Source organism: Oreochromis aureus, linkage group 1, assembly GCF_013358895.1.
Source record: "Oreochromis aureus strain Israel breed Guangdong linkage group 1, ZZ_aureus, whole genome shotgun sequence".
Taxonomy (NCBI): Eukaryota; Metazoa; Chordata; class Actinopteri; order Cichliformes; family Cichlidae; genus Oreochromis; species Oreochromis aureus.
Window position 1 is genome coordinate 5,274,998 of NC_052942.1, and position 62,727 is coordinate 5,337,724.

At 41.4% G+C, this 62,727-nt stretch overlaps 1 protein-coding gene and 1 long non-coding RNA gene across 2 annotated transcripts; both read left to right on the forward strand.

Moving 5' to 3' along the window:
* Positions 1-10,458: 10,458 nt before the first annotated feature.
* snrpa1 (small nuclear ribonucleoprotein polypeptide A') lies at positions 10,459-29,804 on the forward strand. Its single transcript, XM_031750916.2, has 9 exons — positions 10,459-10,646; positions 12,759-12,906; positions 16,209-16,287; positions 16,694-16,740; positions 16,827-16,929; positions 18,931-19,010; positions 19,330-19,402; positions 29,050-29,143; positions 29,536-29,804. The coding sequence occupies exons 1-9, from the start codon at positions 10,565-10,567 to the stop codon at positions 29,691-29,693; spliced, it is 864 nt and encodes a 287-aa protein (XP_031606776.1). The 5' UTR covers positions 10,459-10,564; the 3' UTR covers positions 29,694-29,804.
* An 8,822-nt stretch (positions 29,805-38,626) lies between these two features.
* LOC120440277 lies at positions 38,627-39,632 on the forward strand. Its single transcript, XR_005613217.1, has 3 exons — positions 38,627-38,865; positions 39,016-39,179; positions 39,463-39,632. It is a non-coding gene; the product is annotated as an uncharacterized LOC120440277 (long non-coding RNA).
* Positions 39,633-62,727: the final 23,095 nt, after the last annotated feature.

Sequence of the window (62,727 nt, forward strand, 5' to 3'; positions counted from 1 at the left end):
CATGGAATGCAAGATCTGCGTCTCATCACTGTCTGCGTGCTTTATTTATACTTTTCTGTGTGTCTGTATGTGTGTGTGTGTGTGTGTACAAAGATAGCAAAGTTATTCTCAGAACTCAGAGCTGAGGTTCCCCTTTTCTAAGTCTGTATGTTCCAAAACAAAAAGAGGAAGCTGTAAGCTGTTTATCACAGAAGAGTTCATGTCAAAAGTTATTAGGTGAAAAGTCACGTAGACATGTGGTTTGCTTAGTGATCAATAAAAGAATACATTTCATGTTAGCTGATCACATATACACGATTTTCCTTTGACACCCGCGCAGCTCCTCATGAGTCGACGTCTGCGCTCAGTGCTTCCCATCACCGGATACCAGCTGGTACCTCGCATCATAAGCCAGACGGTCGTGCAAAAAACACGTATGGAAAGACAAGAGCATCAGAGGCGATACTACAATCGCAGCGCCGCACCACTACCGAAGCTGCAGCAGGGGGACCACATTCGCTTTCAGCATGAGTCCGGAAGCTGGAAACCGGCTGTCATCATCCGACCTGCAGAGACTGCCCGCTCTTTTGTGATCCGCACTGGCGAGGGACAGACTATACGGCGTAACCGATGGCACCTGAGAGGCGCTAAGGCGTCACCGGCACCTTCAGCACCAACATCCGATCTGGTAACCCAGTCAGATAGTGCAGCTCAACAACAAGCAGAGCCCCTGTCGCCATCTAGAGACACTAAAACACCAGCCATGGACACTAGCCTTGCACTGACCACCAGATCAGGACGAGTGGTCAAACCAAGGGTCATCCTTGACCTGTGATTGTAAAGGGTGTAGGCGGATCGCTGCCCTAAGACAAAGAAAAAAAATAAACATGTCAAATGTCGATGTACTAATGAGTGCATATCCCGTGTTGCATTGTTGTTGTTGGTCTCATGCCGCAGTAATTTTACACATGACAGTGTTGAAAAAACTGTTCCTTATCCTCATGTTCAGGATGTTCTATCTTGAAATGCATACCAGCTGTGTCACTGGCGGACATTTAAAAAAAAAAGGGAGATGTTGTATTGTTTATAATGTTTGCACTCCGTGCTTATTGTCCCTTGTAGTTTGCCGTAGTGGCAGCGGGGCGTGTTTTTTTACGGAAGTGGATGTGTGTTATGTTGGACTGAACGAGCGGCAAATAAAGAAAATGGTGGCTCACGAAGCAGATTAAGAATTCTTTATTCATAAGTTTGAAAAAGGAATATTACACCACATACCGCAAAGAATGACGGCCCTTTGGTGGCCCAGATCTGGTTTGCCAGAGGTAGCCCACACATGGGCCAGCACAAGGCCAGTTGCGGACACACTGGTGGTCCTGTGCTGGCCCATGTGTGGATTACCTCTGGCAAACTACATCTGGGCCACCAAAGGGCCGTCATTTTTTGCTGTATGTGGGCCATGTGTAAGTTGTGTGCAGCCACGGGCCAGTTGCAGACACACTGGTGGCACTGTGCTGGCCCAGAACAGTTTCAGCTCCGGCCCCAGATGTCAGCCTAATGTGTACCTTAATCAAGCCATGCAATAACAACATGTGCCAGAACATAATAGTGCAAAAGAAAGATGGACTTGGATAGTTCTTTTCTACTCTCCCGGATTACTCAAAGTGCTCTATACAACATGCCACATTCACCCATTCATATACATTCAAACCCTTGACATGCAGACTGAAGGAACCAGGGATCGAACCAGTTACCTTCCGATCAGTAGGTAACATGCTCTACGTCCTCAGCTACAGCCACCCAGTAGGAAGCATGAGTAAGCCCTCACTAGGTTTTGGATAAAGTGTACACTCACAAACCTGTCAAACCTGCATTTGAAAAATTGGCTACCATAGCAGTATAGTATTGCAACATGGTTTAGGTCTTCTAACTAAAATAGGAAAATAGGAACATAAACAGGGCCATCATTGCCAGACCTGGTCCACATCTGGTTGACATACACCCTGCCATGACACCAGTCAGTCAAAAGTGTCAGCTTGATGCCGGATCTGAGCCAGACCTGTTTTCCATGAACCTGGGCCACATAAACCAAACCACAATTGAGCCATCTATAAACAGTGCCATCTACGCCAGGCCTGGCCCATATCTGGATGACATACCACTTACCATGCCAGAAATCAGCCAGCAGTGCCAGCTTGACACCAGATCCAGGCCAGACCTGTCTGCTATGTGGGTTAGAGCTCTGTGCTGCTGCACTGGCTGTAGAAGTGGTCGAAATGGTCGAAATGGCCCAGCAGGTGCTTGACTCTACAATAGATGAAGTGAACTTCTAGACAGACTCTAAGGTAGTCCTTGGATACATTTTTGATGAAAAGAGACGCTTTTATGCTTATGTGCATAACCATATGGAGCCCATCACGCATTCTACCCAGACCCAGCAATGGCATTATGTGCCCACACAGCTAAACCCAGCTGACCATGCCACACGAGCATTGCCCTCTTAACATCTGTCTCATTCTACATGGCTCAGTGGACCCGCCTTCCTTAGTGACTCAGGCTGAGGCCAACTATGGAAAGAACACTTCGACCTTCTTAGCCCTGAAAATGATACTGAGCTGCGTCCAGTTTCTGTAAAGAGGACTGTACCAAAATCCCTCCAGAGATGTGTGCAAATACTAAGTCATGTTTTGCTTGGGATCATATTGCTAACTTTATTTATTGAGCTTTTTCAAGTGCCTGGTTATACTTTACTTGCTTTTGTCTGGCTGTAACTAATAGTTGGTTCAGCAGTTAATAATACCTGTTTTGATGGTTGAAGTGTATATATTTAAATGAGGATACAGAATTACAAATGACAAGTAAAGCATTATATATAAGCTATTTTAAAGTAAATGAACGAAAATAGCAATTTATAGAATTTTATCATTGAATCAAGTTAATATTTAAAAGAACAAACAAGTCTTTATTCAGTGTTTCTGGTGATCCGTTCTTCTATACCTTGTTTTGAATGTGTACTATACTCCGGGGATCTCCTCAGCTCTTCCCAGAAGTGTGGCACGGATGCCCCTCTGATGGTCCTCCTAGGGCTCTCGCACTCTGGGGCCTCTGGATGTCTGGGGCCTGGATCTCCTCCATGCCTGCTTCATGCCCTGGGGGACGGGGCTATGGCTCCCCACACCCTCTAGCAGATCGTTACATGGTATCTACTGTTATTTACTGTTAGCAAGATTAATCTGACGATGTTGTGTTTATTATGTTGCTCTCTTTTCTTGCTTGTTTTCTCTTTTTTCTCTCTTAACAGGTGATCCAGGAGATTTTTCTTTTTAAGTGTCCTTTCTCACTGTCCCCTTTCCCCTCTGTTTTTCTTTTCCGTCCTCTCTTTCTTTCTCTCTGTCTTATCCCACAGCCATGTCTGTCACGTCTGTAACAACTGAAAATAAAATAAAATAAAATAAAATAAAATAAAATAAAATAAAATAAAATAAAATAAAACAACAAAGGTTGATCAAATGGACCGTGACGATTCACTTGGTAAAGTAAATCCGTTGGGTATCTTTGTTGGCGTTCAGACAGACATTTAAAATTTTTTGAGCTATCAGGTTCTCAGACATTAACAATGACACACACAAATGCAAGAGCAAATCATCTCTGAATAGTTTGTTAAACATAACAAAGAGGTCTCGTATTGAAATGGTCTCCATAGCCACCAGGTCTTACCACTTTTGGGATGTAGTGGAATGCAAGATTGGTATCATAGTTGTGTAGAAAGCTAGCTCAACTCTTGACTCAATTAAGACTCACCAGAAATTGGGGAAGGAAACTATGTAACGTAATGATGGATCATTACACATGATCCAAAGAATGCCTGCTGGCCACTACCTTTAGTGTGGCCTGATGAACACAATGGAGACAGGTGGGTGATTAAAAGATAAATGTCGAGCCTCTTGGAGTCTTAATTAATGTCAAACCAGGATCCAGAATGAGTCTCACCCACATGTGTTTTTGGGGGATGAAAATTATGTTATGATAAATAAATTAATGATTAATTTTGATAAATAAACCTTCCTTGTTTAAACATGTGTCATGGTGTGTTCTCCCTTTGCTTGTGATTTTTTGAAATTTCTAAAAATAATAGATAAAAACACAAACACAAATGTAATTGATCAGTGGACAGGTACATTTATATAGAATATCTTAGAGCTTATATGTATAGTTTGTTTCTTATGTATGTTTTTGACTTGGGGTAAAATAAAAACATAAGACATAAGGTTATTCTATTTGGTTTTTATTTTGGAATAGGTAGAACTTTCTTGCTGGCTCCATGTCTCTCATTATGTTGCACACAGGTTTGCTATTTCTCACACAAAAACACACCACAAATCCCACCAGTGATTAACTTCGTTATTAACAACTGATTTAGGTACTGAAGTGGTGACATACTAAATGAAGCTTCAAACTTCACTGATCACGTGACACTGGCCAGACAAGTCAGTCCTCGACACAGTGCTTCTGAAGGGCTGTGTTATCTTTTTTGAAACATAGCTTCAAACTACTATGCATCATCTTGTCCAAAATCGCAACCAGCAGGACCTAGGCCTGAACCTTCCCAGTCAATGAGATATTGGACAAAATTCTCCTTAAGGAGTAGGCACACCATCAATAATCTGGTGTTCCAGTTTAACTGGTTAGATTTGTTTGCATATTCCACACTCCATGTTCCAGATGTTGAATCCAGATTCGTCATTTTCACAAAAGTGTCTTCTCTTATCTGATATGTCTCTGCAAATGCATACACATATCAATATCATCGTCAGACAACAGTGACATTATTTTAATTTTTAAATAAATCAAACAGGATTTAAGAGGAGCAGTGGTGACTGGATACTGGGATAACTACAGTGCACTTTATAAATGAACCTGTTGCTTTAATGAGACTTTGGGCAATTTGCAATTCAAATAAATAGATTTAATGATGCGCATTAATTGGATTGGTACCTGTGTACCAATCTGCTCAGATGAGCAGATCAACCTCTCAAAATAAGAATATATTCAGGAAACTCACTAGGTTAACTAGTGATAGTCACAGACAGTTGATGGCTATTGTGAAAAGCAAATCATCTTTAAATAATCAATACCAGGTGTTATGGGAAATGTTATGGCTAAATATGGCCACTGCTCCTTTTAAATCCTGTTTGGCATCTTTTCAGACACTCTGAGGGTAAACAAACTCCAGCAGCTTTGTGCTGAGGAAACGAGGTACATTTGCTTATTTTGTGCCGAATATTGAGTGTGTCCAAATAAAACATCAACACAAACTATCTGTGAATGTTCTCAGTCATCCAGGTCATACACCTTCTACAAAAGTAAACTGTAATTTAAACTTTCCAGTTACAATGAGTGTGCAGTGTTGTCGCAGACTCTTCCTCCTCCTGCTAAGTCAAAAAACAAATTAAATTAAGAAAGATAGAACCAAGAAAAAAAAAACAAGAAAAGACAAAGACAGACTATGCTAAAAAATGTGATGCCACAGCACTAGTCAAATATTACTGTGTTATATTTGTTTAAGGCATATTTCTTGTTATGGAATAAAATAAATTCTAAAATCATCATGAACAATATGAGTAGAGATTTCTAGAATAACAATGAGGAAAAGGTTCTCCGGATTGTTAACTCTTGCGGTCTTGTGAGCATCGATGTAGTGACCTATATTTAATTGCTGTTTCTGCGGTTACCTCAAAGATGGGAATATTACCAGGCAGACACAAGAAAGTTTTAAATATTTTATTGGTCAAGAGTAATAAGAATGGCGAACTGTGTTTAAATTATGTCACAAAATGTCAGTGATGAAATATACAGTGTTTATTTCCTGGTTAGTCTGTAGTGGCTCCTGAAAAGCACGTCTGCCACACCGTCACCAATTTGACTGAGAGCTCAAAGCTCAGTGACAAGAACGCCTGACTCCGGGTCAGAGGTAGTAAAAGTACAGACATTCTCCACTTATCTGTTCTTCCACTTAAGCTGAAGAACAGATATTTTTGTTAAAAAATGCTCCAGTAAAAGTACTGATTTAACATCTTTACTCAAAAGTGAAATAGTATAGTCCTTGAAGTGTAGCTTCTCAAAGTACGTAATCATTCTCCATCTCTGACAGAAGTTAGCTCTCATTCTTTTCTCTCCCTGGAAATACAGCAGCTGGACCTTTATCCAGCAACACACTGTGCAACAAATTACACAGGAACTAGAGGTGGGCAGATTGATCCAAATATCGACAGTATCGATACCAACACTGGTATCAGTATCAGACTGATACTAATGCAATTGGATTGAATCTTTTTTCTGTCCTCAGTTTTCAGTATGAATCCCACTGAACTGTGTTAAATACATTTTTAGTATATTTTTAAAAATATTTTTTAATGAAAAAATATAGCTCAAAATAGTATATAGCACAAATGGTAAAATGGTAAATGGCCTGTATTTGTATAGCGCTTTACTAGTCCCTAAGGACCCCAAAGCGCTTTACACACCCAGTCATCCACCCATTCACACACACATTCACACACTGGTGATGGCAAGCTACATTGTAGCCACAGCCACCCTGGGGCGCACTGACAGAGGCGAGGCTGCCGAACACTGGCACCACCGGGCCCTCTGACCAGGGCCCGGGCCCTCTGACTTACACAAGCTCCCTTTATAGGTTAAAACTATCAGTATCACTAAATTAAGGAAAGTATTGGTATTGGCAATACTTTCCTTAATTTATTTTGTACTGGATCGATACCAAAATTTGTAGAATCGCACAGCACTAACAGAAACAGTTTGTGTGTTTGCTCATGTTTTTTGAGCTGACAGAAATGTTTTAGAAACGTTATGTCACTGCTCCAGAAATGACCAAATGACGTGTTTTCACTATTTGTTAAATTCTCTTGCAAATACCAGCTGTACATTTTGGGCGTCTACTAAAATAAAAATAAAAGAATCCTAACATCAGACCCGTTTTTTTTTTAAATTCATTAAGTAGCATGAGCTGTGTACACATGTGTAATGTATTTATTGTGTTTTAGTGTTTTACTATGAGTGTTTAACTGTATTTAGCTAATTAGACAGATCATATAAATCTCTGGATGTTTACAATGGCCATGAATACTAAAGGCAGGAAGTCTTTTCTGCAACCTTTCCCAATTGTTTCACATTGATGATCTTTTTCTAGCCAATCATTTGTGCTGAAAAATACAAATGTTAATTAAAAAAATGCACATATTAATCACAGTAAAATTACGAGGGGCAGTAAAAACACTGAACACAGAACGCAAGTACGGACTTGCGTAATCAAGTATTGGACGAGAGACAGCGGTAAGAGGAAAGGAGGGGGACTGGCAGTGTTTGTGAATGACAGATGGTGTAACCCTGGGCACATCACTGTAAAAGAACAACTCTGCAGCAGAGACATTGAGCTGTTAGCCGTTAGCATGCGTCCGTACTACCTGCCCCGGGAATTCTCGCATGTTATCGCGATAACAGCGTATGCCCCCCCCTCGGCCAACGCGGATGCAGCCTGTGACACTCTCCACTCAGTGGTCAGCAGACTGCAAACACAATCTCCGAGAGCCCTTCTCATAATATCAGGGGACTTCAATTATGCCTCACTGGACTCCACGCTGCCCACCTTCACCCAGTATGTGACCTGCCCAACCAGAAACAATAAAACACTGGACTTACTGTATGCCAATGCAGAACAGGCATACAGTTCATCACCTCTCCCTCCCCTGGTCAGATCTGATCATAACCTGGTGCACCTTGTCCCTGTGTATGAGCCCTTAGTGCGCAGGGAGCCACCAGCCACCCGCACAGTGCAGAGATGGTCGGAGGAGAGCGAGGAGGCTCTTAAGGATTGTTTTGAGTCCACTGTGTGGGAGGTGATCTGAGACGACCACGGAGAGGACATTGACAGCCTTACTACATGCATTACTGACTATATTAATTTCTGTGTGGACAACACCGTACCTACCAGGACTGTACGGTGTTTCTCCAACAACAAACCTTGGATTACTCCAGAAATTAAAGCTGTCCTCAAGCAGAAGAGGAGGGCCTTCAAATCCAAAGACAAAGAGGAGTTTAAAAGGGTGCAGAGAGAGTTGAGGGGACTGATAAGGAATGGGAAGGATAGCTACAGGCAAAAGATGGAGAACCAGCTTCAGCAAAACAACGTTGGTGAAGTCTGGAGAGGCCTCAGAACCATCTCAGGCCACAAACATCAGAACTCTCTGCCTGGGAGGGATGTGAGGTGGGCAAATGAACTGAATCATTTCTTCAACAGATTTGATTCAGCCATGAGGCAGTCTCCAACATCGGCTGCAGACTCACCCACCCCACTGCTGCTGTTCCACCTCAGACACTTCACACCTCCTCTATTCACCCTGCTCACTCCTCCCAACCCCCAACAACAGCATCCAATACACACTCAACACAAGGCTCCAGCCTGTCTCTCTCAACCACCCAGGTTCGGAGGGAACTGAGGAGGATTAAAGCCAAGAAGGCAGCGGGTCCAGATGGCATCAGCTCGAGGGTCATCAGGTCCTGCGCTGACCAACTGTGTGGGGTGATGGAGCACCTCTTCAACCTGAGCCTGAGGCTGGGAAGAGTCCCACAGCTCTGGAAAACCTCCTGTGTTGTTCCAGTGCCAAAGACTTCACGCCCCAAGGACCTCAACAGCTACAGGCCGGTGGCTCTGACATCCCACCTGATGAAGACCCTGGAGCAGTTGGTCCTGGCTCAGCTTCAGCGCCTTGTGAGCTCATCACTGGACCCACTTCAGTTTGCCTACCAACCTGGCATTGGAGCGGATGATGCCATCATTCACCTCCTACATCGTTCCCTCGCTCACCTGGAGACCACTGGGAGCACTGTGAGAATCATGTTCTTTGATTTCTCCAGTGCCTTCAACACTATTCTTCCCTCGGTTCTGAAGCACAAGCTGGAGAACTCTGGAGTGGACCATCACCTCACTACCTGGATTTTGGACTACCTCACCGACCGACCACAGTATGTGAGGACTCAGGGCTGTGTGTCGGACAGGGTGGTCTGCAGTATGGGGGCCCCACAGGGAACGGTTCTGGCTCCGTTCCTCTTCACCATCTACACTGCAGACTTCTCCCACAACTCCACCCAGTGCTTCCTGCAGAAGTTCTCTGATGACTCTGCAATAGTCGGCCTCATCACTGATGGGGACGACAAGGAGTACAGAGGACTGACTCAGGACTTTGTGGACTGGTGCCAGCTGAACTACCTCCAGATCAATGCCAGTAAAACCAAGGAGCTGGTGGTAGACTTCCATGAGGCACAAACATCCTCCACTGCAACCACTGAACATCCAAGGTATGGACATTGAGGCTGTGGACAGCTACAGGTACCTTGGTGTTCATCTGAACAGCAAACTGGACTGGACTCATAACTCAGACGCCCTCTACAGGAAAGGGCAGAGCAGACTGAATCTGCTGCGGAGACTCAGGTCGTTTGGAGTAGAGGGCCCACTCCTGAAGACCTTCTATGACTCTGTGGTGGCCTCAGCCATCTTTTATGGTGCGGTCTGCTGGGGTGGCAGCATCTCTGCTGGGGACAGGAAGAGACTGAACAGGCTGATCCGAAGAGCCAGCTCTGTTCTAGGATGCCCTCTGGACCCAGTGGAGGTGGTGAGTGACAGGAGAATGGCGGCTAAGCTGTCATCCCTGTTGGACAACATCTCCCACCCCATGCAGGAGACTGTGACAGCACTGAGCAGCTCCTTCAGTGGGAGACTGCGGCACCCACGGTGTGGGACGGAGAGATTTCGCAGGTCTTTCCTCCCCACTGCTGTCAGACTCCACAACAAAGACTTTAACTGATCAAACACACACATCCACACATGTGCAATAACACTAATGTGCAATAATCTTTTCTGGCATCGTTGTATTTTTACTCAGTTGTATATAGCATTTGTATTCTATTTTTATCTTATTGTATATTTTATTCTATTTTATTCTACTGTATATAGTATTTTATTTTATTCTATTCTGTACAGTTGTGTACTGTATTTATTCTTATTTTATTTTATTCTAATTTTTGCTTCATAACTTTTGCACTGTCCACTTCCTGCTGTGACAAAACAAATTTCCCACGTGTGGGACTAATAAAGGTTATCTTATCTTATCTTATCTTATCTTATCTTATCTTATCTTATCTTATCTTATTGTCAAACGGCAAGTGTCGACACACTTGTGCCACACACTCCACGAGGCGTCATCTACCCGTCACTGTTAGTAAAGTGCTTAAAACAAACGAACAAACAGATCTTATTATGCCCGACAGGCAAAATCTACCGGGTCACGTCCCTCAGTTAGGACCATTCCTAAGCAAAGTGGAAGGATCAAAAAACGAAATGTGCATGCAACACCACCCTCCTTCCGCGGGAGGCGCTATAAAAAATAAAGCAAACGTTGTCGCCACGTGATAGGAAAGATGTAAACCTTTTGTTCCGGGCTGCTTGGTGTAGCGGTGTACACTCGCTTTGCTGTGAATTTAGGAGACGTGATAAGGTTCCTTTTTGTTCGTTGAGATGGTGAAGTTGTCCGCGGAACTTATTGAGCAGGCTGCTCAATATACAAATCCCGTGAGAGACAGAGAGTTGGATTTAAGAGGTGAGTTAAATTGTCCTTAATACAGCATACATAGAAAGGCCTGTGCTCATTAGCTTACGCACATTTTACGCGGGCCTTAACGTGAGCCTCATTCAAAAACTTAACTAGATAGTGTTCAGTTTCATACGAACTGCTGCAGAAATAATGCTGGCTTATGTCTAGACACAACAAGGCGGATTTCATCATAATGTACTGTATATTAAAAGGGTAAATTGAGTCATTCCATCTGAAATCTTAGAGAAAATAAAAACCCATAACATTTTCTGCTCAGCCAACTCAGATTTGCCTGAAAATTGTATGTTTTAAAACGTTTGTAATAATTGCGATTAAATTTTGTCTTCATATATGAAGACTATGAAGACTTAATATAAATTTGGTTTCAGGGTATTTTAGGTGAATTGAAATCTGAGAATATGTTTGAACATAAATATCTCTGAAGATAAAATTTGTGCGTTTTCTCACCAAAAAATGTAATTGTGGTCAGCTAGTATGGGCTACAAATCCCATCATAACAAACAAAAACATACATTATTAAAAACATTCTTGATTATATTTGAATAATATCTGTTAATTCAGGTTACATCATCACCAAGCTGCATTCTGATAGCACTTAAGGGCAAGCAAATGTTTGCATTCATAGAAAGAGAAAACCCACGGTAAAATAATTGGATATACAAAATGATTGTAGATGATTGTTGTCAGAGCTGACATAGTTATCTGCACACATTATGTGTGTGCTAGTGAGGAGCCGTGATAAGGTTCCTGTCAATCTGCCCCAGGGCAGCTGTGGCTACAACTGTAGCTTGCCTTCACCGGTGTATGAATGTGAGAGTGAATGAATAGTGGTATTGTAAAGCGCTTTGAGGGATCCCGAAAAGCGCTATATAAATGCAATCCATTATTATTATTATTATTATTATTATTATTATTATTATTATTATTATTTTAACTGGATGACTTTTAATCTGCTATTAATCGCATTATATGCATAATTCCATAATGAGTTAAAAAGTTGTGTATTGTATTTTAGTACTATTGCTATATGAGCAGTCAGATACTTTCAGGATATTTTTCTTGTTTTATTTATTTTTTTACATATGCTTTTTAACAGCAGTATTCCTGCTGCGCAGTAGCAGTTAAAGTAGCTCTTTAATTTCACCTTAACCATGAACCTGATCTAATAAAATCAAATAGTTATTTGTCAATTACAGGGCATTGACATTTTGTCTAGTTTGTTTTAGAAAAACAAGTTACCCTCAGTTCAATGTCACAATTATAACATTACAAACAAAACATGTTACTTCAAGAGATGTTCCTGTATTATTAAAATGTGACAAATTAACACCCAAAAAACGAATAAATTGCGACTGAGAAGTGTGGTGCCTTGTGTTGTGCATTGTGAGTAATGGCCATTATTCTACAATTCATGGAAACCATTTTAATAAAAGTTAAAATCTAAAATAAAATAATTCATCCAGCTATTTTCTTCTGCTTATCTGAAATCAGGTCGCGGGGCCTAAGCAGTTAAGCCCAGACCTCTCTCTTGCAAATCGCTCCCTCTAGCTTATCCAGGGAAAACACTGAGGCATTTCCAGGCCAGCCAAGAAAGCCACCATGTCCTGGATCTACCCTGGGGCCTCCTCCCAGTAGGACATGCCCAGCCAGAACACCTTACCCAGGAGGCAACAGGCTCAATGGCTCCTTTTGATGTGCAGAAGTAGCAGCTCTACTTCGAGCCCCTCCCAAATGACTGAACTCATACTATGCTGAGAGAGAGCTAATGCACCCTTTGGAGAAGGTTATTGGCCAGTTATAGGCCAATACTGTGCCTTAGCATGGAAACTCCTGTCATGCATCATAGCAGGCAAGATGAGCAGGCTCAAAACACGAGTAGGGCCCTGAAGGGAACTGACAGAAACACCACGGGGGGAAAAGATCGGCTACTGGTAGAGCATCGAGCTGTGTGCCAGGAGTGAGAGTGATATCAATTCACTGATCTACAACAATGATATCAGAATGTCATTTGGAACAGAGATGTGTAGTCAGATAGTAGCAAAGAAAGGGAAGATGCTATCTGTATTTTAATTATTTTATTTTTTTGTTTTCGCCCAGGTTATAAAATCCCAGTGCTTGAAAATCTTGGAGCTACTCTGGATCAGTTTGACACTATAGATTTCTCTGATAATGAAGTCAGAAAATTGGATGGCTTCCCTTTGCTTAAAAGACTGAAAACCTTGCTAATGAACAACAACAGGATTTGGTAAGTTAGAGGTGTGTGTGTCTGTGTACGTGTGTTATTGAAAAAAATAACACTGCGACCACTGTTGTCTTCACCCGATACCCTGGTTGTATTATAAGGTGCTCAAAGGAGGAGATATTGACATAAAGACAAAACTCCATACCATGCATGAAGGATTACATCTCAAATCCAGCACTCTGCAAACATATGCTTGCCGAAAGATGGCTGAAGACTGAGTGTCAGAACCACTATCCAGGGCGAAACAACAAAGCTCCTTGTGTAATCCAAGGGCATAAATGGAACACCATAACCAGATACCTGGGATAGCACTCGGCCATGGTGTCTGTTGCGTCTATTGGAGTGTGAATCTTTGCGCTTGGATAGAAAACAGTGGTTGTATGAAAAGCTATGGACAATGGGTCTAAGGATTTGGACTCATTGCCTCATCAGCTGAAGTAGGGGTGGGCGGTATAAAACGGTATATGGTAGAAACGATATAAATTTGGCCAACGGTAGAGATTTTGACTACCGCTCTACCGCAATCCGGTTGTTCAGTCTGACGTCACTGGCCGTGTCTGGGCCTAAACTCCGCTGCAGGTCCATATATCAAACGATCACTGTGGCATTACTGAGAGTTGAAAAACTGTCTAAAGTCTTTCATCTTTAATAAAATGATCAGTGTTCTGCTCTACCAGGTGTAACAATTGAGTTTAACATCCAGGCATCCATGAAAATGGAATTTATGACATTTAACGGCGTTAGAAGCTAGCGAGCTAACTTCTATCTAAATACAATATAGCATGTCCTGACTGCGGGATTTTGGAAAAAAATTCAAACGTACAGCTCTGCTATAACTTCCAACATAAATGAAGACAGAAAACTAAACAGCAGTGACGTTTGTAGGGTTACTGAAGTTTGGCTAGCTGGTATATAATGATGTGCTACGTGACCGCTAGCGACACAGCTATGTTAGCATAACATAAACAAGCTAACTTTTTTCCCACTCGATAAAAGTTAACGTGAGTGTTCTCGGTGGTCAGGAACAAATGTAATCGCATGGCAGGATGCTGTAAAAGGACTAAACTTCAGCCAGGAGAACAAGTGAGATAATCCATCCACAATACGAGGTTAGTCATTCATATACTGCTGCATGGGCTGTGCTGTAGTTACATCGTAAGGTTTTAAAAACTGAGCTTAAATAAATGATTAGCGGTAATAAAAGCCGAGGGAGGTCAACAGTGATCACTGACTGTTTTAGGAGCTTTTTGAGATTAAATAGAAGAAAATACAAAACATTAAACATGTTAACAACACAAAAGCCATATTAAACGCAGACTACTTTAGGCCCGGAAGTAGGATTCGTCACGTCATCACTGAACAACCGGATAGCGCATGTTGATGGTGTCATCAAGCTGCGCCTGTTTTGGTCGAAAAAATTGCAGCGGCTCCAAACAGTCAGCCAAACAATCGGCTGCAAATTATGCTGGGTGACAGTAATAGCAAAGAGACGAAGCACTTTTGGAATATGGGGAAAGCTGAAAACTGCGCTTCCTCCACTTCCGTACCATTGACTCATTAATGCTGAATTCTCTCACAGCTTCTCTATTCCCATGTTGTTGCAGTATATTAATGACTAACCTCGTATTATGGATGGATTATCGCAGTTGTTCTCCTGACTGAAGTTTGGTCCATTTACAGCATCCTGCCATGCAATTGCATTTGTCCCTAACCACCAGAAACCCTCATGTTAACTTTTATCGAGTGGAAAAACGTTGGCGTTCATCTTTCAGCTTCACTGTACTAATGTTATGCTAACATAGCTGTTTTGCTAGCCCAATCAACTTCAGAAACCCTACAAAAGTCACTGCTGTTTAGTTTTCTGTCTTCATTTATGTTGGAAGGGATAGCAGAGCTGTACGGATTTATTAAATTCAACTCAGTTGAATTTAATAAATCCTGTTTTCATGGATGCCTGGATGTTAAACTTAATTGTTACACCTGATAAAGCAGCAACGCTGATCATTTTATTAAAGATGAAAGAATTTACAGTTTTTAACTCTCAGTGATGCCACAGTGTTCGTTTGACTTTGGGACCTGAAGCAGATGGAGTTTTGGACCCAGATTACTCCGCAAGGCTCCTGACTACGGCAGCCGTAATGCTATGGCAATCCATCAAGCAGTGCGGCTTCGTAGCTTACCAAAGTCGTACTAAAACATTTTTTTGACAGATTTCTGCGCGCTGTGTACTACATAAATGGTAAATGGCCTGTATTTATATAGCGCTTTTCTAGTCCCTAAGGACCCCAAAGCGCTTTACATATCCAGTCATTCACCCATTCACACACACACATTCACACACTGGTGATGGCAAGCTACGTTGTACATAAAATCAGTTCAAGGTCAGTAAGCACCACCAGAATTCATACATAAGGCGCACTGTCGATTTTTGAAAAAATTAAAGGATTTTAAGTGTGCCTTATAGTGTGTAAAATATGCTATACAGAAGAAAAGAATATATCGCGATATATATCGTTACCGCACATGCTTCAAATTATACCGTGATATGGATTTTAGGCCATATTGCCCAGCCCTAAGCTGAAGACGGATGAGGAACACAAGGAGCAAACGTCATGGACAACCTGGCCCTTGCATAGGATGTACCACTGACAGAGGAAGTGGCTACCAGTGGCTACAAAAAGGCTGGCTTGAAGGACAGCACAGAGGCTCTGATCATCATAGCACATGAACACTCCTAAAGCACCAGATCCATAGAGGCTATCCCAGAAGAGATAGGATCCAAGTTGTAGAGTAGGCAAAGGTGCCCCAGAGGCTATCCAGCAGATGGTAGCCGGATGCAAAATGCAAGCTGGGGCAGCATATACTGAGAGGCACAAGCAAGTAGCTGGGATGGTATACTGGAACATCTGAGTCTCCAAGGGAAACTCAACCAAAGGTGTTTGGTTGCCTGGCGAGCAGCTGCCCGGCAACATCAGGAAGAAGGACCACGAGATAATCGAGAAGGACCAAGGGCTGAATGAGCAAGTGGAGCAAAGTCCAAAGTGATCCCAGTGGTATTAAGATATATACAGACATGTGAATATATGTGCCTGTGTAAATATACCAAATCCAAAGTTTAAAAATAGTAGTGTATAAATGCAGTATGCCATTCTCTTAACTCTGTTCTATCTGCTGAAGCTGTAAGAAGTGTAGAAATTCTTGACATAAATGTCCAAAGTCTTTGGTATTTAACTTTCATGGGGAAACACAAAAGCTGCCTTTGCTAACATTGGTGTCCTGGTAACCTTATGACATGTTCCTTCTAGTCGGATAGGTGAGAACTTGGAGCAATCTCTGCCCAGTCTCACAGAGCTGATCCTCACAAGCAACAACATTCAGGAGCTGGTGAGTGCATTTCATTAACAGGAACAATGGGAATGGGAGTTCTTTACATCTGCTCTCTCAGAATTCTTGTCTTTGAAAATTGTTGTAGTGGCTTTCTTTAACTAACAAGAGGATCATTTAGATGAATTGCACACAAATTGAAGCCTTGAACAGATTTAACTATATACATTTCTGCCATTGTCAAAAAAAAAAAAAACTGAGGAAGATGAGCTAAATAATTGAATAATGTTTATATGAATTGCATTTTTATTTTAATGTATTATTTTAGTATATTTAGCTGGACAAATTAACTTTACAGATGGTAATGTCCCATTAAATACAGGCCATTTACCATTAATCTCTTTGGAAGATTAGCCTCTATTTTTTAACATTGTTGTTTGTCTTGGTTTTGGTCCTTCTCCTGCAGGGTGATCTGGACCCACTGGCCTCAGTGAAGACATTGACCCTTCTCAGGTCTGAATAAACAAACAAATTCTGATTATTGAACTGTGTTCTTCACAAGTCTTTCATATATGTTTTAACAATTACTGAAATTCCAGCTTGTTGAGAAATCCAGTGACAAACAAGAAGCATTACAGGCTCTATGTCATCAACAAAATCCCACAGATCAGAGTACTAGACTTTCAGAAGGTAAAGCTCAAGGTAAGTCATGACAAGTTAAAAATCTCAGTTAAACATAATTAATGTGCAATAGTGTCCTCAATGGAACTGTACAGTGTTTGCAGCCATGACTAACACCATGCCTGCAATTTATATAAGAAGGTATTTAGAATAACTTTATGGACTTTACAATGGGTTTCTGCAGGTACCTCTTTTAGTCCCTGCTCTGGGGTTCTGACCTGAGTTGATGCGAAAATGTGATATGAACAGATTGCATGCTACCGATTGTCCAGTCAATGGCATCTCTCCATGAGTCATGAAAATGATTCCTTTACAAAAATCACAACACAATGCATTGCTAAAACGACCCCACCCACATGAGGTGGTACCAAGTTGTAATTGAAAATGGCCGAAACTGACTAGAGTTGGGGCAAGATGGTTGGTAGCGAGTTGGTACTAGTGGAAAAGAGGCTTAGGAGGGAGGGGAGGAGGTTCTTGTAGCTGATTTTTTTTTTTTTTTTTTTAGGACAAGGATGACATGACGAATTGGTCGTTCTCAGGAGCTTGGTGAATTACAGTGTGTAAAGTGATGATAGGGTGGCTCCTGTGCAAAACGTTCGATTGTGAAATTTCCTTCTTACTAAATGTTCCAGAATCAACTGTTAGTGGTATAATAAAGTGTAAGTGATTGGGAAGAACAGCAACTCGGCCACAAATAAAAACAATAAAAAAAAAAAATAAAATTAAAAAAAAAATAGGCGTGGAGGTAGGCTACCTTCTGTAAAGTCAGTGACTACAAATTTTATGTATCTCAACAACTGTGCAGTAGAGAGCTTCACAGAATGGGTTTGCATGGCCAACTACCTCCATCCAAGCCTTACTTTACCAAAGCATCCGATGCAGTGGTCCCTTCACTGGATGGAAGCTTCTGTCTGGCAATTGGATGGAAGCCTCTGGGTTTGGCAGTTGCAACAAGAATGGTACATTTCTGACTGCACTGCGTAAAGTTTGAACATTATGGTGTGGGGTTGTTTTTCCCAAGTTGGGCACAGCCCATTAGTTCCAGGGAAAAGAAACCTTAACGCTTCAGTATACCAAGACATTTTGGACAACTTCATGCTCCCAACTTTGTGGGAACAGTGTGGGCATGGCCCCTTCCTGTTCTAATATTACTGTACAATATAAAGACATGCTTGAGCGTGTTTGGTCCACGAGAGCGTAACTGTTCTGTATTCAAATATGGCAAGGGAACATGGCACTTTACAGATAATTACAAAGCCGCCCCTGTGTATTTTTAATAGATTCATTATAAGTTTATGAGAGTGTTCAGTTTGTGTGAGATTCAGTTACGTACTATTTTATATATTCTTCCAAGCAGAATATCCATTTTTCTGTTAAATATCTACAAAAACAACCAACTCTCTTTTTAAAATGTACTTTAGCTTTATATATCAAATACTTTAAAATTACACAACAATCATCTGTGTGTCCAAACTTTTGAACATAAGATTTTTAGGCAAATCAGAAAATTTGTGATGGAATGACCTCGCAGTGACTGGTTCAGTCTTTCCCTGTGAGCGCTCAGCTTTTGTTTTTGTTTTTTGTTTTTTAAATTTCAGAATAACTAACTCCACACTTTATGAAAAGTTACATGAACTTTAGATAATGCTCATCTTCTACCATAATTAACTTATAAATTATTAGAGGTATTTTAAAACCTTTTTATTCACAAAAGTAGTAATAGGTTGTAAATATATTTTGGCTTTATGAACTGTAAATACTAAATAGTTTTTTTTTTTTTTTTTTAAAGTAACTTATAATCATGAAATTTGCCTTTCTTTTGTAGAAAAAAATCCCACAAATTATATTAGTCTTTCCTAAACTTGACCTGCAGAAACCCGCTTTACAGTATCTACTGAACCTGCACAGTACAGTTAACATTTCTACCTTGATGTTCAACATGCCTTGTTTTGCTGCACTTGCATTAAAGCTTTGTTTGTGAGCAACAAAGGTTTTGACTTTCATTGTGTGATGTTGCTGTAGGAACGCCAGGAAGCGGAGAAAATGTTCAAAGGCAAACTGGGTGCTCAACTTGCAAAGGATATTGCCAGGCGAACAAAAACGTAAGATGAGTACCTTGACAGCACGTCCTCACCATCACTGGATCCTAGCTGAAAAAATGGATTCAGTATTGCATAGAAATAAGCACTGCACATAGAAATAAGGAATGCACACCAATAGCACACTATTGGTGTGCATTAAAGTGTGAACATCTTTTGTTCTATATTGAAACATCCCTGCAAGTGATTATTTCCAGTAAAGGGAAATCATGTGAAAACGTAGGATCTGCACAAAAAAGCCATCTGTCAGAAACATCACCACAGTGTTTAAAAGGACTGCTGTATCAGTTTATTTGGTCTCAATGTAGTGTGTTCCTTTCAGATTTACTCCTGGAGTGGCAGTACAGCTGGAGAAGAGGATGGGGCCCTCTCAAGCTGATGTGGAAGCCATCAAGGTTCAGTTTTTACAGTCACCTGAATTGTAAAAAAGCAGTGTTCACTGTGTTCACATGAGAATCAAACTTTAGAGAAGGGTCCACTTTTACTCCTAAATTAGTGATCATCAGTTTCTCCTATGGGGCCAGAGAAGAGAGGTCGAGTCAGGGGATGCTGTTAGCATCCTGTCTAAATGACATGACATCTGTCTTGCTCTCATTAAAATTCAATCGAATGTCATCCATCTCCTGATGTCAATAAGGCAGTAAAGGAAAGGCTGGACAGAGCGTGCACCAGTATGTCTCAGTGGAAAGTAGGGCTGGGCGATATGGCCAAAAATCCATATCGCGGAATAATTTGAAGCATGTTCGGTAACGATATATATCGCAATATATTATTTTCTTCTGTACAGTATACAGTATGTTCCACATTATAAGGCAAACTTAAAATCCTTTAATTTTCTCAAAAATTGACAGTGTTCATTATAATCCGGTGCACCCTATGTATGAATTCTGGTTGTGCTTACTGACCTCAAACCGATTTTATGTGGTACACAGCGCTCAAAAATCTGTCAAAAAATGTTTTAGTACGACTTTGGCAAGCTACGAAGCTGCACCGCTTGATGGATTGTCGGAGCATTACGGCTACCGTAGTCAGGAGCCTCGCGGAATAATCTGGGTCCTAAAGTCCGTCCACTGCAGGTCATAAGTCAACCGAACACTGCAGCATCACTGAGAGTTAAAAACTGTCTAAACTCTTTAATCTTTAATAAAATGATTAGCATTTTTGCTTCATCAGGTGTAACAATCAATCGCTAGTTTCCACCTAAACATGATATAGCATGTTCTGACTGAGAGATTTCTGAAAAATTTAAAACATACAGCTCTGCTATCACTTCCAACATAAATGAAGACAGAAAACTAAACAGCAGTGACGTTTGTAGGGTTACTGAAGTTGGGCTAGCTGGTATATAATGATATGCTACGTGATCGCTAGCAACACAGCTAGGTTAGCATAACATAAACAGTGACGCTAGAGGATGAACGCTAACTGTTTGTTCCACTCGATAAAAATAACGGGAGGGTTTCGATGGTTAGAGACAAATGCAATCGCATGGCTGGATGCTGTAAATGGACCAACCTTCAGTCAGGAGAACAACTGAGATAATCCATCCACAATACCAGGTTAGTCATTAATATACTGCAACAACATGGGAATAGAGCAGCTGTGAGAAAATTCAACATAGGGCTGCTCAATTAATCGAATTTTAATCTCAATTACGATCTGGGTTTTCAACGATCATTAAAAATGACGGAGCCGATTATTAGCACCTCCCTCGTGCTTTACTCTCGCGCTGCTTCGTGTGGCAAATCGAGCGCACCTCTCTGCGTTTCGAACACGTGTCACAAGAGGATCCGAGGGAAGCTCGGAAAGCTAAGCAGAAGTTATTTGGAGAGGAGAGGATAATGGCTGCTGAAGAAAGAATGCCGTTGGTTGAAAAGAGAGATAAAACAACTTCAGTGGTGTGGAAACCAATGTTCCCTTTAAGCTGCGCACGTGCGCAATTGCGCACTGCTGGCACGGTCTCTGCGCACAGGAAATCTGCGTTGCGCACAAAAAACATCTAACCTGAATTGAAATTAAAATTAAAACTTTAACAATTCTGTTTTGCAGTGTTAGTCAGTAAGTGACTGGCTGCTCCTGTATGGGATTAGAACAATGCCACCTTATCCTATAGTCCAGCCAATAATGCGATTCACATTCGTATAAACGCAGACAATCAACGTCGCTGACAGGCTATGACAGCGTCCTTATGCGCCGACACCGGTGTTTTAGCTGGCAAAGCGGCGTGGCTGATGTGGAGTGAAGCCACATTAATGACAACGTGTACAACCATTGGAGATGTGAGCAGGACAGACGGAACAATTGACGGAAAAAGTGTGGACTTTATACCAGTTTTTAAATTGTGTTGATAGGCCACGTAAAACCAGAGTTATGATAAAAATATCTGCAATGTTTGGTTTTCTTCCTGAATACTATCGTTATTTATATTTACTGCGGGAAGAAACGGTAAAAACAGCGTTTTATAAGGAAAACGCTCGAAAGCACACTCCGCCTGTGAGCAAAAACAAAACCAAAAACCCCCCACCCTTTCCTATTGGTCGAAAAAAGTACCGTGTCGACCAATCAAAAAATGATATGGCAACGTGGCATCTAGTTGTTAAGAAATGGGGGGTAAGTTTTAGGAGTGACGGCGGTGTTCTGAGATGTGAGAGATTTGAGATGTTTAGCGCAAATCTTGTGTAGTTAGTGTGTAGTGTAGTCAATAGTTTTGTTGTGTGTGTCAGAACAATGAGGCGACTGCTGAATGTTACAGGTGTTACAGGAGTGATACATCTCCTGTTGTCAGGCCTGCAGGTGTCAGGCTGTTCTCCTTTATCTCATAGTGGACAAATTATTTTTTGGAGTGGCACAAATAATTTGTGTGGCATCAGATTTGATGCAGAACAGCTGATTGTTCTGTAAATAGTTTGAAATGTTTATTTGGGGCGATCGTGGCTCAAGAGTTGGGAGTTCGTCTTGTAATCGGAAGGTTGCCGGTTCGAGCCCCGGCCTGGACAGTCTTGGTCGTTGTGTCCTTGGGCAAGACACTTCATGCGTTGCCTCCTGGTGGTGGTCAGAGGGCCCGGTGGCGCCAGTGTCCGGCAGTGCGCCCCAGGGTGGCTGTGGCTACAACGTAGCTTGCCATCACCAGTGTGTGTGTGAATGGGTGGATGACTGGATGTGTAAAGCGCTTTGGGGTCCTTAGGGACTAGTAAAGCGCTATATAAATACAGGCCATTTACCATTTATTTAAAAAAACGCCTTGGCTGCATAAAAAAAAAAAAAAAAAAAAAAAAAAAATAGCTGCAAAAAACTTTGTTGTTTGCCAAACTGAGTTACTTTTTTGAAGTAGTAACTATATAATTAATTGCCCAACATTGGTCATTATATACTGTATTTTGCAGACAGAGTTATAGGACTCTCCCAGCTCATAATACAAGTCAGAGCTTTATGGGAAAAAAAAAGAAAGAAAGTTGTGTTTTCAAAATTGGAGTACAAGTTATTTTTACTTCAAATAGTGTTAACATACTACACAGGTCATGAACAGGATTTTTTAAATTTTCATTGTAAGTGGGCTAAAGCAGTTAATTAAAAGTAGTCTAACATAAATGTAAATGCTGTAATTTGATTATTTTAATAAACCATGTAACTTGGATGGATTAGATGCTGGCGTGACCACAGTGCACACGTCTGATGTCGCTCACAGTGGTCCAAGGGATCGCTCAGGGAGTTTGTGTGTTCGCTCAGACACATGAAATATTTGAGGAACATTGGTGGAAACATTATGGGTTCATGGAGTCAGACGTGGATCAAATATTGTGCAGTATTTTGAAGTTCACTAAACATAGATGTTTACATTTTTCATTTATTTTTTATATTGCAAACATTTGCACTGTAATCAGTATTTACACACTATTTTATATTATTTTTTGACAATCTTTAAAGCCATTATTCAATACATTGTTATTGTTAAATAAATATCGTCAAATAATCGATCTCAATTTCAGTGAAAATAATCGTGATTATCATTTTTGCCATAATCGAGCAGCCCTAATTCAACATTAATAATTCAATGGTATGAAAGTGGAGGAAGCGCAGTTGTTGGCTTTCCACATATTCCAAAACGTGTTTTGTCTCTTTGCTATTACTGTCGCCCGGCATAATTTGCAGATGATGCGATGCTTTGAACCAAAAAACGCACAGATTGATGACACCATCAACATGCGCTATGGCGGTAGAGCGATATAGTCAAAATCTCTACCGTTGGCCAAATTTATATCGTTTCTACCATATACCGTTTATACCGCCCAGCCCTAGTGGAAAGTAAATGAGAGAAATATTATGTTTCTGGAAAATTGTGCCCAGTGGCAGCAGGTAGAAACAATTCAATTCAATTCAACTTTATTTATATAGCGCCAAATCACAACAGAAGTCGCCTCAAGGCGCTTTATATTGTACAGGAGATCGCACAATAATACATACAGAGAAAAGCCCAACAATCATATGACCCCCTATGAGCAAGCACTTTGGCGACAGTGGGAAGGAAAAACTCCCTTTTAACAGGAAGAAACCTCCGGCAGAACCAGGCTCAGGGAGGGGCGGGGCCATCTGCTGCGACCGGTTGGGGTGAGAGAAGGAAAACAGGATAAAGACATGCTGTGGAAGAGAGACAGAGATTAATAACAGATATGATTCGAAGCAGAGAGGTCTATTAACACATAGTGAGCGAGAAGCTGACTGGAAAGGAAAAACTCAATGCATCATGGGAATCCCCGGCAGCCTACGTCTATTGCAGCATAACTAAGGGAGGATTCAGGGTCACCTGGTCCAGCCCTAACTATATGCTTTAGCAAAAAGGAAAGTTTTAAGCCTAATCTTGAAAGTAGAGCTAGTGTCTGTTAGGGCTGGGCTATATCATACCATTCACGGTAATACCGGTGTAATTTTGGGCAACGATAGGAAAATGAAATATCGCGATAGAATATGGGTAAAACGCGCATGTGCAGTGCCTATGTTTACATACACACATGGCGGCGACGCAGAATGAGAAGAGCGAAAGTGGATCGTTAAATGAAACGGATGAACCAGAATTGGTTTGTAACAATGCTGCAACTTCAGTGGTGTGGAACTGGTTTAGCTTTCGTCCATCAGATAGACAACAAAGCACTATTTTTGGTAGAGCATGCTAGCGGGCCGTCGTTATTACCGTGTTGTTTGGAAAATACGGGACACTTAAAATCAATCCTTTGATTTTTCTGAAAATCAACAGTGCCCCTTATAATCCCATGTGCCTTTATGTATGAATTCTGGTTGTGTTTACTGACCTCTAAACGATTTTATGTGGTACACGGCGCTCGAAAATCTGTCAAATGTTTTAGTACAACTTTGCTAAGCTACGAACCCACACTGCTTGATGGATTGTTGGAGCATTACAGCTATCGTAGGCAGGCGCCTCGCGGAGTGATACATACTGTGCTTCAACATAATATTACTGCATTGTGTGTGTATAACCTCTTTTTAAGTTTTGTGGATATTATACATGGTTATGCTGAGGATATGTCGGCCAATTTCCACTGGAAATGCCTTTTGGTTAAACTGTCAGCAAGGAATTTGCACTGTTACATTTTTATATAACTTTGATGCACATAAAAAACAGCTGCTTGTTTAAGTGAAAATACATTGATGGGGTTTTTTGCACTAATAAAGTTGTGGAGTTGTAAAGTATTTTATCTAGTGTCAATCATATCGTCAGTTATATCGTTATTGCAAATTTTCAAATGTATATCGTGATAAATATTTTTGGTCATATCGCCCTGCTCTAGTGTCTGTCTCCCGAATCCAAACTGGAAGCTGGTTCCACAGAAGAGGGGCCTGAAAACTGAAGGCTCTCCCTCCCATTCTACTTTTAAATACTCTAGGAACAGCAAGTAGGCCTGCAGAGCGAGAGCGAAGTGCTCTAATAGGGTGATATGGTACTACAAGGTCATTAAGATAAGATGGGGCCTGATTATTTAAGACCTTGTATGTGAGGAGCAGGATTTTGAATTCAATTCTGGATTTAACAGGAAGCCAATGAAGGGAAGCCAAAACAGGAGAAATATGCTCTCTCTTTCTAGTGCCTGTCAGTACTCTTGCTGCAGCATTTTGGATTAGCTGAAGACTTTTCAGCGAGTTTTTAGGACATCCTGATAATAAAGAATTACAGTAGTCCAGCCTGGAAGTAATGAATGCATGAACTAGTTTTTCAGCGTCACTAAGCGACAGGATATTTCTAATTTTAGAGATGTTGCGCAAATGGAAGAAAGCAGTCTTACATATTTGTTTAATATGTGCGTTGAAGGATATATCCTGGTCAAAAATGACTCCAAGGTTCCTCACAGCATTACTGGAGGCCAAGGTAATGCCATCCCGAGTAAGAATCTGGTTAGATACCATATTTCTAAGATTTTCAGGGCCGAGTACAATAACCTCAGTTTTATCTGAATTAAGAAGCAGAAAGTTAGTGGCCATCCAGGTCTTTATGTCTTTAAGGCATTCCTGCAGTTTAACTAATTGGTGTGTGTTACCTGGCTTCATGGATAGATAGAGCTGCGTGTCATCTGCATAGCACTGAAAATTTATGCTATGTCTTCTAATGATGCTGCCTAAGGGAAGCATGTATAATGTAAATAGAATTGGTCCTAGCACTGAACCCTGTGGAACTCCATAATTGACCTTAGTGTGTGAAGAGGACTCTCCATTTACATGTACAAATTGGAGTCTATTAGATAGATATGATACAAACCACTGCAGCACAGTACCTGTAATACCTACAGCATGTTCTATTCGCTCTAATAAGATATTTTGGTCAACAGTATCGAACGCAGCACTGAGGTCTAGCAGGACAAGCACAGAGATGAGTCCACTGTCAGAGGCCATAAGATCATTTGTAACCTTCACTAAAGCTGTTTCTGTGATGTGATGAGCTCTGAAACCTGACTGAAACTCTTCAAATAAGCCATTCCTCTGCAGATGATCTGTTAGCTGTTTGACAACTACTCTTTCAAGGATTTTTGATATGAAAGGAAGGTTGGAGATTGGCCTATAATTAGCTAAGACAGCTGGGTCTAGAGATGGCTTTTTAAGTAAAGGTTTAACTACAGCCACCTTGAAGGCCTGTGGTACATAGCCGATTATTAGAGATAGGTTGATCATATTTAAGATCGAAGAATTAATTAATGGCAGGACCTCTTTGAGCAGTTTTGTAGGAATGGGCTCTAAAAGACACGTTGATGGTTTGGAGGAATTAATTATTGAAGTTAACTCAGAAAGATCAATTGGAGAAAGAGTCTAACTTAACATCGATGGTACTAAAAGTAGCTATAGATAATATTACATCTGTGGGATGATTATTGGTAATTTTTTTTCTCTAATGATAAAAATTTTATTTGTGAAGAAGTTTACGTTAACTAGTTTACTAGTTAACGTTAAAGGGATTGTTGACTGACTTTTTGTCAGCCTGGCTACAGTGCTGAAGAGAAACCTGGGGTTGTTCTTATTTTCTTCAATCAGTGACGAATAGTAAGAAAAGAGAGGCCCAAGAATGGAGACTTCTGGAATCCCTCAGGGCAGGGCAGCAGAGGTAAAGGTAAAACCATCAATGCTGACACAAACTCAGGGCTCGCAAAATCGCTAGCCCGACGTCCCGGGGCTAGTGATTTTTCCAGTTGGGCTACCAAAATCTATCTCAGCCCTGCCCGTCGGGCTATCATAGGAAGGAAAAATATGTGTCAATGCTTTTGCATTTTCTTTCGAAAATGTAGCTGAGTAATTATGTCATTGGCATCGATGAGCCTCTGTCAATATGTGACATATTGAAATCGCGTTTGAATTTGTGCTTGTTTTTTGCTTTCACTTTGCGATCGTGCGAACGGTGTGTAGAGAGCGGCCGCACTGATTGGTGAGTGACGATTAATTGCGCACCAATTCCTCTGACATCGTCTTATCACTCATTAGCTTACTGTTCAAACGTGACAAGTGAAATCTCCCACAGCAAGCTTAAACATGTGAGAGGTTGATTGCGCAGAGAATCACTGACCGTTATGTAAGTACGTGTGTAAAAGCAGCAGGATTTACGCAGGTATTTTAGTTCTGCTGAGCCAAATAAGACAGGTCAGGGTGAAGAAGGGACAGCCAATGAAAAGCCTACCACAAAACGGAAAAGTTATGACAAATCAGAATGAGGCAAAACGAAAGCTCAGCTCTTTTGGTTTCATGGACAAAAGAATTTATATGGCTGGAATATGACGAGCTAAATAACATGATGTTCTGCCAGGTGTGTTGTGAGTTTCCCTCGATATCGGAGTCGCCAAGCGCCTTTGTTACTGGGACCAGTAATTTTAAGAAAGACCCCGTCAGAACCCATGAGAAATGCAAGAAATGCATTATTGCCCAGTCTGCAATATCTTTCCCAGAACAAACAGCAATTGCAAAAAACATACTAAAAATAAACCAAGCACAAGAAGAAGTCCTGAAAAATCTTTCAAAAGCGTACTATGTTGCAAAGAGTGAACTACCATTGTCAAAATTTAGCAGTCTTTGCAAACTTCAAAAAGCAAATGGTCTAGATCTTGGTTCCACTTACCTCTTACCCTTGACTTCAGTGGAAATTTCAGATTCAGGATCTGACACAGACTGATTCATGTTCTACACAGTTCTTACAAGTTCATAGAAATTTCTGTTCAATTAGAAACAAGTATTTGAGTTGATGATTGTAATTTTTATACAGTTGTTGTGATTTGTATTTTAACAATTTTCTGATTAATTTTGTTTAGCTCGTTACAATATTATACTTTAATGTATAATATTGTAAAGGAAACAAAACATTAAAAAATTCCTCTCTTTTTTTATTCGGGCTACTTAAATTTATTTTGGGCTACCAAAAACTGAAGAGTGCCTGCCCGAAGGGCTACCAGAGATTTTGAAATTTTGTGAGCCCTGAAACTTCTATCAGAGAGGAGAGACCTAAACCGTTAGAGAATCTCTATAGATGGATACCATTGTATTTGAATAGAAAAGAATAAGAATAAATGTATACAATACTACCAGGGGGGTGATAATACAATAGTACACATACAGAGTGGAATGGTGCAATACGGAATAGTGCAAGTATTGGAAGTGAGAGGGAAGTCTTATGTAGTCCAAGAAGTGTGTGGAGGAGGGCAGCATGGTGTTCAGGAGCCGGACTGCTTGGGAGAAAGAGAGGTAGAGAGCTGCTAATAATGCACTCAGCGCTCCACACAATCCTCTGGCGTGCTCTGTGGTCAGACGTGTGGCAGTTTCCATACCAGACTGTGATGCAGCTCTCTGTGGTGCCTCTGTAGAAGGTGTTAAGGATGGGTTTGGGGAGGCGCACCTTCTTCAGTTGTCTCAGGAAGTCAAGCCGCTGCTGGGCTGTTTGTTTGTTTGTTTTTTTGTTGTTTTGTTGTGTTGTAATTTTGTCGTCACTGATTTTGTTGCAGCGTGACTAGGAATGTAAATGCTGCATTATTTGTATTGTAATGCACTGTAATTCCACTTTATGGAAGGGTGTCTGTATACCAGCAAGAAATCACATTTACCTGCTGTCCAGTGTGTACCCCGCTTCTTGCCCTATAGTAGCTTGGCCCCCCCCCCCTCAGATAGGGATAAGTGGAAGAGGATGGGTGGATGGTATGCATCTGACTGTTTGCATGCATATCAATGCATTCATAAACTCACTTTGAAGTGGGTAGAGCAGCTGTTTAGAAATAGTTTCAGTGTTCAACAGTCTGGATTTAGTAAAGGGGGTGGAGGCAAATACCATCTTGTAGTATTTTCTTCCTTTTCCTAACTGAATGGGGCAGTGGTAGAAGTATTTTAAACATTCTTTTTCTTTAAAATAAGAAAACTGCAAAGTAAAGATCTAAAAAAAAAATGATGTACTAAAATAAATTTGGTGAACAAGGCTTTTTTTGTGCCATTCTTCAAAATGTAAAAGGGCTACTGGTAATAGAATGCTTTCGGAGTATAGTAGCTAAGTGTTCCATCTTTGCTTGAATTTCAGAATGCCATTGCTAATGCTTCGTCATTGGCAGAGGTAGAGAGATTGAAAGGGATGCTGCAGGCTGGTCAGATTCCGGGTCGTGATCTCAAACAAGGTCAGTACAAACTAAAACGTATTTGAGAATTCAATTCTTGCATTCGGGCAGTGTTATTGGAAGCCACTCGCACAACTGGTTTATAATGGAAAAACACCAGACCCCAAAATTAATTCTGCTAAGTAGCATTATGTCTACAAAGTATAGCCATCTTTTGTGTTTCGTAGACTTGTTAAACTATTGTTTAACAAACTATTGTTTTTTAATAGTTTGTGTTCTCAGTCTGTGTTCTCTTGAAAAAAACAAAAGACAAATGTTGTTTAAAATGTTTATTTAAAAAAAGAAAGTAAGGTAATACCCGCTTTTTTGCGTTCATGAGGTTTGATTCAAGTTTATAACCTCATTGTATTTGTGAATTATATGTATGAATGGATATGTTCATTCAAAATCAGGTTCAGTTGTGATGGAAGAGGAGGAAGAAGAGGAAGAGGTTGGCCCTGCACAAACTGAGGCGCACATGGGTGGCACTTCTGGAGAGGAAATCATGAAGATGGATCAAGTAGAGGATGATAAAAATATGGAGATGGGGTCACATGTTAATGGATCCTGAGTTTGTTGAAAACCTTTTTCTTAGAGTTCTTGTGTTGGATATATATTTACCATGGCTGTTTTTATTTTATAAAATGACTTGCATTAAATTGATTCCTTCTACTGCTTCTAATTGGACTGGTTTTTTTGTTTGGTTTTTTTTTTGTTTTGTTTTGTTTTGTTTTGTTTTGTTTTGTTATTTTAATCATAAAACAAATCCCCATGTTTACAGACCTTTAAGCTCGTTTATGTGTCTTATATATCCAGTACCATTGTTATTGGTGTCATACAGTAGATCCGGAAAGTATTCACAGCACTCCACTTGTTCCACATTTCATTGTGTTAGTTTTTTTTTTTTTTTTCCCAAAATTGGTTATTCATTTTTCCACTTCCAGATTTTACACACAAAGTGATATTGCGAAGAATAAAAGTATGCTTCAAATTCTTGCACATTTGTTAAAAATTATAAAGTACTCCCACTCTTTGCTCAGTACTTTGAAGTACCTTTGCCAGCAATTAAAGCCTAAATCATTATTACTATTATTATTATCATTTTATGTATTATTTTTTTTTTTTTTTTTTTTTTTTTTAAGTATTGTGCTACAAGCTCGGCTCACCTATTTTTGGGCAGTTTCTTCCATTCTTTGCAGAACGTCTCAAGCTCCATCAGGCTGAATGGGATGTGTCTGCACAACCATTTTCAAATCTCTCCAGAGTTGTTAAATCAGGTTCAAGTCTGGGCTGTGGCTAGACCACTGCAGTGGCCCCCAAAGCCACTCCCTTTTCGTCTTGGCTTGTGCTTCAGGTCCTCGTGGAAGGAAACCTTTTTTGCTCCAGTCTGGGGTCCAGAGCATTTTGATCAGGTTACTTTTAAGGATCTGGGCAATTCCCATTGTCTACTCATCAATACAAAAACCTAAGCCTAGATGTAAGTCACTTTCCAAAATTCAGCAACAGTTTTACATTTTCTTTCTCTGTCCCTGGATAGCACCAAAGGACTCTGCAAGCGATGTCTTTCTCATCCTACCAGCATCTGTCCCAGATAGCATGATGACATCAATGTTGAATTTTCATCTGAATTATCACAGTCAATGCTAAATAAATGTTGAATGAGTGTTAAAATACCGATGAAACCTCACTGTAATAGTGATGACATTGGAATAACATTGATTCAGAGTTTTCCTTTTATAATTGATTGATCATCTATTCATAGTTGACCTGAAATTAAAGCTATGATCAATTGGACTGTTCCATGGCACACCCCTCTCAAAGTGGTACATCCCATCTGTCCACTATTGAAAAGCCAGTGATCTATAGTTGACTAGGAAATTATATTGAAATGTCATTGATTTACAGTTGATAGAGAAATTAAAGCTATTATCACTTGGACTTCCAAAAAGTTGATTCTGTTCATCTGGGTGTAGCGTTTTTAGTGGGAGAAACGTTTTATCACTCATCCAAACTTCGTCAGTCTCAGCTGACTGCAGGTTTCCCCAACCTTATAAACAGCAAATCTGCATATTGACTAAAACTAGCACCGAAAAATGGCTGTGACGTCAGTTTCTTGTTCCAGTTATATGCATGTCATGACCATTGATCAGTGACAGTTGATCAATGGCCATTAGCACCATTTAAAGAGAGTTGGGGTTGCAATCTCAGCACAGCCACAGCACTGTAAGATGGTGAAAGATGTAATTTAGAAGCCCCTCCTCTATTCAGAGATGGTCTTTCCTTTTCCACTTAAATTGCCTCCAGCATTCATAGAGGAGAGGTAGTGGTTACAGAAAGAGGGTGATAGATTGTCTGAAACAGTTAGAACAAGACAATGCTATTGACCTGACCTCATACCACAGGCTATACCCAGGGGAAGCTACACCAAGTCTGTATGGTTTACCAAAGATAGATAAACAGGGTGCACCTTTGAGATATTATAGGTGACTGAGTGGATCATATAGACAATTGATCTTAAAGTTTCTGGCTTTGATCCTCAAACCGTTGGTAGGTAGCTCTAAACACCAGATCCAGAACACTTGAGATTTTGTTGAGAAGGTGAGAGATGTCATTATGGAGGCAGATGAAACAATGATCTTGTATGATGTGGCATCTCTCTTCACTTGTTTCCCAGACACTGAAGCAGTGGACATAGCTCCGACCAAGTGTGTTTGGTCATGGAATTGTGTCTTCGTTCCACCTATTTCACAAACAAGGGTCAGTACTATAAACAGACACATGGGTGTGCCATGGGTTCCCCAGTTTCACCCATTGTGGCCAACCCTGGAACACCACCAAGTCATTGGTTCAGGTATGTGGATGACACCTGGGTGAAAATCAAATCTCAGGATTTACCACAATTCACTGATCTCATTAACTCGGTGGACCAACACATCAAGTTCACCAGGGATGATATGAAAAATGACAAGGTTAGTCGCCTTAGATTGTGAGATTTCCATCAGTAATGGGGGACACTTAAAAGCTTATGTGTTGCATAAACCAATGCATACAGATCAGTTTTTAAAGTTTGACTCCCATCATCCACTGGAGCACAAACTGGGTGCCATCAGGATGCTACAACATAGAGCTAAAACCATCCCCACAGATACAGCAGCCAGGGAAGCAGAAGAACATCATATTAAGAAGGCACTGAGTAAATGTAGTTATCCTAGCTGGACAGTTGTCAAAGATGGGATGGCACCTAAAGAAAGCTCCAGGCAATTGAGGAGAGAAGAAGGACAGCAGCCTATGCGAAAACCCGTAGTGATCACTTATGTGTCAGGGGTATTGGAGCAGTTCAGAGCAATTTTCTCTAAACACCTCTTAGGCTTTCAAACCACAAAGCATGCTGCGCCAAAAATTGGTCCATCCCAAGGATCTGGTCCCCTGGCATAAACAGAGTAATATAGTGTACACTGTTAAGTGCCAGGAGGATTGCCAGGATTTATACATCAGGAAAACCAAACAACCTCAGGCTAAGCAGATGGCACAACACAGAAGAGCTAATTTGTCAGGCCAGGACTTCGCAGTCTATTTACACCTATAGACCAGTGGACACTCTTTCAATGATGACGATGTACACATCCTGGACAGTAAGGAACGCGGGTTTGAGCAGGGAGTCAAGGAGGCCATTTGCGTGAAAAGGTAAAAACCATATCTGAATGGAGGAAGGGGCCTAAGGGTACAACTCTCTGTGATTGCAGCCATTCCCCAATTCTGTGTGAATGGCCTGATATTTTGTCATTGATCAATGTCCTTCAATAGTTATTAATTTATAGTTTACTGAGAGATCCATTAATCCATCCATTCTCTTCTGCTTATCCTTTTCAGGGTCGCGGTGGGGGGGATGGGGCCTTTCCCAACTACCCTGCGAGAGGCAGGGTACACCCTGTACAGGTTGCCAGTCTGTCACAGGGCTAACATATATATAGATAAACAACCATTCACACTCAGATTCACACCCACATTCACACCTATGGGCAATTTAGAATGACCAATTAACCTGTCCCCACTAGCTGCATGTCTTTGGACTATGGGAGAAAGCCGGAGTACCCGGAGAGAACCCATGCAAACTTGGGGAGAACGTGCAAACTCCACACAGAAAGGCCCCGGCCAGGTGGTGGAATTGAACTCAGGACCTTCTTGCTGTGAGGCAACAATCATCGCACCACAATGCTGCTAACTTACTGAGAGATGATATTTAAAAATCATAGATTTATGGTTAACCAGGATAGAATCCTTTATTAGTAAACATTACTGCACCCCAGAGATCTCTTCTGTGAATACATCAGGTAAGCATTCACTTATTTTCTGATATTTGAATTGTGCCAGATGTATTTTTAACAAGTTATATTTCATGAATATTGTCGAGCTTCAGTCAGCATCTCACAGTGTTCATCTCTGAGAAATCCTGATCTTCAGCATCATAGTTATGTTTTGCAGGGAGACGCAAGGTGACGAGAGAACAAGAATGTATTTTATCTTCTTTTGACTGAGATTACAGCTGTGACTCCAGAATTCGAGGCATCAACTTCCTTGATGAATTGTTGAGAGGTGTCAGAGTGAATGAGGACAGACGCTGACACAAACAGATTTTGGAGGGTTGAAAAGGCTTTCTGGGTAAGGTCATTCCATGAGATGAGATTTGTGAGAAGTAGCGCACAGCTTACTGAAGTTGCGAATTAAATAGAAATCGGCAAACCCCAAGAATCTTTGTAGATGCATCCGGGTAGATTGGATGGGCCAATCAAACACTGCCTGGACCTTAGCTGGGTCTGTTGATCAGTCTTTTTTCAATGATGTATTGTGGGAAGGAAATGAGTCACCAGGAAACTCATATTTGTCACCTTTCACAAACATTTTGTTTTCCAGGAGACACTGCAGCACAAGTTGAAGCTCATGATCAGAGAGTGTCTTGGAAAAAAAAATCTGAATATCATCAAAATGATTGAGACAGTCACGGAGAACAGAACGGAAGAAAACCTCCAGCAGAAGCAGGCTCAGTGAGAGGCAGCTATCTGCTGCAATCGGTTGGGATGAGGGGTGGAAGACAGGACAAAGACACACTGTGGAAGAGAGCCAGAGATGAATAATAACTAATAACCGTATAGTAGATGTACAGATCTCCTATACAGTTATTAGTTATTCATCTCATTCATTATTAGTTATTATTCAGAATCAGAAATACTTTATTAATCCCGAAGGAAATTATGGGTTACAGCAGGCAGCATGCTAGGTGGCGCATGCGCACTAACAAAGGAAACCTTCGACCAAACATAGTTTACACAAACATCACATTAGGAAGACAGGTCAGCGAGGTAGGCTGATAAGAAAAACAACTCCACTCAGACTGAGCTCCTAATGGGAGAACAGTTTGAGAACAGAAACAAAGAAAAAAAGCCAGCTTCAATCAGGGAGAACCCTGTTATCATGGTTCCGAATAGGTAGTGTGAGATTATTCTGTTATCATATGTTACCTTATATCTGTAATCAAAGTAGTTGAATTATGACATTGCTGTAGATCATATTATACCCCTTAATATAGAGTGTGTGATCAGTATGTAGTTTTAGTTTGCATTATACTTCTGACTTAAAAGAGTGTGAAAATCATTAGATCTATTGGATTGACCTGTATCACTCGACACTGTTGAATGTGTTACACTGTTTCTTGACATTTCATACTGCTGAATCATGAAGAGAATGTTGGGTGCAGAGGACCTTGTGCTGATAATAGAAGAGAAAAGACCACATTCCATACCCCCACCTTTACAGAGAGCAGAAAGACAGGGAGCCGAGGTCATAACTTAGGCGCCGTAAGAGAGAAAACATGTGAATGTTTAGGCTTTTTATGACTAGGTGGGGGCCATTAGGGGCTATAAAAGGCTGAGTAACCCGTCACCATTTTGAGACTTGCTGTGACCCTCTGCAGGCAGGTCTCCCCATCATGATGGTTCTTATGCTCTTAAGTGTTGAATTATATGGAAATAAATGATTGTTGATTGAGCATTTATACACCGAGTATTGTCCTTCCTTCAGCCCAAAGATTAAAAGAACTGGGAGATTTTAACAGTAGATGTCTTCTATGTCCTCAATAGACAGTCCCGCCAGGCACACGACGTGCCACTTCTGCCACCCATCCATTGTCTATTATCAAATTCGGTTCCTTTTAAATTCTTTTACCAACAGAGAAAGACCCCGACTCAGTGTGGTCAAAGCTCAAAAAATCATCTTTATTTTACATTTCCGGAAAAGGAGAGCTGCGGACACTAGCAAGCACCCACACGTCTAAAACGTTACAAGCCAAATGCGTATATATATATAGTTCTCTTATACGTCGATCAAAACAACTCTGGAGTACACTCTGCCTAGTTTCACTTTCTGTCTACATCCTGTCAGCCTCTGAACTAGTTTATACTCAAAGTTGGCCCTCTCTTAAACAGGAAGCAAACTACAGGGTGGGCCATTTATATGGATACACCGTAATAAAATGGGAATGGTTGGTGATATTAAAGTCCTGTTTGTGGCACATTAGTATATGCGAGGGGGCAAACCCCTCAAGATGGGTGGTGACCATGGTGGCCATTTAGAAGTCGGCCATCTTGGATACAACTTTTGTTTTTTCAATAGGAAGAGGGCCATGTGACACGTCAAACTTATTGGTAATGTCACAAGAAAAACAATGGTGTGCTTGGTTTCAGCGTAACTTTAATCTTTCATGAGTTATTTACAAGTTTCTCTTTGTTCACAGCCATTGACATGTCGAAGAGGTTAACACGTGAGGAGCGGATTGAAATTGTGTTGATATCTGGTGAACGCAGTAACTGGGTCATTGCAGCAGATTTCAGTGCAAGACACCCTATGAGACCACCCATCTCCCATGCTACAGTTAGCAAACAGCTTGCTAAGTTTCGTGAAACTGGTTCAGTGTTGGATTTGCCAAAATGTGGACGCAAGAAAACTGTCACTAATGAAGAAACATCAGTGGCTGTCCTAGCTTCATTCAGCAAGAGCCCACAGCGTAGCACTCGCCGCATGTCACTGGAGAGTGGCATTAGTCGAACATCCCTTCGGCGGATATTACCCAGATAGCAAGACGACATTGAATTGATGTTGATTTTTCATCCGATCCGTTGTTATGGTCAGGGTTGAAATGCCAGTGTTGTAACAACATTGAAATACTGTTGTAAACCGACGGTCTTACTATAGGGACATTGTAATGATGTTGATTTACCGTTGTTTTTTTGTCATTGATATTTGATCTATTTGTAGTTGACCAGGTGACAACAACAACGTCGAGAAAACGTCTATTTATAGTTGACCATTATTCGGTGCCGGTCACCATCAAAAAGCCATCGATTTGTAGCTGAGCATTAAATTGCATTGCAACTGAGCGGGTATAAAGTACCGGAGAAAGTAGATTTATTGTTCTTTTGCTATCAATGACTTTTGGTCTAGTTCACCAGCTTTAAAAAATCGTGTCGACGTGCAATTTATGTATATTTCACCGGGAAATTAAAGCAGCGATCACTTGGACTATTCCGCAGCACCCCTATCAGAGTGGTACATCCCTCCAGGTAACGAGTGGGACATTATGTTTACTCTCAGCGGAATTGACTGGAGAAGGCACTGCTCTGGCCTGCACCATGGTTAGTATAAGGTAAGAATGAATGCATTTTCTTCTATTAGTTATTTCCACGGTCGCATTTGAATAATAGTAAAAAAACCTCGTTAATGTACAAAATGTGGGAGCCCGAAATTGTGTTTACTTTTATCTTAAAGGCTGGCAAAAAATAAATTGCACTGCGAACAAAGTCTATCAACAAATAAAACATTTTCGTTTCATACTTTTGAGTCATATTCCCTTACAAAGCTAACCTAACGCTTCGAGGGTTCCTTTGTTAGCCTTGCCGTCACCTCGGCGACCATTGACCCAGACTTTTGCTCTGTAGTTGCTTTTTAGCATAGTACTACAAAAAAGTGTAAATCTGTGATATATGATTGGTAAACGTAAAGTTAACTGTATAAACGTGTTGAATGACTTTGTTACTTTTGATGATTGGAGAGCACCCACTCAGTTTGAATGCTCACGCGGCATGCCCACATGACTGTACGTTGCACGCTCACCTAACTTTACGTTGCACGCGTACATGACTTTCCATTTGTGCCTTGACTAATGAATAAGGCTACGTCCACACGTACAGGCGTATTTCTGAAAATGCTGATTTTTCTATGCGTTTGCACCTTTTGTCCACACGTAATGTATGTCTGGCTGTACATTGTGTTTGTATTTCCAGGCACATTTCACGAAGCAAAACGCAGTCTTCAGAGATCTCTACGTGAACACTGTGATACGTCTGACCTTCAGTCCGAAGCAGAAACCCAGACCAGTCTTAAAAGAAAGCACAAGTAAAACTTTTTCATTCACAAACATATCTTTGATTGTTAAGAATGTATGATCTTGTCTTTTATACATATCTGTGGTGCTTGCATACTCTAGTATCACCACATAATATAGTCCAAAAAGTGGAAGTTTGTAAACTTTTTAAAACTCCAAAGCCGTGTACACTTGTGCACTTCAAAAATTCCTTGTATACTGTACCTTCTTGCACGTCTCTGTTTCCTGTGTGTTGTTAGAAATCAAACTGTAATTTTAGGAAAAAATATGCCAAAACATTTACAATTGGACCGTTTTTAATTTTTCTTTAGACCAAATCCCCTGTACACATATACGGACTCAGAGGATGAGCACCATACTCGAGCCCCTCGAGTGAAAATACCAGGTAATAAAATAATGTCTAGTGTCTGTGTACATATCTGTGTCTGACACAAGGAAACTTTTTTGAAAAGTTGTTTGTATTCTTAAATACTTAAAAAAATATCTTTTTCTAAACAGCCCTCACCACTCCGCAGTCTGCCCCCCAGCCCACTGATAGCAACCATCATAATGCCCCACCCAGCTTCCGGCACCTTTCGCCACTCCGGCACAACACACAAACCAACACAGCTTTGCGATCTCCCCAGCATGCAGTCTGATGTCGATGTCTTCCCTATAGATGGTATGCTTTTAAAATAGTTTTAAAGCTGCATCACAATGTCATTGTACTCTTATCTTCAAAACACCAATTTATACTGAATGTCATCTTGTTGTGATTTTTTTTCTGTAGATTCCAGAGACTCTGTGAGGCCACTATTACAAGGCAAGTTTGAAAATCTTGGAATTTCACAGTTTACATGGTATAAATGGTAAATGGCCTATATTTGTATAGTACTTTTACTAGTCTCTAAGGACCCCAAAGTGCTTTACACATTCAGTCATCCACCCATTCACACACTGGTGATGGCAAGCTACATATACAAATATCAAATATATGTGACAGGCAAAAACTAGTTTTACACTTTTAGCAGTTACAACAACTTAGCTTAACAATCTGCATATAAGTCTATCACTTATGGATATATTAGTTTTTCGCCTCCCACTGCTTAAGCCATTAATCTTTCTAGAATTGTTCTTTGAAACAGATGCGACCTCACAAAAGATGTTAATGATGCAGTTAACAAACTCCGTGAAGAGGTCAGAGCCAACCGCCATCCCTGCTGCAATGAATCTGTAGATGCTGGGGTATTGCCTCTGGATTTGCCCTTGCACAACATGGAGGAGCTAAACAATGCAGGGGCAGCTCTTCAATCAGGCAAATAAGGCAATGGTAAGTATACACTTTGTAACTATAAAGCGTAATAGCTGTCAGATGTGATTAAAATACATAACAATGGCCTGTTGATTAAACACACAAGCACTTGTGTACACATTTAAGATATGAGACACGCTAATTCCATCACTTAAAATGTGTCTATAGGTGAGACGCTTTGCCTTGATTGGAGGGACCACACTGGAGGTGCGAGTCCACCGCACCGCCAAATGAGCTGGCCTCGGTACTCAACTGGGCAGGGGAAAAAACCAAGGACCTTACAGAGCAAAAAAGGGCATTTAAAGAGACAGCGCTGTGCAGATGCATATTTGGTAAGTTTTACCGTTTATTGTAGTTTTATGAGCCTAAAGTGAACAATAAAGGTATCAGTTGATGTGCTGGGTGCGTTTCACATTTCCTATGTCACATTTTCAGGTCAGTTTGCTGATTTCCGCCTGGTGACTGTCATGTTTATCAGCCTAGGAGTTTACATACTTTCTCCCTGCTGGAGACAATTAACAAGAGCTTATTCATGTGCTCTAATTCCCTTTTTTTGTCTTTTGTGTGTGTGTGTGTGTGTGTGTGTGTGTGTGTGTGTGTCTATTTTTGTCCTAGATGGCCTGATCCAGCAGGTAGGGGCGAACTCTATGTCTGAGTTGGTCTTTGCTTAAGCAGTCCAGAAGTGGCTCAGATAAGCTCCAGATCGTACGGGTGGCGCAGGACGCACATCATCCATCCCCATCCCGGAGTAAATAATAAAAAGTGACGTGAAACATAGAAATGTAAATAGGAAACTTTGTCTTTTTGCAAATGATACATGTCTATTGACCTTTTTTGTTTTTTTTCAATAAAAAGCAACTGTGCAAAAGAGTTGGAAAATCAACATCATAGTTCAACAGTGTTTCAATATCAGAATCTGACATTGTTTCAATGTCAACAGTATTAGAAAATATAACGTCGAATCAATGTCAGGTTTCAACATTGATTCAATATCAAAACCTGACGTTGTTTCAATATTAAAAAAGGGTGCAAGAGTGACGTTAGGTCAACGTCACACCTCAACGTTGATTCAATGACATCGCCTGATATTGACTAAACATTGTTTCAATGTTTCCTTGCTATCTGGGTAGCTACTCACAAATGGCACCCTTACAAACTCCAGCTACTGCAGCATCTCAATGATGACGACCCAGATCGGCGCACAGAATTTGCAGAATGGACGTTCCCTGAGTTTTTCCAGCAAGATGGTGCACCACCACATTATGGGTGCCAGGTCCGAGCATTCCTAGATGAACAGTTTCCTGGAAAGTGGATTATCGCGTTGTGGGCCAGTTGAATGGCCCCAAGGTCTCCGATCTGACCCCTTAGACTTTTATCTTTGGGGTCATCTGAAGGCAATTGTCTATGGTGTGAAGATACGAGATGTGCAGCACCTGAAACTACGGATACTGGATGCCTGTGCTGGCATTTCTCCTGCGGTGTTGCTATCAGTGTGTGAAGAGTGGGAGAAGAGGGTTGCTTTGACAATCCAACACAATGGGCAGCACATTGAACACATTTTACAAGTGGTCAGAAACTTGTAAATAACTCATGAAAGAAGAACGTTACGTTGAAACCAAGCACACCATTGTTTTTCTTGTGACATTACCAATAAGTTTGATGTGTCACATGGCCCTCTTCCTATTGAAAAAACAAAAGTTATATCCAAGATGGCCGACTTCTAAATGGCCACCATGGTAACCCTAACCCTGTGAGGCATTCACACAATAAAGAGAAACAGGAACTCAATAGTGTGGATGCCTACTGCATCCACACAATAAAGTATAGAGAATAAAGAGAAACAGGAACTAAATAGTGCGGATGCCTACTGCATCCACACAATAAAGTATAAAGAATAAAGAGAAACAGGAACTCAATAGTGTGGATGCTTAATCAGCATCCACACTATTGAGTTGAAAATTTTGACACAAAGCATAAAATTCTCCAAAATTTAGAGACAGAGAGGAGTTCTAGATAAATATAATTTAGCAAACCCCATAGGGATTGAGGGTTAGAATCTATAATATTTTGAAATAACACTCAATATAACCTTGACCATGTTGATTATGTTTATTCTAATGTGCAGAGATTGGCTAATCTGACCAGGGAATGTAGTAAACAGGATTGTCAGAACAGTCGGTGTAAAAGTCACTTTTGACAGTCCAGACTAGGATGGCGATGGACATTCTCAGAGTGGAAAAAGGGCTGGTGTGATCAAGCTGTGGTTTGGCCTGTTATATGTACATTTCAAAATGATACAGCTCTGGATGGGCCCGTTACCAGGGCATGGAAGGATGACAGACATTATTAAATGAGGAGAAGGAATTTTCTGGGATTGAAGATCCTCTGGGTGAGTGGTTGACTGAAGCGTGTAGAAAATAAAAGCTATCATCTTATCATTGATTGGTAACTGACTGATAATTGGCCACATGCACAGCTGTATTGACTCGTTGTAGATGCGGTCTATTTCATGTTTAAGGACTCTAATTAACAGATTTAAAACAGTGATATTAAGGGAAGAATATGCAGTGCCGCCCTATCAGATGCCAGTGTCGGTTGGGCTCAGTGATGAATCAGGTGAGCTGGATTCATGGCTGAACCAAGACATAAATTCCCCTGCTGTGGTCAGTGAGGGAAAGACAGTGGGGAAAACGGAGTTGCAATTGTGAAGTTCATATTAACACAGGTTTTGTTTCTAGGCAGTTCTGCAGATGCAGGCTCTGGGTGGAGCCAGGAGTTCAACAGGGTTAGGATGATAACTAAACTGATTTCATTCCCTAACACAAGGTGGCAGGGCTGGGGCAACGATACTCGAGAGGAGAATTTCTGATGTTGCAGACAACATCAGAAATTCTGATGATGTCACTAACCTTTTCTTTTTAATTTGATAGTTTTGGTAAATTGACACATGGGAGTGTGTAAAAAGGGGGGGGATTCCAGGTTTAATATGAAACAATGTGTTCTATGATCATTTTTCTATGACTTTATGGTGATTTGTGTAGTTAACAATTTAGGTACGGTAAAACTTAAGATTATAATGACCCAGAATTTCCCAGAACTCCAGACTTTTTCTAGAGAACCAGTGAGAAGCATAAATCATTCTTTTCATGTTTAAGCTTTAATGATCAAAAGAAACTAAATTGTGTTTAGAAGACAAAATGCCTGTGTTCATTTAGTGCGTCCACATGAGGAGGCAGGCTGATGGTCTGGAAGACCCAGCATTTGACCGACTGGATGGGGACGACAGCTGATTTAGCAGAACTTTGAATCACTAGAAGAACAATGGATAATAACATTAGATTATCAAGGCTAGGCAGAGAGGTGTTTCGCTTTTCTGTCTCTTACGGAGAAAGGAGCAGACACCAGATGAGGTCACGGAGATGAGGATCCTTCGCAGCAGACACCTAGACTGCCAAGACAGCAATTGGGGTCAAGGGTCATGCCGTTTGGGGTCCTGCTAGTCACCTTGAGAGGATCCCAGAACCACAGCAATAACCACAAAGGGGGTTGGCGGAGATCCAGAAGCACCAGATCAAGGAGGCCTGAAGCCCTGACTCGGCTGAGTCAGAAAAAATCCCAGACCTCAAGTTACAGGGCAGAATAATCCCCAGGTCCATGGAAAAGACCTCAGGATAGTCCACCCCTGAGGTCGAAGTAAGAAGAGGAGAGGAGCGCAGAGAATTGCCCGTCCCATAAGATTAGTTGTTTAACTGTAAAGAAGGTCAAAAGCCCCTCAGACAGAGGTTCTAGTCTGAGCACAAAGGTGGAAGCAGGAAACAACCAGAATGGGGATCAGGGGAAGCTGGAAAATAATGAGAGGTCTGAGAGTATTAGCTTTAGTAATAGTCTGTGATTTTTATGACAATTGCCCAAACACAGCGGTCATCCCACATGTGGTCCACCTGTTAAAGGGGGACAGAGGGCCCAGCGAGGGAAAAGAAGCGTGACAACTAAGAGAATCGACACCTAGTGGATAAAAAGGTTGTGTGTGTGAAATGTTTGGAGAGATGTGCTGCACTTTCCTTCCCAACAATACGGCCCCAGATGGTTCTGTAACTAGAGCCCTGGGAAGACTCAAAACATCATTTTAAAAATGCATGAATATTTTGGAATTGATAATCCATTGGAGGAGTGGATGACATCTGTCTTTGAGCAATGGAAGGGTTCTATTATGTCCATTAGGGTTTCTTTATCCGTTTTTATAGCTATTCTGGGAATTTGTGGTGGTTGTTGTGTGCCTTTTATCCGAGGATTATTGTTAAGGTTGGTTAACAGGGCTGTTGGGAATCTGATACCAAGGCAGACAACATGATGCGTGATAACTTTCAGTAGTGTTGATCTGATCTGATCTGATCAGATCAAAAGGGGGGATTGTGGAGATGAAATTATTTGAAGTGCCTCAGTTCTATGCTTTATATTAATAAGTGTTATATAAAGTTATATAATGTAGTATTAAGTGGACACGGCCCTGAATAACAAAGGCTCTTATAGCGTGTCACTCTCTTAGAAGTAAGTTTGCAGGAGACTCTCACCCATGCTTGGCTGCAAAAGTAGAGATAACGGGAAACGGCCAGAGAAGAAGTGGGGCAAGGTCGCAGCTTCGCCCGAGCTGAGAAAGTTGTGTTGCAGCTAATGGACAATAACCTATGGGTACGCTGTGCAACGTGACCACTTGCACAGCCTGTGAAACACTGTTGTTTAGACTAGAGTGGAACAGCTTCTTATAAAAACTGTTAGGGCGCATCACCATTTTGAGATCCGCGCCACCGTGTCATGCAGGACGCATCTCCTTTCTAGAAGTAATTGTGTAAGAGAATAAGTGTGAAATGGTCTACTGAGCAGTGTTTTGTCTTCCATCGGATGCCTATGAGGAATTAAAAGAACTCGGTGAAGTGTAGATATTTAACAAAACCTAGTGAGCATGTGCCAACCAGCATGCTGCCTGTTACAGTTTAGTTAACCTCTTTAGTTTAGCTTTTTTTTTTCTTGCTTATTCTTTTTCTTGACTCGTACTTTCATCTGTTTTATTATCTTCCCTCAATCATGTGGATTGACAGAGTTTTTGTTCTGCTGGTGGCCGCAGAACTGTTACTTTTATAGAAGAACGGGACCGTGGCACAACTCCTACATACTACACAGGCTGTTTACTCTAGAGATCAGCTGGTCGCCCTGTGCCGGCTGGCTCATCAGTCAGACCCGCAGATGTACCAGCTGAAATCTGGAGGAAAACACATCGGGAATGCAGAGGTGGAGGACAGAAGAGGAGAAGGAAGGAGACGGTGAGACAGCAGAGGCTCGAAGTGAGGAGGAGGTACAAACCGTCTCCGCCGTCTATCATAATGGGAAATACTCAGTCGTTATCAAATAAACTCGTGGAAGTGGCAGCGCTTGTACGGAGTCAGAGGGAATACCAGGAGTGTAGCTTGATGTGTTTCACCGAATCATGGTTGCACCAGGATATTCCTGACTACAACGTATCTGTGGAAGGCTTCCACACTGTTCAGACAGAGACAGCACTGCGAGCGGTAAGCAGAAAGGAGGTTGGCTTGCTTTTTATGTTAACAACCGGTGGTATAACCCTACCCATATAACTATCAAAGAAAGGATTTGCTGCCCGGACATTGAATTGCGTGCTGTTGGGATCTGGCCATATTATTTGCCCAGGGAATTTACCCATGTAATCTTGGTGGCTGTTTACGTTCCTCCCTCTGCTAACCCCACAGTTGCATGTGACACTATCCACTCTGCCATAGTCCAGTTACAGACTCAGCACCCGAGTGCCTTCATTGCGATCTCGGGTGACTTCAACCATGTCACCTTGGACAATACACTGCCAACATTCACACAGTATTTGGCCTGTCCCACCAGGGGGTAGAGAATCTTAGACCTACTGTATGCTAATGTCAAGGATGCATACAGCTCCTCCTCCCTCCCCCCACTGGGAAGGTCAGATTACAACCTGATTCACCTCACCCCCCGCTATGTGCCGATTGTGAGAGGGAACCTGTGACCATGAAAAGCATTAGGAGGTGGTCAGAGGAGGCCTTAGCGGAACTACAGGGCTGTTTTGAGGTGACTGACTGGGAGACACTCTGTGAGCCTCTTGCCAATGATATCAATGGGCTTACTGAGTGTATCACTGGCTACATAACCTTCTGCACTGACTCCATTGTTCCAGCTCACACTGTTCATTGTTACCCAAATAACAAGCCGTGGGTGACTAAGGACATCAAAACATCAAAACTCTCCGCAATGATAAGAAGACGGCTTTCAGAGCGGGCAATAAAGAGGAGGTGAGGAAGGTTCAGGTGTTCCTAAGGGACAAGATCAGAGAGGCTAAGGCTAAGGACAATTACAGGAGGAAGCTAGAGTGGAAACTCCAGCAGAACAGCATGAGAGAGGTGTGGAGTGGCATGAAGACCATCACTTGATTCTGGCCAACCAACAGTAGGGGAGCTGGGGACGGTGAGGATAGAGTTAACGAGTTGAATTTGTTTTTCAACAGATTTGACACTGCAGTGAATGCTCACACCCCTACAACCTCACCTGCAGTCAGCTTGAAATCCAATGCCACACCACTGTGTCTCCCTCTCTCTTCACAGAGCACTGCGGCCTCGGGTGTGAGTCCTGACACCCTTCCCTACCCATCACTTTCACTCAATACCAGGTCCAGAGGCAAATGAGGAGACTCCACTCAGGCAAGTACCTGAGCTGGACTCACTTAAGGTGGTGTCAGAGAGGCAAAAAAAAGGCCAAAAAGGCCAAAAAGCACCACTGAATGACACAGAAAATCATTCCTGCCTGTGGCCATCTCCCTGTACAACTCCTCCATCTAATACAATGTAAACACTACAATAGTTACATCCTTTTTGCACACAATCTTTCTTAATGTTGCTGTCAATTTGTTGATATTTATTTATAATCACATCTGTCAACCCTGAATATTTATTACTTGGTGACTTGTATATATTGTATATATTGTGCTATTCCTTATCTTAACATATTGTATTGATAAATAGTCTAGTTTGTTTTTGTTAATGCTACTGTACTGGAGCAACTGTAACCCACATAATTTCCCTAGGGATTAATAAAGTATTCTGATTCTGATTCTGATTCCAGGTACACGACCAGCTAAAAAAAAAAACTTCAGGCAAATCGAGTTGCCCGAGATTCATAGAATTTACAGAAAATGTACAATTTTTATGATATATATTGTCGGGACGATAAATGTCTTATATCGGGATATGAGATTTTGGTCATATTGCACAACCCTAAGTGAGACGCCATTTCCTTTTCAGCCTACAAGTTATCTGCTGTAAGGTGCGTGTTTCAGAGTTATACCAGAGAGTCAAGTACTTATTTAAAATGGCCTGCACCCAATTCAATACACATCCCCACAGCAGTTCCACTAGAAATGCTATCTTGGGACAGTCTGAAGAATAAGTACGGATCTGTTGTCTGAGTACAAGATAACACTTGAGTCAGAAACACCCCACTTTACTCCAACTCACCAGAAAAGAGTTGTAGTGTGGGGGAGGCCTCTCTGCAGGCTCAGGGGGTTGTGGCAGATGAAACTGTGGAATAAACTGCCTTTACATATCAGGACCTCTCCAACACTGGATACTTTTAAAACTCGTTTAAAGACCCATTTTTTCTCTTTGGCTTTTAATTCTGTATGAGTCTGTCATTATTTTATTCTTATTATTTTCTTATCTTTCATTTTACTTTCCTTTTAAATTTTATCTCATTATTTTATTGTACAGTACTTTGGTCAACAGTTGTTGTTTAAAAGTGCTATATAAATAAAATTGATTGATTGATTGATTGATTGATTGATTGATTGATTGATTGATTGATTGATTGATTGATTGATTGATTGATTGAAGTGCCATGCTGGGAGGCTGAGGTGGAGCAGAGGTTACTGGCACAGAATCTGTTACAATTTGTTGAAATAATGCTTCCTGCTGCCCAGAGATGTGGCGCAGCATACTTTCATGCCTTGCCAGCTCAGCTTCCTGGTGAGCCAGAGCACAACAAATTAGATCAGAGAGATAGAGAAAAAAGAGGAGAGAAAGACAGAAGGGTGGAGAAGCACACGCTGACTGGAGGACCATGACATATGTTAAGAGATTTTACTGTTTTATTATACCTTTTTATAAAGTCTATGTTTTACGTCTTTAGCATACATACTGCTGCAGTGGAAAATAACCACTTTTGTGTAACCGCTTGTGAAACCTGTTTCAACTACTTTTAGAGAAAAACAGGAAACGCCTAAGGAACTTGAAACGAGAAGATTATGCCATATGCATGAGGGCGAAGACGTGCAGTAGAGTTGTCGAAAGGGGAAGCACGCCTTTACCCTTAACAGAGTTATGAAACTATACATTGTGTAAACTATACATTGAGTGTATAAATACAGAAGGCGGACTACAGTTGTGTGTGAGTCTCACTCAGAGCTCTCACCCATGTACATGCCTTAAACAAGCTTGTTGTCTCTTTCCTTACTTACTGAAACAAAATGCTCTTGACATATTTTTTGGTCCTTCAGAGCCGGATGGGAAAATAACAACTGTTTTGTTGTGACTCCAAACAGAGATCTACACTGATTCCTGACGTCGTGGGGAGCCCGCACTGAAGTCTGTCGACAGCCCTCTCCAGGTAGAGGAAAAAGTCCAGAAACGTTAAATTCGGGTTCTGGCCAGTGTTTTTATCAGTGGTCCACGGCGGTGGGATTCAGTGGAACGATCTAACGAAACCGGCTGCAGCGACGTTTCAGTAAGGTAAAGAAACCCACACGTATACACTCGCGTAAAACGTTGTTCGCCTATAGCACAGGCTGGTAGAAAAGTGCAGGGATCCAAAAATAGGTTCGCCACCGCACAGGCTGGTAGAAAAGTGCAGGTTCGCCACCGCACGGGCTGGTATAAAAGTGCAGGGATTTGCCCGCCTGAAGGGCCGGTAGACTGATCCACTAAAAGGATCTGCGCGACTGTATATTAAATGTTTGTGTTTTTTGTGTGTTAAGAGTAAATCATTTTTAACAGCACAGTACGCTGCTGGATTACTCTTTTGTTACTGTCATTTTATTTCCTGTACGTAGCTAAAGTGCTGGTGAGAAGGGAGAAAGGTCGTGTTTCATCACGTAAAGCTGACACCGCTCCAGGAATATCTTGGAGTTGAAGGGCGTGTCAACTACCACTCCTAACTCTAATACCAGAGACGGCTCTGCAGTATTGTTGTAATGGGTAACAAAGCTACAAAACTCACTGCTGACGAGCAGTGGCTAGAGAAAAAATGTCCAGGCGCCGGACAAATTAGTGCATGCAGATGGAGGAACCCAAAGAAAACTAAATGTCCCACATGGGAGGGAAAATGTAGCCCCTCCGCATTGACAAAATTAAAAGAAACCCTCCAAGCAGAAATAAATACTGAGAAAGATCCAAAAAAGAAAATAAAACGCTCACAAGAACTGCAATATTTTAAAGCATGGAAAGAGGAGGAAGAAAGGAGAAGTGAAAATAGAGAGAAAAAACAAAAGAAAAAAGAAACAATGTTACAGAAATCACAGCCACCTCCTTATGTGCCAACGCCGTCGGCACCTGAACCACAATCAAAAAATCCATTCACCACCCAAACTAACTCCTATGCTCAAGCTCAAAGCATGTTAAAAAGTATAACTGTAGGTAGAAGCCCACAGGAGGACACAGGAAAAGACCCATACGGGAGAGACACGGGGGGCAGTGTAGATCCACCTGGCCTCTCAGGTCTATTTCCAATGATAGCCACACCCAATCCTAGATATGGACAGCCGACTGGTGGTGAAAATAATGAGCGAGATGAGAATCCAAATATATTTGTTTTTAGACCATGGTCACAAACAGATAGACAGAATGTACTCAAAGATGTCCCACCTTTAAATGAAGGTTTCATACAGTGGAGAGATGCTGTCGAGTTAATTAGAAGACAGTGGTATTTGAATGGCCATGAAATGCTTCAGGTAATACAAGACCTGTTAGGATTAAAAATGGGAACAGTTAGAGGAGACTTCACAGGATCAGAAGAAAATGGTAGGGCCCTAGGTCCTGGATCTGCTGACTTACAAACTGCCATGACACAGCTGAATGAGCGGATTAGAGTTCGACTGGCTCCCAGAGCAGACTATGCTAAAATAGGAGAAGTAAAGCAGAAGGAAGCTGAAACAGCATCCGACTTCCTCGATCGTTACGCCCAGTTTTTAGACAACATTCAGGATTAAACTATGAGGAAGGCCCAGACACCCCGTATCAACAACATTTAAAAAATGCATTCCTGAATGGCCTTCTGCCACCTGTAAAAGCACACGTAGAGAAACATTGGGTAACCATGAACATTGGATTATTGCCTGATGCATTACAATATGCAGAGCACGCTACTCGTGTGTTAAAGAAAAAAAATAAAGGGAACGTTTTTTCTGTGGATCCTGAAACCATAGCCTTTGCAGGAGGATATAGAGGCCCAAGACAGGGACAGCAGAGAAACAGAGGAAGGAGAAGAGGAGGTTTTAGAGGTGAAAACAGAGGAGGCGGATATCGAGGAAAGGGAGAGAATGACAGAGAAAGATATGAAAGTGACAGAGAGAGAGATAATACTTGTTGGAACTGTGGTAAAGAAGGACACATTGCAAGGAACTGCAGGAATAGAGGAGAGAAACAGCAGGATTGACTAGGAAAGGGACAAGAAGAAGAACAGGCAAAGGATGACATTTTTAATATCGAACAATTAGTTCTAGATTCAGAGCACAAACCTACTATAATTATCTATGTAAATGGTCAGCCTATGACCATGCTATGTGATACTGGTGCATGTAGAACAGTCCTACATGAAAACCAAAGGGATTGAAATTTTCAGTGGACACTGTAATTGTAAAATCAGCCTCAGGACATACAAATGTACAGCCGCCACCGTTCCGCTGATACTGGAGGAAAGGAAAAGTGGTAGAAAATGCAAAAATCAGTGCATCTATGACCCATCCTGCCCAGTTAATTTGTTAGGCAGAGATAGTTTAGAAAAACTAAAAATAGGAGTAGTACCTGGTGAGAATGGCATGCACGCAGAGTTAATGCTGTGTGAGGAGGAATCAACAAGCCAATCTCCTTTTACTGCAAAGGGAATGGTGAGCCCCATTACTACTGGACTTTAGATCTGCCACCATTAGAACCCTTGCAGCGATTAGCAGAAAAATATTTGCCACCAGACTCTCAACAACTAGCGTGCACAGACTATCATAACACTTTGAGATTTAAACAAAGCCCAGGTCCTGATCCTCCATATGACAAAGAAGTGCACAGACTAGGCCCACAAAGATTAACTTTACAACACCTGTATGTAACTAAAAGCGGCAATGCCGTATGCTCTGTAATACAGAACGATAAAACACAAGAGTTAAACCGAATGGCAAAACCACACGTCTCAGTAGCACGAAACAATGTCACTGATTGGAAACATTCGGGCCATGTACTAACTCAAGTAGAGAGAGATAGATATGAAAAAACTGAGGACACACATGAAGGTTGGTTGCAAGGTCGTAGAACAGGATGTATGAGATACACATTAGGTTGGGTAGTGACAACTAAACCTGCAACACACCTTATTGATTGTGCAGACTCTCATTTATTAAGCTCCAGCATTGAATGATATGCAGTGACAGTGGAGACATACCCTGAGCTGAAACAGCTGCCTGAAACATTATGGTCCACATGTCAATCAGATGTAGGCCTAATTAAAACAGCAGATCAAGTACGAGTGAAAACAACAACCATGTACAGGCCTTTGAAACCTCAGTACCCTCTTACTTCAGAAGCTAAGGAAGGCATCACACCAGTAATAACAGACATGCTAAAAGCCGGGATTTTAATAAAAACAACGAGTTCAACATGCAACACTCCAATATTTCCTGTCAAGAAAGCAAACACAGGGAAGTATAGACTAGTGCATGATCTCAGAGCTATTAATGAGATAACGGAACAGATACCGCCTGTTGTAGCTAATCCCCACACAATTTTGAATCAGATTACCCCCAAAGAACAATGGTTCTCAGTGATAGATCTATCAAATGCATTCTTTTCTGTGCCTCTACACCCAGATTCACAACACTTATTTGGATTTACATTTAATGGACAAAAATACACGTACACACGCGTCTACCTCAAGGGTTTCAGAACAGCCCCACTTTGTATGCTGAAGCTCTACGAAAATCAATGTCATCATGTAAACTGCCAGCTCCAGGCCAATATTTGTTGTATGTAGACGATATTCTAATCACCGGAGACACAGAACAGAGTTGCAAAACAAATACATTGACAGTATTACATCATTTAGCCGAGCAAGGTCACAAGGTTTCTCAACATAAGCTGCAACTATGGAAAGCAGAAGTAACATACTTAGGGCACACGCTGTCAGGGCAGGGAAAGAAACTACTAGACTCAAGAAAGCTAGCAGTACAAAATGCCCCAAAACCCCAGACAAAACAGCAAATGATGAGTTTTCTAGGACTCTGCAACTTTTGTAGATCATGGATACCTGAGTATGCATTAAAGGTACAGCCTTTACAGAATATTATTTATGGAAAAAATTTAGGGTTAAAAGATAAAGTAACCTGGTCAACAGAAGCATCTACAGCTTTTGAACACTTGAAAACCGTGCTGCAAACTAATATTGTTTTAGCTTTGCCAGATTATGACAAACCTTTCTATCTACATGTAGATGGAGGAGGAGGTTATATGAAAGCAGTTTTAACACAAACATTCGGTGAAAAACAGCGTCCACTAGCATTCTATTCATCAAAACTGGACTCTGTTGCAGCTGGCCTCCCAACATGTGTACAGGCCTGCGCAGCTGCAGCAGAGGCAGTGCAGAAATCAGCTGACATTGTTTTAGGACACACTCTGATAGTTAAGGTACCACATGCAGTAACCTCAATACTGCTACAAGCAAATCTGTCGTACCTTACGCATGCCAGACAACTATCATATGTGGGTATTCTGTTGTCACAATCCCACATAACGATAGAAAAGTCTGGACAGCTGAATCCAAGCACACTTTTAGCTACACCAAATGATGGTCAACCGCACTGTTGTATGCAGAAGTTAGATGAGGAAACGAAACCACGAGCTGACATTTATAGCACACCACAGCCTGGCTTCCTTGACATTTTTGTAGATGGCTCAGCATCTAAAGATAGTTTTGGTCGGAACTGTGTAGGCTATGCCGTGACAACTAGTGACACCATAATAGAAGCAAAACCATTAACTACCTCACACTCAGCACAAAGTGCAGAACTAACAGCTGTGATAAGAGCATGTGAACTACATAAGGAACAGAATATCAACATTCATACTGATAGCCAATATGTCTACTCTGCTGTACATCATTTTGCCAAGATATGGCAGAATAGAGGTATGGTGGCGTCAACAGGACGCCCAGTTCAGCACGGAAGTCTACTTAAAAGACTGCTAGAAGTAATAACCTTACCGAGTAAACTAGCTTTTATGCAAATGTGCTGCACATCAGACGGATGTGTCAGACATAACAAAAGGAAACAACTTTGCAGACAAAGCAGCAAAAGCAGCTGCGAACAAAACAGAAAGTGCACTAATAATGGAAACAAACGCACAGATACCAATAGACATACTGAAAAATGAACTAAAAGCAGCTCCATTAAATGAACAAAAGAAATGGTTAAAATGCGGAGCAATTTTACAAGATGACCTAATGATGTGCGACGGAAAACCAATACTACCAAGTCGTTACATAAAACAGCGGCCCTGGTGACACATGGAGTTACTCATGTGTCAACAGGGAGGATAGTAACTATAGTCACTAAACACTTCTACACTATAAATTTTGAAACTTCAGCAAAAGAATTTGTAAGAACATGCATGACCTGTCAAAGACATAACTCACAAGGGAATTTAAGACCCAGAAGAGGTCATTTCCCTACACCACCTCATCCTTTTCATACATTACACATGGATTTCATTGAACTAAATGAATGTCAAGGCTCAAAATACGCATTAGTGATCATAGATGTATTTTCAAAATGGCCTGAAATCTATCCAGTAAAGAAAGCAGATGCCATTTCAGTTGCTAAATGTCTGTGTAATCACTTCATTCCAACCTATGGCATCCCAACTCTGATAAGATCAGACAATGGGACCCATTTTGTAAATGATGTAATTAAAAAGTCTCAGAAGCACTAGGATTTAATATCAAAACCACTGTGCCTATCATCCACAAAGTGCAGGATTAGTAGAAAGAACAAATGGCACAATCAAGCAGAGACTTAGGAAGTGTATGGAAGAAACAGGAAGACCGTGGCCTGAATGTGTAGGCCTGGTAAAAATGTGGATGAGATTAACACAAGGATCTCAGAAGCTCACACCGTTTGAGATCATCCATGGTAGACCATTTCCACTACCTATAACGAGTGAACCTTTAACTAAATCTTCTAGAGAAACCACATTAGCAGAATGGATGACTAAACTGCTAGAAAACAAAGAAATCGTTCTGAATAATAAACTGCCAGAGGACTTTTCTCCAGTGTCTTGCAGGTTGAAACCAGGTGATTGGATCCTAATCAAGGTGCTCCAGAGGAAAAATTGGAGTTCACCCCGTTGGGAAGGACCATACCAAGTGCTTCTAACCACTCCCACAGCATGTAAGATCGCGGAGCGACCATCCTGGATACATCAAAGCCACTGTAAGAAAGTGAGTGAGAGCATAGACTAATAGACGCCGATTCCCCTACCTTCTGGTGATCCATAAAGTGGAGAAAGGGCCGATTGGGTATACCCCGCCCTTTACTTCTTGCTTGTGGTCTACTCACCAGAGGAGCTAGGTGTATCAGGTCATCATGAAGCTGCTTTTGATCTCATTGACATTGGCAGCCCTGGTCGCAGGATGTCTAATACTGCTCAAGAAGAACGATGGACCTCGCAAATAAAGAGCCTGGACACATGATAATTCACATCATTATGGTATGACACAGGATAACATCCACCCCTGGATGAACAACGCATGGTATCGATATATACATGACAGCACACCCAGGAAAGATTGCTATGTTTGCTCCCATATGCCCCCAACGACACAATATGCCACCTTGTACGCGAAGGCAATGAACATAACTCAGGCAAAGTGTGCCGCAAGTTATGCCAGCCTTGGGTATCAATACCAGGGAATTGTGATCAACCATGGTGAACCTTTCCAGATAGGATTACGAAATGGCACATGTGACGAATGGTTCTGGGTTGACTTGAAAGTGAAGCACAGGAGTAAGGCTGGATCATTCCCAGTCTTTCTCGAAAACAATGGGAATTTGAACCACACCCTATGCTACCGCCAAGAGAACGGATCCACGCCAATGGGAAACACCACCAACTGCAAAGCAGTACAGACACACGCTCCTGGAGGACCAGTGAAGAGCAGCAACATCTCGAATGGCACCTATTGGGTGCAAGGAATGGCCTGGCTCTGTGGCCAACGAGCCTATTTTATTCTTCCTAAGAATTGGACAGGTCAGTGCGCTCCCATTTTCATATCTGACCACACTTTTAAAATAACTGTAGACGCCACGTCGATAACAAGGAAAAGACGAAGCACCTCAGACCCCAAGCTGCATGATTCCATATGGGGTTCCGATGTCCCAGAGGAATTTAAACTTTGGACTGAAAGACAAAAGGTTGCTCACGCACTTTTCCCATGGGTGGGAGTAGGAAAACACGCTTTAAGAATAGAGACTCTAAATTACCATTTCGGACTGTTTCTGAATGCTTCCTGCAAAGTCAACAGCGAACAGAACGAAGAAATAGACGCTCTCAGGATAATGGTTATGCAACATCAGGTGGCGCTTGATATTGTGTTAGCAGAAAAGGGAGGTTTATGTGTACTTTTTAATACTACTTGTTGTACGTACATACCTGATAACATACATTCTAGTAACATGACAGATGCTTTAAAAATTTTAAAACAGCTCCAGAACGTGCAGTCAAAGGAATATGTGGATGGAGGCACTGACTGGCTGAGATGGTTATTAAGTGGCTCATGGACTGTTTTGTTATACAAGGGTCTAATAGTCGTAGGAATTTTACTCCTGTTATTTTGTGTATTTTCAACATGCATTCTTCCATGTTTAAGGAAAATGATTACTAAGATGATTTTTACATCATTAACGGCTTACGTTTCAGTATCAATGAATGAACACAATGATGAGGATGATCCCGATGGAGATGATGATTTTGTGTAAAGTGTTGTAATTATTCATAAACTATGGTTCTAATGACGAAGTGATCGAAAATGTGAAAACAAGAGGTCATATTCTGATATGTGTAAAACCATGATTATGTACACTGCTAAATTAAGTAAAAACAGGAGGGAATATGTTAAGAGATTTTACTGTTTTATTATACCTTTTTATAAAGTCTATGTTTTACGTCTTTAGTATACATACTGCTGCAGTGGAAAATAACCACTTTTGTGTAACCGCTTGTGAAACCTGTTTCAACTACTTTTAGAGAAAAACAGGAAACGCCTAAGGAACTTGAAACGAGAAGATTATGCCATATGCATGAGGGCGAAGACGTGCAGTAGAGTTGTCGAAAGGGGAAGCACGCCTTTACCCTTAACAGAGTTATGAAACTATACATTGTGTAAACTATACATTGAGTGTATAAATAAAGAAGGCGGACTACAGTTGTGTGTGAGTCTCACTCAGAGCTCTCACCCATGTACATGCTTTAAACAAGCTTGTTGTCTCTTTCCTTACTTACTGAAACAAAATGCTCTTGACAACATATATATGAAAGCAAATAATAAAAACCCCCCAACAACAATAACACCCAAACAGTTCTTGTTAAATACAACAACTACTTGAGATGTAAATGTATTGGAATATAACTGCAAAATGATAGCATGCATAATGTAATAAGACTGTATCAGAGCCAAGTCTATAAACTCTTTTCCAAAATACTACTCAGAATTGGCAAAAGTACAGACAATCTATACCTAAGGTACCAGTGATGAAAATGCGGCGCTATTAAAATGCTACTATGCAAGTAATCCCAGTGTAAGGTGTTACACGAAGAGAATGTGGGACCTATGGAATATTCAATACCTAACATCTAGGCTAACAGTAAAACAACTAGTAGCTCAGGGAACCAACATTTGGAAGAAGGAACTAGAGATCGATGAGGTACAGCACAAATGCTGCGGCATGTGGGAGCCAAGACGCCAGGTCAGGGGGGAAAGTGCGAGAGCAGCTGACCTGAGAGACCAGGATCATGGCTAAGCAGGAAACCTGGACCCTCAATGGCAGATTACCTAGACTAGGGGCGTTTATCAATATGCGTACTTGTGCGTACTTGCGTTCTCGTGTACTTGTGATACGTCATCAGTCGGAGACCAAGTACTGTTCCAATTCGAAGTACGCATCAAGCCGAGAATGCGAAAAAGTCCCGGATGTGTTCTCGATCCGCCCGTTTTATCGAGCATGCATCGGTGTGGACTTGGGACAGCTATATATCCCAGAATGCATTTCGTCCAAAACTCAACAGCGGACTCCCGGCACATCGTTTTCAACCCCCCCCCCGCTCGCGGACTTCTCACTACTCAGGTTAAAGAAACTCCAGCAGCTGTCTATAGTATTGAGTGTCCACTACAATAGAAATAAAAGCATTCTAACATCTCACCTGCTTGTTTTTATTAAGGTATGTACACGTATGTACATGTACACTATTTTTATTAATAGAGGTTTCACTACTGAGGTTAAAAATGATATATAAGTCACTTAGATCACTTCTAAATGTTAATGTTTGGTTTATTTCAGTGTTTTATTTGTTCCTGAGTAAACCGGTTTGGCTGTGATTACAGTTAAGCTTCATAACATGTTACTCACAGTTAAATTAGGAGGGACGGCAGTAAAAACTCCGGACCTGTGACATCATCACGCACGCAGGTGTTCCAATTGTACATATCGCGAGTCCGTGCTCGCGTTCTCGGCGGGTACGTACTCCCGTGCGTTCTCGGCGAGTCCGTACTCACCAAGAACGCGAGTACGTACTCGCGTATTTGGGCATTGATAAACGGCCTAGGTGAAGTACCCTCTGGAGGTCTACTAGAAGATGGGTATGCACAATATCTACTGGGGAATGATGGTGGAGATCTTCAGACAGGTGGGAACTGTGGCATGAATCAGGGAGAGGTTGAAGAGCCTGGTGAGGATCCCTGCCAGTTGGTCTGTGCAGGCTTTAACCACAGCCCCTGGGATGTCGTTGGGACTGCTACCTCTCCTAGGGTTCAGTGCTCTCAGTCTCCTCCTAACCTCATGCTCCTGTCCAGGTTCTTCCTGATCAGAGCCTGGACTTCACACATCATTTGGTTAGGAAAAAATCATTTAGTTCTTGCCACTGTCACATTTTCTACACAACACAAATATAGAAAAGGACTGACTGAGTGAATCTCAGATTCTGCTGTTCAAAGATGGACCAGTCTGTCAGATCAAAACAGTCCTGTAGTTGGAGGAGAGCATCATATGGCCATGTTCTACTGACGCTGGTGCTTGGAGGGGTCTGTTTTCTGAGGAGGATGTAGACAGGGATGAGGAGGACAGAGAGGAGGTCAGATTGTCCCAGGTGGGGAAGGGGTGTCGCTCTGTAGCTCTGCTTGATGGTCCAGTGTCCTGTCCCCCCGGTAGGGCACTTAAGAAGTTGGTGGGATATGGTGAGAACTTACATTATCCTATACTGGCTTCCCTTCACTGGCTCCCAGTTAAATCCCGAACTGAATTCAAAATCCTGCTCCTCACATACAAGGTCTTGAATAATCAGGGTTCATCTTATCTTAATGACCTTATAGTATCATATCACCCCATTAGAGCCCTTCACTCTTGCACTGCAAGCTTACTTGTTGTTCCTAGAATATTTAAAAGTAGAATAGCAGGGAGAGCCTTCAGTTTTCAGGCCCCTCTTCTGTGGAACCAGCTTCCAGTTTGGATTCGGGAGACACGACATTACTATTTAAGACTAGGCTTCAAACTTTTCTTTTTGCAAAAGCATAATGATCATAAACTTTCTATGTCTAACCAAGACCTGGCAGCGTCCAAATGATTTTGCCGAACTCTGTCTGACCACTCCTCCTGGATTTGTTTATACCTGTCAACCCCGTGTGTCGGGATGAGGGGATAGCCTTGCGATCCTACACAACAGAAGGTAAAAGGTATCTTCTCTTTCTGCTCCTGCCTATTCGTCGTTTAAATCCATGATGATACAAATTAATGGACCAATCACCACAATTTTAGTTGCTGCTTACTGTCCACCTAAACCCACCTAATCTCTGACTTTTTAACTGATTTTTCTGACTTTCTTGCTGAAATTATACTCTTATCTCCAAATATACTACTGCTGGGAGATTTTAATATCCACATGGACAGCACATCAAATTCATCCAAGAGATTTTATATCCTGTCTGGACAATTTTGGCTTACACCAATATATGGAAATTTCCACACACTCCAAAGGACATATTTTGGACAACAACATCGACATCCTCATCCTGGATGAGGATGTCGATGTTGTTGTGCACTTTACACAAGTCATTCTGAAGGTGTGGTCAGAGATCAGAATTGGTGCACATGTTCCAGGGTGTTTCCCATATATGGTTGGGTGTGTTAATATGCTCGGCATGTGCGAGCAGACGTAACAGTCTCTCTCTGTGGTTCTGTTAAACACATATCTGTATCAGGCATTGTTCATCCTAGGCTGGATGTGGTCTTGTGTCATGTCTCTTAGGTGGGAGTTGTCGTGCGTCCATCTTCTCTGTCTGCCTCGTGGCTCAGCTGTTTCTGGCATCAGCTGGGGTCCTGTAAGGGTGAGCGTCGTAGTCAAGGTAACCAAGAGGGTCCACCTTCCCATGGTTGCACACAGGTCCGTCACACCCTGTCACTTGGCTGCCCTAGAGTTGATCAGAGGTTAGAGGTTGAAGTGCGAGCAATTCCCTACGCCCAATCAGCACTTCCCCCTCACCACTGAAGCAACCAAGTATGGGTGAGATTTCCCTAATGTGCTTCCTCCTTGGTGTCGGGGCTTCCCGGGACCTCAACCTTTTTGCAGTGGCTCTGATGTATCCAGGAGGGTCTCTCTGCAATTTTACAGGCTGTGGGTGTGGTCAATAACACTTGGTATGGGCCCTCCCAGCGAGGCGAGCTCCAATTTCTCCTCTGGAGCACACGTAATAGGACCCAATCGCCTGGTTTCAACCTGCAAGAGACTGGAGAAGAGTCGTACGGCAGTTTATTGTTCAAAACAATATCCTTATTTTCTAGTAGTTTTGCCATCCATTCTGCCAGAGTTGTTTCTCTGACAGATTTGTCTAAAGGTTCGCTTGTCACTGGTAGTGGAAAAGGCCTACCATGAACGACCTCAAATGCTGTAAGTTTTTGAGAGCCTTGTGTTAATCTCATCCACATTTTTACTAGGCCTGTGCATTCAGGCCATGGTCTTCCGGTTTCTTCCATGCATTTTCTAAGTCTCTGTTTTATGGTGCCGTTAGTTCTCTCCACTAACCCTGCACTTTGTGGGTGATAAGCACAATGGTTTCTTATGCTGAATCCTAGTGCTTCAGAGACTTTGCTGATCACATCATTGACAAAATGTGTCCCTCCATACCTGCTTCATGCCCTGGAGGACGGGGCAGTGGCCCCCCACACCCTCTAGCAGATCATTACATGAAGGAACCTTTTAAAAACAAGCACGTTCATGCTCACAGGTGCACACACGGGTGATCACACACACAAACTACACCCTTTTTGGCTCCTACCTCAAAGCACACTGTGCGCTGTCGATCCTACGTGCTGCACAATAATGTTTAATATTTAGTATTTACTGTCATATTCCCATATATCATTGTGATGTTGTTTATTACTCTCGTTTTCTTCTGCTTGCTTTCTTTTTTCTTTCTCAACAGGTGATCCAGGTGATCGATATATGTATTTTTGTCTGCTTATTCTGTTGGTTTTGGTTTTGCCCTTCTCCCCGTCCCTCTTCTCAGCTGCTTTTCTTTCCCTCTTTCTTTCTCCCTTTCTTTCCACCAGTCAAGTCTGTCCCGTATTCAGCAAGTCAAAATAAAATAAACAATAAAGGTGAATCAAATGGACCATTACGGCAAGGCTGGGATGGTCCATTTGGTAAAGTAAATCCGTTGGGCATCTTTCTTCGCCTTTAGACAATAATTCTGATGGCAAAAGAACCAAACGGGACAGGTTTAAAAAAAAAAAAAAAAAAAAAAAAAAAAAAAATACAAGTGCCTGAAAAAGAGATATAGCCATATAAAAAAGTGGCTAAGGTACATGGAATATAAAATTATATGTGGTATGCAGCAAATAAACACAATCCAGAATAATTTATGTTTCTCTTGAAGCAGCACTCGGAATATGGTTTCTTTGTATGTATATTTTTTTAGGGGAGGGAATGTGTACAGCGAGGCATACCTTATCAATAAACAGTCAAAATCTGAAAAAAAAAAAAAAAAAAAAAAAAAAGACAAAATGTGTCCCATTATCTGATCTTATCAGAGTAGGGATGCCATATGTTAGGATGAAATGATTACATAGACATTTTGCAACTGAGATTGCATCTGCTTTTTTCACTGGATAAATTTCTGGCCATTTTGAGAATACGTCTATAATCACTAGAGCGTATTTTGAGCCTTGACTTTCACTTAATTCAATAAAGTCCATGTGAATGGTGTGAAATGGATGAGGTGGTGTGGGGAAATGTCCTCTTTTTGTCCTCAGATTGCCTTGTGAATTGTTTTTTTGACAGATCATGCATGTCCTCACAAATTCCTTTGCTAAAGTTTCAATTTAGAGTATAAAAGTGTACATTAACCCTTTAAAACCGGTCGGAGCGGGCATGCTCCGTTTTGCGTAACTATTTTTAAATCCCGGTAGCTCTGCAACCACATAAGCTAGAGCAATAATTTTTTTTGCATATGAAACCTGAGGAGTTGTACTTACATCTTATGCCATCAGCTTGTCCTAGGTTACGGTTTCCTTCCACATATAGCTTTGCAAAAACTGCATAAAAAGCACTTGCAGCAACAAAAACATAATATTCCAGAAACGCGCTTTGCTGATCCGATCAGCTGTTCATAACACTTCCTACGTTGGAATAGATGTCAGCGCGAACTTCCGCATGTCCGCCATTACCTGCCCGAAACCGGAAGTGACGTCATTTTTGCGGAAATGTAGTTTTTTTACTATCAGGGCCTCATAGCCTATACTGGTGTTTTTAAAAGTTATCTTTGACTTTCTGTGTCGTTTCTGGGATGCTTAGAACTCAAATTGCACTGCTGGAAATAGTTTATTTTGATGCATATGCTGCTTTTTTGCAAATTTACACTATAATATTTATTTTCGTTTTTCCTGCAGTATATAAAAATTGGTGTATTTCAAAAATAAAACTATGAAGACACTCAAAATAAATTTCCTGTGGTGGGAAACTATATTGTGCAACTTTTTTGTATTTACAGTTTTGAGGGATAAGCCTCTTAAATTTCTCTAACTAGAAATATATGTTAAAAAAACAAAAACGATTTTCAATTTTTTTGTAGTTTATTGCACTTTTTTGCAATTTATGTAATTACTATGCACTTAATGCATACATATTATTAAAATTTGGGCTATAATGGTTGTATTGATGTATATCAACTTGAAATGCTCCAAAAATTGGCACTACAGCATGTAAAAATATAATATAAGCTCTGGCGGACTTGGTTCTATGGTAGGTCTTAAATTAATGACCTGGACCATCCCGCCTGATGACGTAGTTCAGCAGCGTATTGTGCTGTAAAATCAACTTACTTCCAGACACATACACATACACACATAGACATTTGCGTGCTAATTTGTCACGAAGTACTTTCGGCTACTTCTGAAACCAGTCTAAACATAATTTATCACGAAGTGATTGCGGCTACCTCTAAACCCAGCCTAAACTTAGTTCCTTTCGGCGAACTCAACCTATTTCACGTGTTTCATGAAGTAATTACGGCTACTTCTAACCTATTTTACGCGTTTCACGAAGTAATTCCGGCTACTTCCAACCTATTTTGCGCATTTCACGAAGTAATTACGGCTACTTCTAACCTATTTTGCGCATTTTAGAATAGAATAGAATAGAATAGAATGCCTTTATTGTCACTATACAGTTGTATAATGAGATACAGAGGATCTCCTACTCAGTGTAAACATGCTGGGGGGGGGGTACAGTTCTGCAGTGCTATGTACATATGGACAGTAGAGACGGAGAGCCGTAAGCCGCTGCAACAGTGTGCGCCGCCATCCTGTTATCGGTTTAAGACCAAACAGTGTTTTCTCACCCTCAGTCGTCTTTTTGCTGGTTGTTCAGGTCGTCTGGCTGGATCCCAGTGTCGTGGACCAGAACTAACACCGGTCTGGACCCGAATTCAAAACGTCCCAGGACTTTCTCCTCTACCTGGAGAGGGCTGTCGACAGACTTCGGTGCTGGCTTCCCACGACGCCAGGATGTAGCAGACAGACCTTGGATTTGGAGTCACAGAAACGTGTCTGTTGTTTCCATCGCTAAGCTCGAAGGACCAATTTAAATGACAGGGGATTTCTAAAAATCACCTCGTAGTTCTTCAGCTGAGACACCTGAGTTAGAAAACACAAACACTGCAGTTGTCTTTCACTCGCGAGGGGCAGTCATGGAACGCAAGACCTGCGTCTCATCACTGTCTGCGTGCTTTATTTATACTTGTCTGTGTGTCTGTGTGTGTGTGTGTACAAAG

What these genes read in the sequence shown, in the direction of transcription:
- snrpa1 (XM_031750916.2), top strand. Translation starts at nt 10,565, where the DNA reads ATGGTGAAGTTGTCCGCGGAACTTATTGAGCAGGCTGCTCAATATACA. An exon ending in CAGAGAGTTGGATTTAAGAG is followed by an intron (nt 10,647 to 12,758) that starts GTGAGTTAAATT and finishes GTTTTCGCCCAG; the next exon opens with GTTATAAAATCCCAGTGCTT. An exon ending in ATGAACAACAACAGGATTTG is followed by an intron (nt 12,907 to 16,208) that starts GTAAGTTAGAGG and finishes TGTTCCTTCTAG; the next exon opens with TCGGATAGGTGAGAACTTGG.